This window comes from Elaeis guineensis, chromosome 4 (genome assembly GCF_000442705.2).
Source record: "Elaeis guineensis isolate ETL-2024a chromosome 4, EG11, whole genome shotgun sequence".
NCBI lineage: Eukaryota > Viridiplantae > Streptophyta > Magnoliopsida > Arecales > Arecaceae > Elaeis > Elaeis guineensis.
In genome coordinates, this window is record NC_025996.2 from 43056577 (window position 1) to 43128665 (window position 72089).

General features: G+C 37.6%; 2 protein-coding genes across 8 annotated transcripts; both read right to left on the reverse strand.

Annotated features, from left to right (window-relative positions):
- Nucleotides 1-4075: 4075 nt before the first annotated feature.
- LOC105032357 (probable LRR receptor-like serine/threonine-protein kinase At1g63430) lies at nucleotides 4076-23085 on the reverse strand. Of its 3 annotated transcripts, none has more exons than XM_010906794.4 (13): nucleotides 22837-23085; nucleotides 22466-22598; nucleotides 22046-22117; nucleotides 21803-21907; nucleotides 21580-21708; nucleotides 19383-19499; nucleotides 19239-19303; nucleotides 12663-12908; nucleotides 12346-12551; nucleotides 12130-12262; nucleotides 11878-12035; nucleotides 10524-10739; nucleotides 4076-4529 (listed from the first exon to the last, which is right to left on the reverse strand). In XM_010906794.4, the coding sequence occupies exons 1-13, from the start codon at nucleotides 22928-22930 to the stop codon at nucleotides 4284-4286; spliced, it is 1920 nt and encodes a 639-aa protein (XP_010905096.2). In that variant the 5' UTR covers nucleotides 22931-23085; the 3' UTR covers nucleotides 4076-4283. The 3 variants fall into 3 exon arrangements, with proteins under 3 accessions (XP_010905096.2, XP_010905094.2, XP_073112566.1); XM_010906792.4 differs by having other exon boundaries at nucleotides 21803-21946; XM_073256465.1 differs by lacking the exon at nucleotides 21803-21907.
- Nucleotides 23086-28304: 5219 nt separating this feature from the next.
- Nucleotides 28305-59577, reverse strand: LOC105032358 (uncharacterized). Of its 5 annotated transcripts, none has more exons than XM_019846277.3 (7): nucleotides 59497-59577; nucleotides 59082-59388; nucleotides 54395-54990; nucleotides 54102-54294; nucleotides 53950-54014; nucleotides 53658-53868; nucleotides 28305-28516 (listed from the first exon to the last, which is right to left on the reverse strand). In XM_019846277.3, the coding sequence occupies exons 2-7, from the start codon at nucleotides 59283-59285 to the stop codon at nucleotides 28463-28465; spliced, it is 1323 nt and encodes a 440-aa protein (XP_019701836.1). In that variant the 5' UTR covers nucleotides 59286-59388; nucleotides 59497-59577; the 3' UTR covers nucleotides 28305-28462. The 5 variants fall into 5 exon arrangements, with proteins under 5 accessions (XP_019701836.1, XP_010905099.1, XP_073112569.1 ...); XM_010906797.4 differs by lacking the exon at nucleotides 28305-28516 and adding an exon at nucleotides 29729-30268; XM_073256468.1 differs by lacking the exons at nucleotides 28305-28516; nucleotides 59497-59577 and adding an exon at nucleotides 29729-30268 and having other exon boundaries at nucleotides 54395-55096; nucleotides 59082-59221.
- Between the last annotated feature and the right edge of the window lie 12512 nt (nucleotides 59578-72089).

Consider the following 72089-nt stretch of genomic DNA (forward strand, 5'->3'; position numbering starts at 1 on the left):
CCCAAACATTCAAAAGGGACCGAATCCCTTTCTCAAAGAAATCCGGCGACTCCGGTGCCGGCGATCGTGCACACGGGCACGGGGAGAAAGGAGGAGAAGAGAGGAAGGGAGGAGGCTTACCTTTGACGCCGGCGAGGCTTTTCCGGCGAGCAAAAAGGATGGCACAGGGACGGTCTCCGCGGTGGTTTTCCGGCGATTGCCACCGATTGGGTCTCGAGTCTTTGGTGAGAGGAGAGAGGAGGGTTCTCTTCCTTAAATAGAGCCGGAGAGGAGCTCTTTCCGACTCCGGTTGGGAGCCGGTGAGAGGAGGAAGAAGACTCCCTTTGGGAGTTTTCTCCTCTGTTTTCTTTTTTTTTTTTTTGGGCTGTGGGCTGATTTTGGGCCCAATTGGGCCGGGTTATCACAAATGCCACGAGAATTTTCGACTTTTCTAGTGTCCAGCATTGCCAAGTTCTTAAGAAGTTCTTGAATACTCATATATGAAAGTGAAGATGCTGCATTTGACACAAGAACGTAGAAGGCTGGATGCCAGGAAACTTACAGAGACCACCGGATATTGTTGAAAAAGAAAACAGAGATCCAATTGGTGATGGTTTTAGCCTGTCACTATCAAAATTAATCCATGAAAAGAAAAGAAACTAGGCGACAGCAAGTATGTTCCTGCTACAATTCTAAGCAGGACTATCAGACCTACTGGCATTCATCAGTATGGGAGACATTTCTTACCAACGTAACCACTTACAAGGGGACATAAAGATTTTTAATATTATTAAGTTTATTACTCTTCTGGTAGCTACTTGAACATCTTAGCATTGATCGGTGCTTTATTGGACGAAATGCAGCAACCTTGGTCTTGATTATATCTATATTCTTATTTTAGAGCAAAATTCGTTGTGTTACATGGGTGCACAAAAAATCTCATTGAGATAATTGAAAAAATTGTCCCATTTCATTTGCATAAAAAAATCTGTTGTTTTTGTCCGACGTTTCTTATCCATTGGTTGCAGCTGTGTGAAAAATTATCATACTGTAGCATCTAGAAGATGAGGAAAACAGCTTATTTATAAGATCCATAGTATCTTCACATAAATGTATAATTGATAGGAAATTTTGTCCAGAACCAATCATACTTCAGCACATGATGCGTTAGATCAATCATTGAAAAGCCCCATAAGACGAGATGCCACCAGTTAAAACACAAACTGTTGCCCTAACTGATGTTTGGTTTCAAGATAGTTAATCATCGCTTGGATGGCACACTTAACTGATGTTACGCAGTAGGAGGGCATTTAATATTGGAATCTTCAGGTCATTTCTCAGTTTTGAGAAGTCTGCATATATGACAGCAACATGTTGTTCTGGAAAGCATGGTACCCAAAGAAGCCACATTTCAGGAGGGAATATTTGTTTTATATTACAAACCGCAAGATGCACTGCACCAGCCACATGAACTGCACCGATCTTCTCTCTCCATATGGCATTGAGCTTTTTTTTGCTACCATCTTGGGCACCTTTAGCACTTACCATCATCTACAACTCAAGGCAGGAAAAAAGAAAAAAAAAAATCTAAGATTCACATTGCACCATCTGTACTTAAAAAGATTGATGATTTGCTCCTGCTTCCCTGACATGATGGCTCAGACCAGTTGGATTGTACATGACAGGTGGTCGATCGATGTGGTCTGGAATCAGTGGTGGCCGACCTTCCGCTTTCTCATTGACCTATCTTCATTAGCACATTGGTGGGTGATACTCTGCAGGTCCGTGATTTGCTTCAGCTAGAAGGAAGGAGATGGAATAAACAGGTGGTGAATCAATTTTTGATGGTCAGTTGGCCAATAGGATTTTGTCCCAGGCGATTCTCTTACTCTAAGGTCCGGATGTCAGGATTTGGCGATCCTTGTACACATCTAGAGTGATAGCCAGAGACTTTTATAATCTCTATAGGGGGGCCGATTAGGAGGTTAGATGGTGCTTGGATCTGGAAGCCTGGAGTTTATCTGAGGGTTAGTTTGTTCATCTGGAAGATCGCCTGGAGTCAGCTTCGACCATAACTCTACTGAGGGCCCGGGGGATGGATATCCCCACTGTGTTCGTTTTACTAGTCGGATGAGGAGATACTAGAGCATGTCCTATTTCTTTGCCCAACGGTGACTCAAATGTGGCAGCTGGCGACTTTCATCCTTTGTCAAATCCTGGGGATTGGTCTGGTCAGGTTTATTGAATTGTTGCATCGGAGTACGAAATCTGAGGATACGAGATCTGCTAGCATCAGAGTTGCCTATATAGCTCACTATATTTGGCTGGCTGGGAACGTTGATCTTTTTGAGGTGAGATGACAGCTGGCTAGGATTGTACTTGAGAGGACTTTTTCTCAGGCAGTTGAGATTATTGACACTCTGCAATTAGGATTGATCTTGAGTAGTCAGGACACATGGAACCCCCTTTTTGCTCTTGCAACTCCCTAGGGTTTATATTACCTGAGAGGCCCCACCCCTGACCTTCCTCAAGATTAACTTGGACAGTAGTATAACTAATGATAGAGATGGTGCAAGTTTCGTGATCAGAGGCCCAGATTCTGAGTTCATTAATGCTGGTGGGGTCTATTTATTCGGGATTTTTATCTTCAACATAGAGCTTCAAGCTGCTTGAGAGGGCATCTCCTTCACGTGTCGGGTGTTAGAGCTGATCAATTGGTGGTGGAAGATGATTCGGCAATGGTGGTTTGGATCCCAAGACGAGGGGGGCTACTACCTCCAATCCATTGGTCCAAGATATTCAGAGCCTATTAGCAGAGTGTGCCTCTGTAGACATTATACATGTCTATCTAGAGATAAATTCTATTGCCGATTGGGTCACGAGTTGTAGCTGATCATTTTGGAGAAGATAACTGGACTGATGTATCTCTTTTATCAATGTCATTCCGGGACATTCTTCTTTTTGACTTTTTGGGTTGTATTCATAATCGATGTGTATGAATTCTCCGACTTACCATAAAAAAAAAAAAAAGACTAATGATTTACACTTCTTATGTGATTCCATGTTACAATCTCTGAAGTGAATATTTCTCTTAACATATATATCAGTGCAAGCTACTTCATATAAGCATGAGAGCAGTTATGTTGATTTGAAAAAGTGCAAGCTGAAGTTGCATGTACATGTCAAGATTTTTTTCTAAATGTTATATCACACTTAAATGTCTAAAAACATAGAGAAGTAGTATCAACCTTTGTTACAAAAATTCATGCTGAAAACTAAAATACTAAAGGAATTTGTTGCAACTTTTAATAATTATGAAGATTGACATATTCAATTATTTTTTCAAGACATGGTTAACTTACAGCTCTCTTTTCTATATAAAATACTTAGGTTGACGGACACAGTCGCTTCCAGTTTCATTAAAGGATCCCAAAATAATTTACACTTGAGGCAGAGTTCTTGCCAGATTTCAACAGAGCCTTACTAGGGGAAGATAGATAACTAGAAATGAACGGGCAAACGGTACAACTTCACCTAGTTGATGGAAACCACTACCCAGCAGATTGCACTACCTTGAATACAACATCCAGTCACAACACAACTTCAGCAGCACGCATCACAAAATCAGCTTAAGCTTTTAGTTCCTCATTTTGCAGGGTCTTCAACCCCTGTTACTGAACTTACATTGCAAATCAAGCATTTTACTCTTGACATATTCCAGTTTCTACTTCTCAAGTTTCATCGGGAAGATTAAAATATGTTACAATTTACAGTTAAGACTTGATTCAGTCTTTAAAATGTAACAAAAAACTCATTGTTCAGAACAAATTAAAACCAATAATATGCAAATTTCTTACACTTGAATGCTGTTATACAAGTTTCAAATTACTAGGTTATAATAGTGTCTCATCTGAAAACTTTTAGATCACCCTTCCATGCCCAAAAGCTTATATAAAATAAATTATCATTTTCTTGTTCAGCTCATATGACACAAGTATGTGTGGACAGAAATTAGCAAATTAGCTTGCCAACAGCAACCTAAATTTGTGTTTCTCTTTTAATACAGAAAACAGGCTGTATTGAAAAGCAAACAATATGGGACTATAAATTTCCAGGGATTTTCATTAAAATTTAAACGACATGTCTACTCATTAACTAGACACTGTACAGTAGACGCCAAATGCCATGCAAGTGGCTCTAAAGCCTAACCAATATAAGAAAATAAGAGGAGAAGAAAAGAAAGGAGGAAGAAAAACAAGGTGTTTCTTATGTACATTTTGGATTCACATTTTGAAGACTGACAACTACGAGGATAGGGCCACCTCTGCCCACACCAAAGGAGATTCCTTGAGAAGGGCAGCTGCCGAGGTGTCAATACCATCCTCCAACATGGCAGTTACTATCTGCATTGATGGTCTCTTAAATGGTTCACATTCTATGCAAAGGCTCACGACATTGCATATTATGGAGAGGTCATCAGACTTGACATTTTTCAGGTCAGGGTCTACCAACTTTCCTCTCTCTTCTGGCTTCTCCAAATACTCCCGAGCCTGTAACAGAGGATAAACTTGGCATTTAGTAGAGCGACATGTCACCATATAATCAATCAAAATATCAAACACAACATAATTTAGTTTCTTCATCACTGGTTATGTCAATCATTTAAATGAAGAATTTAAAAAAAAAAAAAAATCTGAACGGTCCTTATATAATTTGATAGCAAAACAATAGAAAGAGAGCTAAATGTCATAGGAAACAAATCCCTTACCCCATTACAGAAACCATTCAGAAGCCCTAACAAACCTTTGAAATGATATATTAATATTTCATAGAAGATAGCAGTTTCTAGAAAGAACATTGTAGTTGTCCTAAATGGATTTCGTATTTAAGTGAACTCATATTAATCTGACTTTTCTAAACCAAATTCCATGCTTCATTTATAGTTGGGCAGCAAAGAACAATACTTACAAGCAGAGCATACGTTATAGAGCAGAAGTTCAATGGGTTGACTGTTCCTAGGGTCATGCCAAGTTAAAGCCTCTGCATATTTTACCTAACCCATGTAGCATGTGATGAATAAAACAAAAAGGGGATTTTGCATAAATGGCCACACATGTTTTCAAATTTGCAGGAATGGCCATTTTTATTTCTTCTTGCAGGACCACCCATTTTTCAATTTTCTGACCAAAGTGCCCTAGCCCCGCTGGCAAATAACAATGTGCATCCAATTACCAAAATTTGAACTCTAGAATATTAAATATATGCACCAATTAATGAAAAATGTGCATGTTCATTACAAGTGCAAATACCAATCCTCTTTCTGTTCATCAACGAATATGTGGATTGGCCAAGTCCAATGTGTGTGCATTTGTATAGCTGTGTGAATCACACCTTATATTATCTAGCTGTTTATCCCTGTGTAACAGATAATCTGGATGTGTGCCACTAGTTATTCTAGATAATGGAAACAACTTGTTCCGCCTAAATGTGTTCAGTATGGAATAGTTAGTCTAAATGTGTGACTGCACAATATATTTACAATTTCCCTCAAATAAATGCATCACAATATCACATAATATGGGACGAGGGGCAATTTAGTTAGAAAATTGAAATGCAATAAATAACAAAATAGATAAATAAATAAAAGGCAAATCCAAAAATGCAAAGTGGCTATTTATGCAAAATGCCCAAGCAGAATAAGACATCTATATGACTGACAGTTTATATATATATATATTGATGATAAATATGACTGACAGTCTATAAATAATGGTTCTCTCTTTACAGGATCTACTATAGTGGTTCTGTGGGGTTGGATTCATGGTTACTCTATATTTAAACCAATAGATATCAAGCCTGATAACTAAAAAAACAAATGGAAATGCTTACCATGATATTTCATTTTTTATTTAGACATTTATATGGAAAACTTATGGCTAAACAATGTGGAAGAGTTAGCAGATTTTTAAAAGTGAGCATTTTCTATGATATACCCCATGAACTTGGGAGCATGGTTCGCTGAACCAGCCCGAACCGAAGAGTTCGAGGCATGCTGAAGCATATTGGCAGCTATCGACACGGTTCGGGCGTTCGATGTGGAACACTGGCAAAAATGGAGAGAGAGAGAGAGGAGAGGAGGAGGAGATGGAAAGGCCGGCGATGGCCCACTGAAGCCCCTGGAGTCCGCAGTCCTCTGTGAGAGAGATTAGAGAGATAGAAAGAGAGGAGATGAGAGAGAAATAGAGGGGAAGGTGGTGGAGAGGCCACCGGAGGACTGTTGGGTGGCCATCATGGCCTCCAACGGCCTCCCCACCACCTTCTCCTTCCTCCGTTTCTCTCCATCCACCCCTCTCTCTATATCTCTCTTGCAGCGGACCGCGGAGCCTCGAACACCTTGGCGGTCCGCCAAGAGCCTCCACAGCTCTCCAGTGGCCACCACTGGCGTCTCCACCTGCCTCCCTCTCCCTCCTCTCTCTCTCTTTTTCTCCCCAGTTCTCCCTCGTTTCCATGTCAATTCGGGCCTAGCATGATCCGGTACAGGGGCATATCAATTCATACCATCAGCTAGCCTACATAAGATCCGGTTCCAAGTCAGCAAACCTTGCTTAGAAGTGATAGTGACACAGCTATTTGTGTTCAACCTGGTAGATTCCAAAATCCATATATGGTGATAATGGGCGTAGTATCTGCACATACCTGCCTGGTGCAGCAAATGCAGGTCAAGGAGGGACCCCCTTCGTCTCAGCCACTCCCCTAAACTCCCACCCCCACAATGATTCAATAAGGATTTGTAAAATAAATATTAATAGTTTGGCACCAGATTTTTTAAGGGATCAATAAACATGAATGATATCAAACTGGAACCATTAAGGCGATGGGAGCACAACCATTAGTTGCCTGTGGCCAAGTCTTTAGCTATTGTAAGGATTGTTATTTGATACTAGTATAAGGATTGTTATTAGATACTAGTATTTCACACATATAATGCACAAGATATATTTAAGCAAGGAGAGCATTTGATAGATTGGTTAAGACTTATAAAAATCAGGAAAGGCATGGCAAGACTCTTAAAGTGAGTCAACTTAGGAAGTAACGAAGGAAGCAGATTATGCGGGAGTGGGATGGAGGGGAACAAGTCCGGGGTGGAGGCTTCTAGGCCCACTACTAGGAGCTTGTGTTAGACATAGAGATCAATATCAGATGTGATGACCAATAGTTAAAAAGTTTAAGGTTTAATTTACTCAAGTCACCAGCAAAAAATTGATTATATATTTTTGAACCCATTTGGATTTTTAGCATGATGTACAATAAAAGGATAAATAAATAATGGTAACTATTCTTGTTATATGAGTTTGCTATGTCAAGATAATGGGAAAATAACAGCCATACTTAAAATGCCAATATATACATATATAACAAAATAGAAGGGCCCAAAACCGAAATATCAGCCATTATAGGGTTATATCAGCCATCATACTAACCCTTCCTTTGTTCAAACTTATACTAAGAGGTAGGAAATAATTAAACTTAACAGTTTCACGATGCCCCAAAGTTATGAATCTTGGCTCTATCCTTGATTGCACTGAATTTTAGAGCTGGAAGCATAGCCACTCATCGTTCTCTGAACCATCTTGAACCGGACGGATCGAGATGGTTCAGGCCGTGCTGAACCGTACCGACGAGAAACCAGTCTGGTTCCAGCGTACGAAATGACACAGCAGCAATCTCGAAGGGAGGGAGAAGAAAGAGAGGAAGAGAGAGAGGGGGGAGAGAAGAAGAGGGAGAGAAAAAGAAAGCCTCCGACGGGCATCCGAGCTCTTACCGAGCTCGATAAGGACGGAGGGAGGGAGAGAGAGAGAGAGGAGATCCTTACCAAATGTCCGGAGGCCTCCGGACGGATGGCGATGCCACCGCGATGTCTCCAACGGCCGACAAGCACCGAGAACCTGAAGGCGACAAACTGGAGGACGGCTCTGCCTCCTCCAGTGCGAATATGGTTTGCCTTGTTTCACTTTTTTTTGCTTTTATTGTGCGAGTCAATTGTTACTTGCATTTTTTTTTTTTTTTTATTTGGTTGAGTCGGCAATGCGTAGCCGAAGGAGTGCAGAGCCTCTTTTGGCCTGACTGCCTCAGTCTCGACACTGACTCGTCGGCCATCGAAGACATCGTGCGGCATCGCATCTCAGAGGCCTCCAGACACCCGGTAAAGATCTCCCCCTCTCTCTTCTTCCCTCCTTCCATCCTTATCGAGCTTGGATGGCCGCCTCTCTTCCTCTCCCCCTCTCTTTCTGTCTTTTCCTCTCTTTTTTCTCCCTCTTCCCTTTTTTGCCCTCTCGGTTTGGTCCAGCACGGACCAATATGGACCCATACCGAACCACACCGCCGGCCGATCGGCCCGAGGTCGATTCCGATTCGATAGTCCTTATAGCCACTACTTGCTCAACAATTCACTTTGATAAACAATGGCTATCACTACAATCATGATTAGGCATTAAAATCGGGTAAACAGAAAAAAAAAAAATATTGTTTAATTGAGTTGCTAGAATAAAACATATTTCTTAAGTATTTATAGATGTTTGAAAAGGTATGAAGTTTTAATTTTTTAGAATACCTATTTACTTTGTAGAATAGTGATAAAAATTAAATAACGGCCATTGTTTCATGTTACACGATGTTATAAATCAAGATGACCTGTCAAAAAACTGTCATTATCTGAACCCTAGTATCTACATCTGTAATGTAGTAGAAGGGACCTGAAACCAAAGTAATGGCCATTGTATTGTTATTCTAGCCATCATATTAAACCATGCTTTCTTCAAAGTTCAAACATACAGAAAGAAGCAAGGATTGAAATTTTGGCCAAGAAGAATGAAAAACTTAATGACGTATTTGGTTTCAGTCAGCTTTTGCCAGTTTTTTGACTTATTTGTGTTGGCTCCACCAGTTTCTGCTGAAACTGATTATATATGCTATTTTTGTTCATGATGTCAATGATTTTGACTAAAGTCAATTTCAGCCATATTTTCATTTATTTATTTAAAAGTAAAAAATAATATGGATGACAAATCTAACTTATGAGAAACGAGTTCTTTCTTAACATTAACCATATATTTTTGAGTTTTTTAAACATTTAAAAGCATTTTGGTTGCTTTAAGAAATTAAGAAGAAGGTAGAGTTTCCTACATATAAGAGAATCTTTTGGGTACTAAAGATAAATTTAAAAGAGAAATAGGAGAAACAAGTCCAGATTTACACTTGGATTAGCGACATCTTAGATTAAATCCTTAAACATTTAAATGATATATATCCAATCATAGTCTTTTTCATACCTAGTAGATAATAAGTTATACACCGCTATTGGTATGTAACATGATGGTACTTATTATATGGAGCTTCGTATTGATATGAAACTTCATAATAATATATAATTATATATTACTACTATTAGACTTGTAAATTGCCAGGGTATCAAATAGTAGTTCTTTAACACCATTAGTTTCCAAGTTTTTTATATTTTTTTGAACTTTCAGTCTTTAAGCTCATATTAAAAATAATTTATTGATTACAAATGATGCGCTATTCTTCAAGGCTGTTCCATATTTGTTTCCTTGGTTTATTTTATTTTTTTCTTATTCTCCACAATGTTTTCATCCTCTTTTCTTATTTTTCAGCCAAAACACTAAAAACCAAGTTTAAACTAGTTGAAACCAAAACTTTGCAAAAGTGAACAAAGCAACAACCGAAATCAAGTTTTCAAACTTTGCTAATGATAACTTCATGAGATTTAGAGATTAAAGATTTAGCCAGCAATAAACCTCCTAAGTCAATAAACCTGGCCTGCGTTGTGCGCATATGCATACAATAAATACAAGAAATCATGTCTATGACACATGTTTAGGAGGTGCAAGTCAAACACTGACATGGAAATGCATGAGCAAACATTTATCATTTGGACATTCTATAGACTTGTGAAAACTGCACTTGTACCAATGACATAGAATACCTACCAACCCCGCAGCATAATGGAATATACAGCATATTGATTGCATTATGACACATTACATTTTAAACTTCACTAAAGAACACTATCATACAATATACTAGTTTACTGAACCATTTTCTACGAAGCATGATTTCAAACTGATCAGTGCAGCTTCTCATCTTGTTAAAATCATCAGGTTCCCATCATCGCCATCTCATATTCAAAGTGTCTCTATTTTAAGAAATTTTGTATGAGAAATAGTCTCATCAGTCTCATTGGATAATTTCAAAGAGAGAAGTTTTGACAGAGCAGAACTTGATGAATTCTGCTATTCTGGGACAAAACACATGCAAGGTGACCAAGATGGACCATAAACTGAACTTGCACCCCATGATGGATATTCATCAATAAATTCATCAAGTTGTACACTGTCATGACACTAATCTTCTGCATGAAAAGAGGAAATGAACACATTTCATGGGATGATAATTTTAACAGGGTTTAAACTTGATCTGGTGATTTTTTTTCTAAAAGAAAAAAAAATCTGATACATGTTGCTTACCCAATCTACCAAGCACCCTCTGTCTTTGCAAAACGGAGGTCTCCCACTGATTAGTTCTAGTAGCAGTACTCCAAAAGCAAATGTATTCCCCTGGACATCCATATGCCGTCTCTCTAAGGAAATCACAGATCCATGAAAAGGGCCTCCATTAATGATGTAACCAGAGTCTGCTCTTGATTTTGAAAGGATTATTTTCCACCTTTCAAAATCAACCAACTGCACAGATGAAGGTAGAGTTAAGATTATTTCTTTCCATGATTAATATTCAAGATGTTTCTTTTCACAATGCATGAAAGGAAATGAAAGTAGATCAACAACAGTGAAGTATGACAATAACATCCAACATAATAAAATATAGGAATGGCCACAACGAGAGAAACTGATCAGTTCTGTACAACCTCCTTACCAACTATCATTCATGTAAATGACAGTAAGTAGTCTGATGGAATTTAATTTCAAGCAAAGAATTGTATTGCTGTTAGATAATAGAAAAACTGAAGTAGATGAACTGCAAGTAAATTTTTCTATCTACATTGGTTCATTAGAATATTCTCCTGACAATCTCAATGAACTTAATATTGATTAGATTTGAAGCAGCCAATAAATCATGTTAGATCCTGCATAAGTTGGATTCTGTTCGGAAAACCTATCATTTTTTTTTTTTGTTTTTGTTTAGCATTCATATGTCAAGTTTTCTTCCAAATGTGTAGACAAGGGTAAACAATATACATGCACCATTGTTCAAGTTAGCCAAGTGTTGAGCAAGACAGGAAAAGCCACAGCCCACAAGAAATACGATTCTTGAAAAAAAATAAAAAATGAAAAATGAAAAAGAAAATGACTCTTAAATGTCATCCTATCTATGTGATACAAGTTCAAGTGGATCAGGTTGATCAAGAGCAGAGAAAATGAAAACAAAGAAAAAAAGAAAGGGAAAGTCATGGTTGCAAATGTTCAGAACCTGCTCAAACACTCAAGTATTATGCCAGACCAAATCATTTAGAATAATGACTGTTTCAAGTCCAAACATTCAACCAACTCGAACTCAGGCGAGTATCGGCCTTATGCCAGAACAAAATTATTTAGAATATGCATGTTTTTAGTTCAGACATTCGGAACCAACTCAAGTCCAAGCCAGTATTGGCCATATGCCAGACCAAATCCTTCAGAATAATGACCGATCCAGGTCCAAGTTCTAGATGCTGCTCTAGACCTTTTAGATGAGAAGCATACCAAATATTGACCTGCCTATTTGCATGCATGCTCTTTTACTAATCTTTTATTTGCTAAACCATGACAGATTAAACCAGAAACTGCATCTAACAATCTCCAACATGCCAGATATGATAGATACCTTTGGAGCGAAATCTTCAGTCAGATATACTGCACTGGAGGTTAACTCTGACATGGTGAATGGAGGCTGCAATTCAGTATGTAGATATTTTAGTCCACGAGCAATACCGACAGCAATTTTCATTCGTCTGAACCAGGATAGCTGGCATCCATCACCATCTACAACAAAAGTGCATATTAGATTCTTGAGCTCCTAAAGCATGTCAACATAAGTAATCCCCTCAACAAGAAATAAAATATTATTCTGACTCACAGTGAAGGTGCTCATACAGTGTCCCATTTGATGCATATTCAAAAACAAGCATCCTTGAAAATGGCTCACTCTCTTTGCAATAGCCGAGCAACTTTGCTGTGTTTTCATGATTTAATCTAGCCAGATCTGCCGCCTGAAGCATGTACAGTGTCTATTTAACATTCTTAAGTTACATAGGTCCCTGGAATTCAAAGCAGAATTTGATGGACAAATTACCTCATTTTGAAAGTAAAGCTCAAGGTAACCTGTCCAGTGATCTTCCGAAATGCTAAGTGATATAACAGCAATTTCAGGCCCATCCTTCAAATTACCTTTATAAACTACACTATCCAGAGATGACCCAATTATGTTGCTGAAATCTTCACAAGCTATTTCAAGCTCCTGGCGATTTATTCTTAATACATTTTTCAGTAACTCACAATCTGTGTGCAGCAATATCATCAATCAGTGACATAGATCCCTTGTTTTAGCATCCAAAATCAGAACTGTCACTAAGTAAACCAATAAAGCATAAACACAATGCTATTGCTTACCAATTGATATTGTTTTCTGGTCCTTCCAGTCTGTGGTTCTTCTCCATGGAAGAATAGCAGATGATTTTGGTTTGCATCTTTTAAAAGCAGCAGCGGTACAGGTTACTAGAGAAAGGACCACAAGAGCTCCTGTGGTGATTTCCAGAATCAGAAGCCACACAGGTTCCCGTGGCTTTTTGTTTCTTTTCCCCTCATAGGCACTGTTGTATGTGTCATTGGCACCTTGCTGGCTATTTGCAGAGCTACCTAAAACGAACAAAGAGCACATTTTCATTATAGAATCACATAGAAGACACAGTTTATGCAAGATATGGAATCTGAGACACTGTATCATAATGTCAGGTTCAAAATGTATTTCTACTTTATTGAAGGCCTCTTACAGCCGTTGCAAATGCTGTCTTCTACAATAAAACTGTTCATTAAGTGCGCTATAATTAGAACCCATGCCATTTAAAATTACATCCATTCTGGCAAGTCAGTAATACAATACTTGCATGAAAGACCAAGCATAACAAGTTTTTCATTTAAAGCTTATCAAACGTTATATGGTCAATGTGTAAAAATTTAAAAGTTAAAATAATAAAGCACGAATAAGGAGGCACCAGCTATTAACTCAGCTGGTTATCACTGGTGGTGGGACATAACCATCATACTGCTTTGAGCTTGAAGGGCACTAAAACATGGTGCTTGGATATTACAATCTGGATCTATCCGTTGCAAACAGTCAGTACTTGAGTACCAACTATGGAAATTTTACTGAAACATGAAACACACCTCTCAGGCAATCGTACCATGTGAGCTTCACCACCCAAAGTGTTACCTTATAGACTAACCATAAATGTTGGATAATCATGTCTAAGGGCATCATTAGTATAAAGTTTCTTTGATTGGAAAACACTACATAGAGTCAAAAGCATCCAACTCCAGACGTAACTACTGCAGTGTGGTACCACTCTGATAATTAGGCACCAACAAGCAGAAAAGTGTGTATGTTAGATTTCTAGGGTCGTGTAATTTCATATCTCAAAGTCCAGTTGCCGTCACTCTTCTATGTTTGAAATATAAAAGCACTCTATTTAGCCTTTAGTGTGCCATTTAAGTTTTGTACCCATGCTCGTGTCCTAATTTTTCAAGAATCGAGACTTCTGTGCAGATTCATATCAGATTTATGTCAACACTTAAGCTATGTACCTAGAGTTTGCTAAAGCTTGCTAGACTTTTAAGGTTTGCTAATCACATGCTTGGAAAGAGTATTCGTGCAATTTTGTGGATATGAGGTTTTAAGGGGCATAATTAGGTTCTTTTTTGCAAATAAAAAAAAAATCTAGAGATCTAATACAAGAAGTCCCATTTTGGCCTTTTTTCTGCAAGAAAAACAGCCTGAAAAGTAATTTTTTTTTTTTTTTGGTTGTTAAAACTCAGTTTTCTGTTCTTCATTTGGTAAAATAATCCAGGAAACTTCTGATGAAACCTAGAGAAACTAGGCATTTCAAATTTTGTAAAAAACTCCAGGTTAAAAAAAAAAAAAACAGAAAGGTCCCATAGAAAAGTGAAATTCGAGTTTGTTGCTACCCATATCCTTTACATCCGCTTGCCCTCCCTTATGCAGAAGAGCCTAGAGGTACAACACCACCACCTCCTCCAAGTGTGGTCTTCTCCTCACAACTCTCTCTCTCTCTCTCTCTCCCCCCCCCCCCTCCGGCACCCATATCCCCAACTAACCCACCCTGATGTCAACCCTCATGATATTTCCGCAAAATTCTTCTCCCATGCCCATTGCCCTCCAAACCTCTTATCTACTTTACCACTCACATCACCAAATTGACAGCCAGCACTATATCACCAACACCAACCCTTATCATCCACCACCACCACCACCCAATCCCCAACCCTTCTCACATCTACCACGACCTCAACTAGCACGATCCCATCTCCTATGCTTTCCATTCTCCACATCGTCACTATTACCCTACCACAACACTTATCCCTCAGCTACTCACTTTCTCATCCACCTAACTCTCATCCTGAACTAATGTTAACCCATGCCAAAACCCATCAGTCTATGCCGCCACATGCTCCACACTCTCCCCACCTCACCCCCCCCCCCCCCGAAAAAAAAAAAACAAACACACAAAAAAAAGAAAAGCCCCCTCAGGCACCTGGAAAAAAAAAAAGATTGTTTCGAGTCAGGGACTTTAACAACATTATCTGATTGCTTGATTGGTGCACGCACAACCTTTGCTAAAATTCAAAATCCCAAATTAGATGTTACAAGACCAAAATTGAATTATCATGAATTTAAAGGCTTTTTTTTTTTGCCTTAATCAAGTATGTAATAGTAACAAGACCTCCATTGTAACGATAAGGGTGACTCAAAAAGTCCTTAATTGGTTAACAACCATAATGGTAAACAGCAAATCCTACATGAGACTATACATGTACTTGTTAATAAATAATGGATTGCATTTGTGTGCTATAGTACGCAACCAAAATAGAGTTATTGATCCCAATATCAGCTGTTCATGCAAGATTATTGAAAGATAGTTAGGAATGTATAGAAAGTTATTGTTACCTTCAAAGGCTCTCATGCAAACTCTAAAACTTATCTATGCCAGATAAAATAAAATATGATGCCAAAATTGGTGAATAGCTAATTTTAATTTCCCCTACAGCCAAGGTATGAAGACTAAACTCCTGTTTTGGTTTCAGTTCAGCTAATAGACTTTTAGTTCAGTGCTTTCAGTTTGAGCTTTAAATTTTCAGCAAGAATATAAATGTTTTATAAATAGATATATTAGAAATAAAATGTTAGATACAAAAATATTAGAAATAAAACATAAACTAAAAATTAATAAAAGTCAATAACATATCTTAGCATTATTTTGGAGTAAGTTATTTTAGGATTGTAACTAGACAATATATCAAAGAATCAAAAATGAATTAGTTAAAGCCGATGATTGATGTCATAATAGCTATCATACACTTGTTTGATGGAAAACTACTGATACCAACCTAGAGAAATAACAAAACTTAACATACCCATATCTGTCATGTAGAAAAAATTATTTGTCCACAAAATATATCAGAGAGGAATACACTTCTTGGTTTCTGGAACTTGAAACCCAAAGAGGAAATTTCAGCTAAAACCTTGGGTCCAACCCCAAATCTCACAAACTCTTTATCCATTAGGTCCAAAATATACTGAAACCCTTTCCTTTTTCTTCTAAAGATCTCCTCTGATGCCGACCCCCACTTCACACATAAACACATGAGAGAGAGAGAGTTCTTGAAGCTTATTAAAGATATAGACATTGAAATCCTTTTAATTTTCACAATCCTGAAAAATATAAGTTTAAGGTCAACAAAAGACATTCTAAATCTAAAGAAAAGAAAAACAAAAAAAACCCACAAATTTCCCTTAAAAAAAAAAAATCAAACCTCCCAAATTAACTTCGTTTTTGTAGTAGTGTCAGGCAACTGAAGACCTTCATTTTTTTTTATTTTTGAAGTTCCCTCAATCCTATAGCTCCAGGAAAATGACACTTTAACATGTCAGAAATTATTACTTAAACTGTTATGGTCTTTCCAAACACATGTGCCTACCACAATATGAGAGGCATTGATGGTAGGTGGTTGATTATCATCAACCTTCTTAGAATGCCATGGGCCTCATGGCTGCCATAACATTTTTCCTTCAATTCTGTGATGTGTAGACTGTTCGGCGAGATTTGCAAATGAACATCATTTCTATGTGATGCCCAGAAAAACAAAATGGTACTAGAGTTATAGGTCACAATTTCATGGCCAATGTGTACAACACATTCCATTCTGTTATGCACAACAAAAGGATATATGCAAAATGTAGTAAAATGATTTCTAGTTGATGGTAAATGCAAATCACAGCCTATGTCATTTCCCCATTTTGCAGCATACAATACCACTTGAAAATTTTCAGTACACAAAATCTCACCAAAAGCTAAAATGAAGTTTACGCCTTTGACACTCTTCCTTATGAACCTTCACAAAGCATGCTTTTGGAGTGCTGAACCAATGTTTTAGATTGTTAACTTTCCACTAGCATTTCTTTTACCTGACTAAGATGGTATAGTTCTTGTGTGATGCACATTGAATGATCTTATAATAAGGATGTCATCTAAAGATTGTGTCGTTGAGCTGCATAAGGGCAGCATGTTACTCGTCAGATCTACCATATGCCAGCAAGAAAAGAAGGCAAAGTTATCTTGGAATGGACTGACAGGAGAGATCAAACAGCAAGTCAGAAGGGGCAAATCAAATTTTGCCTCACAACAATTTATTTTGGTGGGATGTGTACCTATGGTAATGGTACTTATGTTACTTAGTCACACAAGAACAATACATGTACCAGACCATAACTTTTACAATTCTATGGTTAGATTATGAAATCTGTGTAACGTATTTGAGTTACTTTAATGGTTTTATCTTAATTTACCCATTAAAGTTTTCTACTTTTTTACTTTGGCTTGGAATTTCGAAAACTGAACATATCAAGTAACAAAAATCCATGTCATTGACTATATACTTAAGTAGTTTATGTTACTATGATCAAGGTCCTTATAGATTAAGAGCGAGACGTAATACCTTAACAAGTCCTAGATTTCATGTATGAGATGATTTTTGGAGGCATAGATGAGATGAAAGGTTCCTTTTCCCATGTGTAATGGATGTTACTTAAGTTAGAATGAGATGTATGATGTAATATAAAATATCCAAGATGGATAAGGCATTGCAGGAAGCTTAGTCAGGGATTAAATGCAATGCCGGTTGACATGGCTTACGACATACCATGCCAGGACTAGACCAGCACATGATGTGGATGCATGCTGGTGCATAAATGCACATGCATGCTAAGCACTAGCAAAACATAACATTGGCATGCAACATTTAAAACCTTGAATTCAGTCAACTGCTTAAGGCAATTGAGTAGGATTTGGCTTCTGGTTTCTCTCCTTAGGTCAGTCAAAAGACAAAACTAGGGATGATTTTGGGAGTCATAATTATTGTTGTGAATAGTACATATGACCCAATGATGGTGGCAAGATTGCTACGGTAGTAACTTGGCATCAGCACTTGGGTCTGCTATTAACATTGATAGACTGACCTGACAGAATGTCTAGTTGAGATCACACTGTTGGGATAACTGTGATCTTATGATCTGTTCTATTCTGCATTTCCCCAATCTGAAGGACCCATTTATTCTAGTATTGATCATTATCACTTTCATAACCACTTATACACTATATTTATGTAGGAAAAAATGGATTTGAAATAAATGGAAGATATGCAGGAATTTGAAAGCATTGAACAGTAAAAATATGGGAAAAGAGTGCAAGACAAGAATAAAATGAATGATGATATGGAAAATGCAATTGCATATATTGGAAAATGAATGATGGTTATGTCAAGTGCCAATTTATGTCTATCAACGTGAGTAATACCAAAAAGATTTTTAAAACCCAAAATACCAGCATATCTGTCAGTGTCCGATACCAAGATACCAAGATATCCATTTCTCTGGGCTGAGATGAAAACTCCAGCAAAAATTCAATAACTGAGATGTTTTGGAATCTCCATTGATATTTTACCACTTAAATAACAGAATACGGGCCAAACATAGTAAAAGCAAGGTTGATTACCATATTAGCTAGACTACTTAAAAGTTAGGAATCCCCTCTTTCTCTTCGGACTATATCTAATCTCCTCTTCTATTCTCTTTCCCCAACCTATCCCTTCACCACCAATCTGGTTGCTTTGCCATCAATGCCCACTAGCCTAACCATCAGCTTCAGCACTGATCTGATCACTGTTTGTTCCTCTGTTGGGCTAGCCAATTATCACCATCTAGACTACCAGATCTTCTCAGTCCACAACTGGTCATCACTTCATTGCCTCCTGTTGCCCCACTGTCCCTTCCTTTCTCTTATTTCTTATCTCTCTCCAAATCCCTTTTTTCTTTCCATCTTGTTTCTCTTCTCCTTCCTATTCTCATCCCCATCCAGTCTTTGCCCATCATCCCTGCTTCTCCATCACAAATTATTCTGATAGCTGTCATCATCATCCCAGCACAGGACCCTAACATTTAAATCAACAGTTGTGATCCAAAACTAGTAAAGAAATTATCAATATACAATGTTAAATAGTTAATTAAAGATGAGCGAATATCAGCCAATATGCGTATATTGTATCAGCCATTATCTCGGGTTATATCAGTTCATATTTACTGAGATAATAAGGTCCAAGATTTGACATATATCGTATCAATAGGTGCCTGATATCGATACAAACTGAAATCTTGACCGAAATGAAAACCTTGAGTAATACAAGAAATGTTCATAAATTTGCAAAAAGATTCACATATATAATGTATGATTTCACAACAAGATGAACCATTTAAAGTCTAAAAGCAGTTATCTCTGCCTGCATTTTTGGGAAAAAAATAAAATAAAATAAAGTACTATATGAAAGTTCCCCCAAAACAAGAAAAAGGAAAAGGAAAGAAAGAAAGAGCTCTATGAAGGGTTCAGGAGTGTAGCCTACATAGTCGAGCAGAGCGTTGTGAGATGGAGTCTTCACCTTGGAGGCAGTTTCCTTGGAAGCTTGTTCTGTAAAAATGTCCAATAAAGCAAATCAAGTTCAGCTAGAACAAATTTAATTGAATGGCATTAACAGAAAACTTTGTACCTGGGAAGATACTTCAAGCATAAGGGTATTTTTCCAACAAAAAAGTTGTATGAGAAGTTTGCAACTTGTAGCTGACGCAGTTGGCATAAGCCAGTGCCATTAGCGTAGGAGGCAGATCTGAATCAGGAAAAGAAGGTGATGCATTTAATCCTACGTCAAAATAACTGCCAAATAGGATCTTTTTTTAATAAAATCCAAGGCAGTAAATTTAAATGTAAAATTTTATCCAACATTTTGAAACAAAGAAATTCATCTTTCTTAATATAACATTGTAAGTTTGTAACATAATCTGCAAAAAGCATCTTATAGAAATTTTCTTTTGAAAAGGGTTCCATTAAAGAAAACTTCCAAAGGAAACTAGCAACACTTTTTTAAACACATCAGTTTATATAATATCATACTTATGATACATATTGCATGCCTCATTAGCCTGATGGAGCACCCTACTATCATTGGGAATATATGCAATGCTGAATAGCAAATATAAGTGTTCCATAATGATTCACCAACTATTAAAACCACCAGACATGATCATTAAGTGGAAGTAACAACAAAATGTTCTCTCATCTGCTTTTCTTTTGACTTCAGTAATGATAGAGCCATAGAGGTGGCCAATTGCTCCTATTTGAATATATATAGTGAATGGTCTCATAAGTAGAACAAATCCTTGACCCTATATTTGCGCACCTCCATTATTCTTTAGGAGACTTCTTGTAGTTGCAGTGCCTTGTCATACCCCTTGTATGATCCACAGGGAAGTAATAGGTCAGACAAGAAAATCTCATAAATCTAGAAATCTGCCTCTAGTAACCTCTCAATATCTTGTTCCTAAACACCATTATAGGCAGGGCTTCTTAGTTTGCTTTATGTTAAAATTTGAAAAAATTGTGAAAGTTCTATAAGATATGATATAAAATAGTGAACAACTTAGAGAATATATGACAAGATATGACAGAATTTCTACTTCACTATCAGAAAATGGGTGGCATAAACTAGATTCACTCAAATTTGTACATAAACAGTCACCTATGAGAAATAAATCTATCCTACTAGGATTCCCATTTTTTTCAGCTGTTCAACCTCTATAAATAGAGAACTGCAAGGGTAATGATCATGCCAGGCAGCCCACTCTTTCTCCTGTTTACTCTTACCTGATCTCTGACCTTTCTTACCCACTGCAAAGGTCCTAGGCTATCACATGGTTGTATCATTATGATTTCCACTGGTTGTAAATGGTTATCTGGCCTCTTCTCCGATCGTACACAAGCTGCCTTTTAAGGGAGGGTTGTTTTTCTTGTTTGTTGTCCAACTGAACTAGGAAATGTATTTTTTCCATCAAAGCTTCAGATGCCTCTTTCTTTCAAAATAAGCATGAATATTTGTGTGTAAATTGCTGATTTTGGTGCGTATACACCGGGCATATGTTGACAAATCAACAGCATCCAAGTCTTCACTGATTTCTAAGGGATCCTGCTCTCGTAGCTGATGTTGGATAAACGGTCATTATCACTGCCCGTTTTCCATGACAGCCTGCCCCTTATGAGCATCATTCTAGATCCTTCATAATAAGCATTTAAGTCCATTGCATCCCCATAAATGTTCGAGCTTGTCAGTTGTCCAAGAAGCCACTTTCAAAGTTTTGAAGTTTCAACACTTCAACCATCACAATTCATAAGCATGTAGCTACTCATCTCCGTTACCTCAAAAGTACATGAGTTTTCTAACATTAAAAGATTTTACTGCTACCCCTTTTTTTGTTGTTCTACTTATTTCAATATGGTCTGTAGCTAACGAGGACTTTGGCTTCCATTGTTTGATAAGGATTTTGGCTTCAACGAATCCATTTTTTCTCCAAAAAACATTGACATGCTTATCAGTAACCATCTTAACCCATTTTGTGGGGCCTTAAGAAATCCAAGTTTGCTGCTATCTCCACCCATGTCTCTCACAAAATGCACATTCATTTCAATGACAAATAGACATAGCAATTATGCAAAACTAATAAAGGAATCTTATAAGATAAATACAGAATATTTTCACTATCTTCTGGTGCTAACTCTCTTAATTTGTTAAAATTAATTGCTTAGGCAATTAAATTGGAGTATCATCAATTTCATGTGGTCCCATTCTAGCCCTAGGTTGTAAACATAACAGGTCAAATATCCAAAATACTAGAATAGGAGTGAGCATCACTTACTTGTTTAAATTGCTGCTTCCAGGAATGTCTCCATTAAGCTTGTTTCTATCCAACAGTAGTTCAGTAAGCCTCACCAGCTTACCAAGCTCAGGGGGCAAAGTACCAATCAATCCATTAGACTGCATATTTCTAAGAATAACACAATTAACAAAGACATTAGCAAGCAACAAAATAATACAAAAATTAAGTAGCTAAAATTGTCAGGATACAGTCTGCTTCTTACATTTTCACAATTCTAGTCAACTTTCCAATCTCAGTAGGAATCGGTCCAGATAGGCGATTGAAACTCAAATCTAACTCAGTAAGGTTTTTCAACATGCTAAGTTGTCTAGGTATCAATCCATGAAAAGAATTGTTATTTAAAACTCTGCAAAATAGGCATGCATCATCATAATTTCTTCCACTGAAGAAATCCTAAAACATAATTTATCAGAAAATAGTATGTAACAACAAATAAAACACGTACAGTTTCCGCAAAGAATTTAGAGAGCCAAGCCGTGGAGCGAGGAATCCTTTCAACGATGAATTGGAAAGGTTTCTGCAGAACCCAGGTCAAATATGATACTTCTAAAACTTCTAATTTAAAATATTCAAAAGTTCAAGCAACATCTAGCGTGATATGTGTCATGCCACGAATATGTGAAATTTAAATAGAATTGATACCTAATCCACCAACACCAATGTTTTTACATAATGTCTTAGCAGGTTATTACTACATACTCTATAGTCTACTTTCAGTTAAAAAACAGCAGGCATAAACATGCATCTATGAGTGCGGTTAATCTTATAATCCATGACACCCTGACATTTATATAGGATATCTGGTTCAGTAGCAGTGTTCAAAAAATTAATCAACAAAAAAAAAAAAAAATCCAAGGTATCTTACAAGGCAACCACGCGAGAATCCAAGCATGAGATGCCAAACCAGCCACATGGATTTCCATTTTGGATATTCCAATCCGATAATCTCGAGAGAGGGTCATCATAAATGGCCATCTTGAAAGCTTGCAATGCCGAAACTGTGAAGGAGAAAATGGAAAAAATAAATAAATAAATAACAATCCAGTTCATAGAATCATCTCAAGATATGCCCTCGAAGCCCTTCCAAGAAACTCAAACAAAAGAGATCCAAAGCCAAGATGACAAAAAAAAAGATCCCAACAAAAGTTTCAAATCCTGTAGCGACAAGTGCAACCATACACTGTTGCAGAAGTCTACCAGAAAGAATCAAAAAGAGACAGGAGAGAAAGAACATACTCTCATCATCTGTCACAGATTCAGATGGCACAAAGAGAGATTCCCAATTGAAAGCAAGAAGAAGAAGCAACAAAAACGCTGGAAATCTCATCATATTCACCGCTCTCTACCTTCCAAACTTCTCCGAAATCAACATCGACTCTTGAGAGAGAAAAATCAAATATTTGTGAAGAAATGAGAGTCCAGGAGATACGGGAGCCTAAAGAGGAGTGAAAGAACCGACTTGGGAGCGAAGGAGTTGGTCGAGAGAGAGAGAGAGAGAGAACGCTTTGGGTTTAAAACAAAAAGCTAAAAAAAAGTGATATAGCGACAGGGAGGAAAGCAGAGACTGCCGAATGTTTTGTTGGTTGCCGATTAGACGGTGGGAGAAGGAAGGAGGTGAATAGCTTTGCCTTCCTGCCGCCGTTGTTTTTAATCTGTGGACCCAAAATTTTAAATTGAATTTACAATGGTGAAGAGCCAATTGATTGCCAGATGGGGCACCATCCAAATTATATCTTGATAATATAATATGTTAGTTTTGTCCCTTTGTGTTTGCTGGTTTATCCTTATATTTGTTACATAACAGCTTCGAAATTGCTTATCAGACTTCAAACAATAAAAATAAATAAATTAAAAAATATTAATATCTTTATTTACTATATTTACATCTAATAATTTTTAAAACCTATACTTCTATCCAATTAAATTAATGGTGTTAGTGAAATCATTTACCTTATGTAAGGAGGATAGATATTTATTCTTGGATGGCTGTTAAGTCACCTTAAATTATTTTGGTTATTTTTGAAATTTTTTTAATATGACATTTGGGATTGATTTAAGGTTAATGATTTGATTAACATTTTGTGAAGTTATAAATTAAAATATTGATAAAAATAAATTTCAGAGGATCATCATAGATTTTTTTTAACTATTGGATATAAGTGTAATTTATCTCTACTTTTAAAATAATTTTATAATTTATTAAAAAAAAAGTTAGAAAGTAGAGATGCAATCGAATCAAATCGAGTAGTTACATGCTCAAGTTTAACTCAATTTAAAATACTAGGATTCAAAATTCGACTCGAGATCGGCTTGATAAAGAAAAGATAATACTCGAGATCGATTTAAGTCGACTCGAATATCAATTGAGCCACGTTCGAATTTGAATTCGAGCCTTACCTACTCTCTCTCTCTCTCTCTATATATATATATATATATTCGAATATGCTCTCAAGCTTTCGAGTCGAGTGCCTTATTATTCAAGCTTGATTCAAAAAATTATGAAAGCTACTCGATGTTGGTAATAGCCAAATCGAGTCAAACTTGGACTTGAGTAGCTCAAAAGTACACCCCTATTAGGAAGAATTTCTACCATGTATGAGTACCTGGGTTGTTCTAAACTCTAATCTAAATTTTTCACTAATGAGATATTCTCTCTTGTACTAGAGATGGAATCTTGAAAGATAATACAAGATGAACCCTCGGCAACTAGTTTACATAAACGGATTGAATTAGCACAACTCATGACTTCAACATCATATGAGATCATGATATGTATAGGACTATAATATAGTGCTTTTTACCAGCCAAGGACTGACATAACAAAAATTTTTAGAGTTTAGACCTTAGAATATAGTGTGTACTATGTTGATAAGTGAAAAATCCAATTTTAAAGGTATTCAAATCCTAAAACACTACGTCAATTTTCAACATTACTTCAATATGCCAAATGATGATTTTATTTGTTATGTAACAGGGGATCATCTAATAAAAAAATCTAGATGCACTGTTAGATATGAATATAAAAGTATAAAATTTTATTTTTTAAAAAAATTAGAAATTTTTATTTTTATGGGACTCCAAGATTAGAGGACTCCAATATTTTATTTATTAAGATTTTAGATTTATATTATTAAAATTTAAAAACACAAATATTGAATTGCTCTCTCCCTTTGTCTTCTTTTTTTCTTTCCATCTCCTTTTTTTTTTTTTTTGAGAAATTATTAGGTGGATCAAGTCCACCATAGACCTAGCATGAAATCATCCTAGGTCGTGTTGCCATTACATTAAAAAAAAATAAAGAAAATGGAGGGAAAATGGAGTGATTTTATCTTGGATCCATGATAAACTTGGTCCACTTAATAATTTCTCCTCCTTTTGTCACGCATCAATTTGATATCAGAGCCCTCCAACTTGCATCATCAGGTCATTTTAATATCTAATATGTTTATTATATTTTTCATTTAAGTTGCTAGGTGGTATTAGTACTCCAGATAAACATTAATCACAATAGGAGTGTCTAAACATAGATATTAACCCATTTTAAAGTAATCAAGCAAATTACTGCTGCTTCTATGCTCTTTTAGTTTTCTGATGAATGACGTGGTTGATGTGATGTACCAGCCAGAGTAGCGTAACGTAGGGCCTATTTGTATTCTTGACCAACTTGTCAATGTCATGTATTGCATCAGAGTGGAAGTCGTTGAATAAAGAATGACAAGGAAAAGAGAAGCGCAAGGCAATGGCAATTTCCTTGTTCTGCAGCTCGACGGAGCCTTTGAAATACCAGAAATCCATGGAAAAATAGGTGATTTTTTTGGCCATCAAAAATAAAGGATAGGTGACTTTCAAATAACAAATCTAAAAGATTTTAGATTGCAGAAACGACGGACTTCCTGATCTCACAGGGCTCTCTGTCATTCCTTGTTCCGATCAACATTAATTATTAAATGTCCTAACACTTTGATCTTTGTTATCATGGTCTTATGCGAAGCAATAGTCAAAATTTTATTAAAAAGAATTGCAGCCTTAGTTTACCAAATCAACTGTAGTTAAATAATTACAAAGAATCTAATCTACACATGGAAGATTCCATGCATATAGAATGATTCAATTCTTAATATCAAGCCTAAAATTAATTCAGTCTATGAGCCTCCTTGCTATGGCATCTCATCTATGGATGATTAAATTCATGTCTGAAAGTTAAGAGCTGAGTACTACGCAATATTTCACATTGACTGATCCATATAAAGCCTACTAGTCATGAAGCCATGGATTTGCTATTATCTTGAATCAAACATGATATTAATTGCGACATTGGCATCCACACAAGATGCATTGTAATGCAAAATTTTTCTTTATGTGTTAACACCGTACTAATATTCATCAATGAGACTTGCCAATTGGTACTCCCACCATTGATTCTCCAAAGAAAAAGGAAAAGAAAAATCACAATAAACAGATTTAGCATAAATAATACAGATTGAAAGAAGTCCAACTGAAGTAGGAGGGATAGGAGAAAGTCCTCTGGTTGTAATTGTACAAATTTTTACTTTTTTTAATCTTCCTCACCAAATCATACTTGCAAAAGGAAGCAGGAGAATCTGCTCTCTCTCTTGCTCTTTCTTAACTCTTAAGACATCCAAAGCTATATGGTCTGGATCAATCTGTACTTTAAAGAGATGTTAGTGGAAATCCTACTGTCTCTTAAGACAGATTACTCCCCATCCATCCAGGAAAGCACCAATTAAGAGATGACTGCATGGGAACAACCCCTTTGAACGAAGCATGTGAGGGCCATCTTTCTTAAATTAATCTGTCAGGCGATGAGAAACAAAATCCACATGATGCTGCTATTCTCAAACTTATAATATTGATCATAACGATAAGTGGGGATAGGTTCTAGCAAGATGGTGATTGGTGAATGATAGGCCCAAACAATATGAAGGGATCAGAAAAAATGTCATTTCCTAAGTACCATTGCATGGACACTCGTCGGTCTCGAAATTATATACAATTTAACAGTCTGAATCTAAGATTTGCATCCATCAAAGCAATTTGCCTGCATCTCGTCCTAAGCAACGTTTCAAAAGGGATAGGAGGTGGCAGGTGTTTCTTAGAACAAATCAAATGGATTCATGGTTCAGACATGAGCAGGTGTCAAATATTTATAAGGTATTGCAGGAAAATCTCTCCTATACATTTCCTATGTGATTTTCAGCACTCAATTTTTTTTGGAGATTAAGTTATTTTAATGTCTTAATGCCCACGGTCCGGTGGTTGTTTGCCTTCAGAGATACTCCAGTACGATCCTTTCAAGCAAAAATGATGGTAAATAGGATGGAGATGACTTGAAAGGGTGAATTGGACTAAAGTTTAGACTAATGACATGGATTGGATGGCCTTCAAACAAAAACCACAGACAGCTTTGGCCCTTTTTGACGAACAGATTGGTGGACAAGCTGGAATTGGTCTCTAGCTTTTATAGAAAGCATGCAGAAAGAGTTGAGGGACCCATTCTCTCCTGTGTCTTTTGAAATCAACACTTGCCCATGTGCTTCCTTTATATGACTGCTCCCCAACAGCAGAGCTCTTTATTTTTAATGGTTGTTCTCTGGACTTGGTAGATTTCTTCCCCATCCCACTTCTTGGGTGCCATATAACCATCATCATCCTGGTTGCTGATCCAGTGGATTAAATGAAAAGAAATGGAGTAGGTAGCTTGTTCCTGTCACCTGGTGAAATCATAATGCATTATGGCCTCACCAAGTAATAATATATTCCTTAAAAATAATAAGAAAAAAATGACTCCACATAATACTTGATCTCATTCTCCTACAAGATAATTGCTCCTTTGGAAGCAACCATCTCAACAAAGTCCGTTGGTTGGCATAGAAGAAAATGACATTAAACAAATATTAGCCTAATTTTCTTCTAAGTTTGCGCGAGCACCAACCACCCCATATTTTAAGTCCAGATTTCAACATTCAAACAAAATGAAACTATTCCCTTCATTTTTAAGAAGTCAGAAGCAGGATTGAAACAGAAGAAGTGGAACATTGGGGTAAATCTATGGGTTCGTTGTTCAAGTGGCAAGTAATTAAACTGCGTGCTAGTTTGAAACCACATTTTAATGCTCCACTTGCACTGTGCTAATGCCTAAGATAGGGTCTCTCCATTTGCATTTACTCACTTCCAAGCAAAGGAACCAATTCTCACTCACCTTGGGTGGTTGTTGCGTACAACTACTGGACTTATTTTGAGCAACCATCAATAACTACTAACTTAAATTGTAAGGAATGTCAGGATGGATAGATACATGCAATCTTTTACCAGACTATATTTGGAGTTTTTACAAGTCAAATGCCTTGAATTCTTTAGGCTTTGTGCTTGGGGCTTTGGCTTTATGGCTCTGTGTTATTTAAGGCTCAGTACTGCACTGGACCCAAGCTGCCAATGCCAGTGTGGTGCATCATATGCATTAATAAAGCTGTCTGCTTTCCCGACCAACACATCCCAGCACTTCAGGCATACAGAGGGAAGTATAGAAAGATTTTAAACTTTTCCTCCGGTCATCACATATAGGAGAATTTTCTCCCTTTCTCCACAATGGAAAAGAGAAGCTTTTGCTTCCATGCTTCACCGCACACACACGTATATATACATAAACAGCTTTCAAGCACTAAACATGTTGGGTAAGCTCAAACATTAAGACATTTCAAGATTTTTCATGATTTCTATCATAAATTAAGGAACCAAGTCTACAGATCATGATCATTATCCAAGCCTTTCTTCTTTCTGAGTAGGGTCTTCCAAGCACACTTTTTTCCCTGAAAAATAATTGTGCTGTATAGCAGACCCCACTCTAAATTGCTCTTGAAGAACCTAACATCTCGCATGGAAGAATCGAAGCAGAATCCTGGTACAAGTTTAAGAAAGAGATGGATAATTTTTCAAATAGAGGAAAAAACTGTGGTCAAAAAGGAAAGAATAATACTTTACCAAAAATAAGGGAAAGAATGAAGTAAAATTATTGAAGTGTGTCTGTATGTCTAAACATATCTACTTGAAATTGATATTGAAGTATATAATGGGAGATTATGAAACAATTGTTTTAGAATGAATTAAAGATCTACAATGATTTTTCTCACTACAATTTCGTACAAATTCTTGTATTGACATCTTACAATTTTCCCCCCACTTGAATCTGCTTTGACAGACTAAAATCACTAAAATTAAGGGCAATTAGGTCATGGATTTCAATTGTCAGCTATAGGAACAGTATCTCCATGAACTACAGAAACTTGGCTGACACGTTAGCTTGCTGATTACCTTCCTTGCAAATGTGTCGAAGTGGATGGCTTCCTAGAAACTTCCACAATTCCAAATACTAAGCAACGACAGAGCAAAGTCTCCATCAGGTTGTGGATAACTATTGAGTCAGTGAATAAATAAGGATCATTTGGTCACCCTTAATCCATGGCTAGCATGAAGAGACCGAAGTGCATAACGAACAGCGTTCGCTATGCCAAGCAACTAGAAACTCGAAACTTTAGGAACAATAACCACACCAAACTACTAAGAACACAACAATTGCACGCCAAATTTCTTCTTTTGATTTTTCTAATTCCCTGTTCGTTGAAAATTGTATTAATGTCATAATTCTTCTGACTTATTTTTTCAAGCCATACAGTATTTTGTGCTGCAAGATCCAGTTTATTTCTTTCTGTATGTTGATATAGAATCAGCTCAAGACCACATGCACGTGGTGCACAGGAAACAATACAAATCAGGAAAAAAAATCAGCATGTTTGGCATTCATAGCCAATTGAGAATATAATGGCCTCCAGTCTTTGAACATACCAAAGATTGTTTCAAACTCTGCTTCCGCCATTCAAACAATTATTTCTTGGTGGCTCTGTTGACTGCTCCAAAACTCTGAAGGCTTCCTTTCATATTATTCATCAAAATGCCACGCCGTAGCAGCCAAGAATCACATTTTGGGATACATATTTCCGTGACTTTGTCAATAGCCAATTGCACAAAGCAACAACGTCCTGTGAAACCTCATGACCCACTGGACCAATTCTATAGAGAACCAAATTACAAGAAGCGGAAGCTATCAAAATGCTTGAGATCCAAAAAGAAGGAATAAATAAAATTAAATTAAAATGAAAAATAGAAGGAACCCCATACTTATCTACCTAGATAGGTAGAAAGCATATAAATGGGCTCCTCGGCTGTAAATGTTACATTTGATGGTCCATCCTATATGGGACTGCGGACAAGGTTAACACTAAATTTATTGCATTGGCTTGTTCTCTTAGCTGTGCTGAGCTTTTTGCTCCCACATCTCCACTTGCTTTATGGCAATAGCTTTCCTCCTTTCTAACATCTTGAGCTCCACTGGCTCCAAGGGTGGAGGGAGATTGCAGGGGGCTGAATCATGAGGAGACTTCACCATGGACTCCATCATGAACTTCTTCTGAAGGCCTTTTGAAGGGCAAGCCATGGACTCGGAGCACAACTCAATGGCCTTGCGAGGCCTAGTAGGCTTGTATCTCAAGAGCTTGGAGTATTCGGTTAACAGATGGAGCATGTAATCATAGACATATTCCATCTTCAGCTTCTCCTGGATGAAGTTGCTTGCCTCTTTTCCTATAGCCTGTGCCTGCTCAGGATTTGTATATATGAGAAATGTAGATATTAAAAACTATGTCAACCAAAGAAGATTACTGTTATTATAGTGCATGTATATGATAATAGCAAACCAACAGAGGCTTCCTCTAGCAGTAGATGCATCTCCTTTATTGAGATGCTATAGGAAGTCTCAAGGCTGGTGAATTCATTTGCTTTTAGCCTTACTGAAGCAAAGTTCTAGGTTATGCCCAACCAATTATTTCAGAAATTTTGTTTTGTTCTATGTAGGATAGACTAAGCTGGTCCCAACCAACAGGCATATCAATATATAGGGCCCATTGAGATAAATGATGATGTTCTGGATTTTTTTTTTTTTTGAAGAATAAGGAGGAAGGGTTAAAGTTTAACCTTCCCACTGGCTTTTATCAAGAGAAGTGAAGTACAAGAAGGTCCAAAAGAAGACGGCCCGTCAAAGAAAACTCTAAATCTATCTAAAGCACCATTAAAACTACAGTGAGTGAGGGAGGAATTAGAGGAACAAAGAGCGCCCACAAGATTGATAGCTGTTAGATTGAATAGAATAATGATGCAAGACACCTTGCCGTCTGAAGAAATATCTGCCTGTTGGCCATCTTCCTTTCCTTCCACAGTTTCCTGTACACAGCTAGGACCAGCTGGACTGAAGTTCTACGCTGTTTAATGATTCTCTTCTGCCGCCTCCTAGTCCCGAGTGATAATCAATGTTGAAGTTTGGCTTTTAATCTTTAAACAAATAAAAAAATTTGTGAAATGATCTTTGTGAAAGGGGCTGTGTGATAAGACGTGGTTAATGGTTTCTGAATTGGAATTGCAAAAAACACAAACTCCATTTTGTGGTCATCCTTTTTTTCTCCCAAGCACTGTCGGCATTCTTTCAAAGCTAACCACATAAAAATCTTGACCTCTGGGGGGGTTCAGATTTCCACAGAGCCTTGCAATGGTGCAGGTCAATCCTCCTGCATTGATGAACTTGTATAATCCTTGATAATTTTCCAGCATAGTCCTTGCAAAGGTGCAGATCAAATCTGCCATTAAGGTAGCTGATGTAAGAAAAGCCAAGGTCCAGGCAATACTGTGAAGTTTTGTCCTTGGTAATTTTCCAGCATAGTCTGTCCACCAACTTGGTGTGAGAGAGTCATGGCCAAGTGCAATCCCTTAAATAATCGTCCTCCTGAAGCGGTGAAGGCCTGAGCAGCTCTAAGCTCCAATTTCTACAACTCCAATTCTGGAAGCTAGCTATTGGTCAATTCTGCTTACAACATCAATTGTACAAATGAGGGTATAGATGCTTAAATGGCATAAAGCTTGCCTAACTGTCTACCTAGAACCGGATTTGCTTACTATTTACCAAGTCTAAAACTTAGGCAACTCTAAAATGTATCCAGAGATCTACTAATGCCTTTCTAAATTGGTGAAACTCTAATTAGACTATGAGGACTCGTAGGAGAATGAGTTTAGCGAGATAATGTTTGTACCCTAAGGAGATCTTAGATATTTATACAGGAGCAAAGAACCCAAGTAGTACTTTCTAGCTAGTTTTTTTGGATGAGGTCTCTTATATTGTTCAAATGGTATTAGAGCTGACTCAACTTACAGCCTATATGGACTAGAGGACATTACAACACAAACTCTTTTGGGACTGACCACTGGCCAATATAGTGTTTGTGATTGGATTTGACTGGATCTAGACCCTTAGCATAGCGAGGACCCATAAGAACCCATAGTATGTGAGGACTCGTACAAGTTGTGTTGAGTCCCACATTAGTTGTGCTAGGGAGATCTTAGGTACTTATAAAAGACCAAAGCATCCAAATAAGACCTTCCAACTAGCCTTCTTAGTAAGATCCTGGGTTATATAAACTCTTACTTACCCTTGGACCAATTTCCTATGAGAAGTGAGAACAGTAGGCAACATGGATGATGTTGCACTAATATCCTTCATCATTCTCAAGGTATTTCTAGATGCTTTTTTTAAAATAAGGAGGTATTAAGGTCTACTAATTTTTTAACTCTCAGTAAAGGTATTAAGGCCTAGCGACTATGTGAGCATTTAAACAGAAGAAGTATGTTAGCATTTGTATAGATCTATGTTTGATCCCACATCAGGTATGCATTAGGTAGATCTCAGATATGTATACAAGGCCAAGGATCCCAAGCCATACCTTCCAGCTATCCTTTTCAGGTTAGATCCAAGATTGTTGCATAAGGGAAAGGATTCGAGTTGGTAGGAGAGAGCACATACCCATCAACTCTTGCCATCCGTAATTTCTCCCTAAGATTACTCCAGGGTGAAGTCATGCCCCTTGAGGTCCAAATCTACTAAATTTAAAGTAGAAAAGAGAGTTAGTCTGTCGAGCATTAAGAGCTACACCTTCCATCAGAGACCAAATTGGTTATGTTGAAATCCCCTCTAAGTAGCCATGCTTCGAGAAACTAGTTTCTAATGTCCGCTAATTTATCCCAAAAGGAAGGCTTGAGATCTCTACCATCAAGAATATAAAATGTCGTAAAAGACCAACTCATCTAAAGAGGATGAAAAAAGAACTCAACATTGAAAGAGAAAGCTCCCTTCATCATTATTTTTAGCAAGATACACATGCACTAGCCAATAATGATGTCCCCAAACCAAGGTCCGCTAAACCGGATGCCGTGCTAGCCAGTCAGTGGTACGATTCAGTACTGGTCCGTGTTGAGCCGAATCGATAGGGTAGATAAGGGGAAAGGAAGAAGAAAGAGAGGAAGAGAGAGTGGGGGAGAAGGAGAGGGAGAGGAAGAGAGGGGCCCCGACAACTGTTGGAGGCCATCGGAGGTCATCTGAGCTCTTGCCAAGCTCGATAAGGGCGAAGGGAGGGAAGGACCAAAGGAGAGAGAGGTGAGGTGAATCTCCCTTATCGCGTGTCCAGAGGCCGTCGGAGGTCACCGAACGGACGGTGCCGCTGCAGCAACATCTTCGATGGCAGGCGAATGAGCGGCGAGAGCGGCTAGGCCCGAAGGAGCCGAGGAGGGCCTCCACCCTCCTCCAGCGTGGAACCAGGTTTGTTCCATATTTTTTTTCGATTCTATCATGCGAAGTCGGCAACTATGTTGCCCACTTCAATGCCTTTATTTATTAGTTGCCGACTTCAATCGAATTTATAAAAAAAACATAAAATATGCCAAAGTTAGCAATGCAGTTGCCAACTTCGCGTGATAAAATCGAAAGAAAACATAGAATCCTGTTCCACACTGAGGTTGGCGGAGGCCCTCCTTGGCTCCTCCAACCTCGGCCACCGGCCGCTTGCTCGTCCACCGTCGGAGATGTTGCTGCAACGTCGACGTCCGTCTAATGACCTCCAATGGCCTCGAGACATGCAGTAAAGAAGATCTCCCCCTCTCTCTCCTTCGGTCCTTCCCTCCCTCCATGCTTTCCAAGCTTGGCAAGAGCTCGGATGGCCTTCGACAGCCGTCGGGGGCCCTCTCTTCCTCACCCTCTCCTTCTCCCCCCTCTCTCTCTTCCTCTCTTTCTTCTCCCTCCCTCCGAGACGGTCGTCGTGCCGTTTTCTACACCAGAACCAGACTGATTTCCGTCGGTATGGTTCGGCACAGCCCGAACCATCTAGTTCGAGATGGTTTGGAAAACACTGCCCCAAACAAACCCAAGGTGTCAACAAACTCCCAACCATCCAGGATATTGCCCCCCAAGGATCTTAAGGAATTAAATGAACAATATACTTTGGATTATTGCAAGGTCAAGAATACACGTCTATGAGGCTGAACAAGATTCTACCAGGCTTTATGTTCCTAACAATCATGACAACCTCGTATCCAGGATGGACTTAGCCTAGGGAGATAAGAAGAGATCCAATAGCAGAAAATAAAGCTATTCTACTATAGGATGATAATCATATTAGAGACCAATAACTTGGTGGCATTCATTGGCTTTTCTTTCTCCAAAGTAAGCAGGATTTGGATCATAAGGTTTGCCTCATGGTTAGAGAACTCCGATCCACACCTCCTTGCCCACTCCAAGAGAGTTGCAAGCAAAATCGAGGGGAGTGGAAGAGTGGATTCATTTAGATTTGATTGAGTTTCTTCCTCCTCCATGCCCATGGCTCTAGCAATAATTGGGACGGGAGGCCGCTCCAAAGAAGCAAGTTTCCCGACTGGCAAAAGTTTCGTTGTAGCCTCCTGGATCGAGAGTTGTGCTTTTACTCAGGTAGATCTCTTGGGCCCTAGGGATTGCATGGCAACCACGATAGCATGACTCCCACTACTTGCATGGACTCTAGCTCAGATATAAGGGAGCTTCCCCTAGCCTGGAAAGAAAAGGCCAATACTAGTATAGAAGACATCATCTTAATTTTTAGTAAGTAAACCGAAATATCAAGGGCCGTTTTACATGACAAAATTTATTAATTTTATATCTATTGAGCAACAATAATCGCACTATTGTTATTTGTCCATTTATTACTGTTGGGGGTATTTCTGCACTAGCCGAAGATGTGGGATGCCCTGGGTCACTTGGATTTGACGAGAGGCATTAATGCCTTTCGTCCCATCTCATGCTTCATCCCATCTCATCCCATCATGAGCAACACAACAAGACAAAAGAAAAAAGAGAGAACCAGAAAGAAAAAGGTGGCAGGAAGAGGATGTCCCTGCACGCTCAGCTTCAGCTCGTGGATGTCCGCGACTTCCACGTGTGTCCGACCCTACCTCAACCACTGATCCCCGCCTCAGCCTACGAGCCCTGTGGCGGCCTTGGCCTCCACTCCCAACTTTGGCCATTGATCTCCAGTTCGGATGATAGATCCATGCCTCAACCAAGTCAGCCTTCAGTCTGGAGATAGCTCTCGTACTTCGGGCATTGATTTAAGAGATGTCGCAGCCCAAGCTTCTTCTTCAAGGATCCTTGGCCAATCCTTACTCCTAATCAGCCTCGAAGCCATTCACTATTACAACCCATCACTTTGAGGAGATCGATCCTCGCCTAATCCCATTAGGCCGTATCCTCCGTGTGGGATCGGGCCACATCAGCACTTGGACTTCGACCGTCGGCCCCGACCTCAGCATTTGCGCCAAACTTGCTGCCAGCCCCCGAGGCCTATTCCTCTTGATCCTTGGTTCGGTTACCACAGCCGAACCACCTAGTGACCCCAGTCCAAAGTCTCCAAATGGCTGTCATGTCAGGCCATTAAAGATGGCTACTTATCATAATGACTGTAAGAGGCCTCTCAGTGATCCAACCACATCATTCCATTTGAAAACGGAGGCAGCCATGAACAGAGCAAAACCATGCTGTTTTTCCCTGGTTGCCAATCCATGTAATTAATAAAGATGGCCCCTGCTTGCTGTGATGTGACACCATTCATCAAGTCAAACAAATCAAAAAGGTCAGGCGTGGTGCTCAAGAACATGATGAGGGACAAAAAGATCTTTTACGGCCTCCTTTCTCTCAAAGGCTTCAACCTCACCTACAAAAAAGATAATTGAGGGAACCCCAAAAGGTACGGTTGCTCTCCTAAAAAATACTCGCTCTACCCCTTCTGTTGTGAGAAATCTGACTTAAACGTTGGAGGGTCCCGCTGAAGCCACCTCTGGTGGAGACTTTTCTTGCAGACCCAGCCGTTGTCGACTCATCGGACTTCGTCATGCTTCAGGGCCTCCGATCTGGGATGAATTTCATCTGCAATAGATTGACGCTAGAGAAAGAACCCCTGCTTGTCTTTGGGGAAGAGCGCATAATCCATTACAATGCCACCGAGGAGAGCGCCCTTGAGGTATCTAACCCAAGACAAGCTTTGATCAGAAATCACGCTCTGTGTTAGCCACTGGAGGCGGCCTCACAACCTCCTCCGCTGACTCCTAGAAGAAACAAGGTGGTCCATGCCGTGCAATTATCAAGCTCTGCTTCGTTTAATAAGACGCGCTCCCCCCATTTCTTTTTAGCTCTCCTGGTTAGGCTTAAGAACGGAGGGCAAATAATTTGAGTCGGGAGGACATAGGCTTATTCATGGGAAGGAGTGACCGTTTTATCATAGAAATTCCGTCGCTCCACCTCAACAGTATTATCTCCAAAGATGAAATTGGCCGAACATCCAATCTTCGAAAGAAGTCTCCTCCCACTTTAGGGACCCTCTTTCTCTTCCCATGACTTCTCTTCAAGTATGCATTAAAAGAAGAGAGAAAAAAAGAAGAAAAGGTCTCTCAGAGATCAATAAAAATAAAGAAAGTAGAAATATGCAGGGAGTTTTAAACTGATCCCAATGTTGTTTCTTTTGTTCTCACCTTTTTACCACAGGACTTGCATATATTTTGCCATTCGTTTAAATGCTCCTTCCTCTTTCTTCTCAGGATAGGGAAGGCTTTCTAAAGGACGTCGCATAGACGATCCATGAATCCATGATTGATGCCGGACTCAATTGTGGCCGCAGGTCAGCTGAATCAGTTGCGGCCATAACTCAGATTGTTGGGGTTAATTTTGTGCTAGCCGAAGACGTGAGGTGTCAGGAAAAATTTCACTTGAGCCGAGAGTACAAATGAATCAGAGGCCCAAGATGTCATCGATTGACCGGCCCACTCCGCTGGCACTGAAGACTTCATCCACCCTCGATTTTGCCGACACACCTCGATCGCCGACTTTGGCTTCGGCCATTAGTCTCGGCTTTGGCCGTTGGCCCCAATTCAAAAATCCATGCCGATTTCGTTGCTTGCTAAGCATGGCCAACTGTTGGAGCCTATTTCCCCTTGGTTAAATTGATGCATCTAATGGTCTGCCATGATGACCCCAAAGGGGCTCTACATAGACCTGTCACATCATTTTGCTAGAATGAGTGGGTATCCAGGAGTGAGGCAAAAGCCATACCCTCCTCTAGCCTTTGGCTGTCAACTTACGTCATTAATGGGAGTGCCCCCCCGGCATGCCACGAAATAACATTATACACCCAACTCGAGAAAGTTGGAAAGTCATGCATGGCTCTCGAGGACATTTAATGGGTGCAAAATAACAATAATAATATCTGACGCCCATCGTCAAGGACCTTGACGGGACGAGATGGGATGGTGTGGCCAGAAGGCATAAGGATGGCCCCTCCATGATTGCTCCATTTATGACTTCTTCCTTGAATGACGGCACCAAGCGGCCGACCTCTAGTCGACTGATCCTTCATCAGGCATTCTCTCAGCCTCACGACCAACTGACAATCGGCCACTACGCTCCTTGAGCATCACAATCTAAAATCAATGACCTACCCAGCGACAAGTTGGCCCATAACAGTCTTGTGCCCTAGTGGTCCGATGCGCCACCGACTCTAGCCGCTCCAGTGCCGGACAGAAACTAGCACCAACAGCCACTAATCAAATGGATTGGTTAACATCCCCCCAGGCACTCGGTTGAGTCTAATAAACGGAGACATGCAATCCAGATCGGGAGAGGAAGCCAGCTTCAAAAGATATGAAATTTCTTGATAAGAGGCCCTAAGCCCTCATTTTTTACTTTTTCTTCTCTTTGGAAAAGACTGCAAGCCTGTGAGCACCCTAATCAAGGCTAAGGTTGAAGTTAAAATAAAGGCCAAAGCCAAAGACAAGATCAAGGCTGAGTCGAAGTTAAAATCAAGGCTGAAGCTGAAGTCAGAATCAAGGCCGAAGCTAAGTCAGAATCAAGGCTGAAGTCAAAGCAAAAATTAAGACCAATTTGAAGCCCAGAGTTAGATCAATCTAATCCGAAGTCAGATCGTGGCCGATCTAAGGCTAATCCAAAGCCCAAAATAGGCCGATCCAAAGTCAGATCCTGATCGATCTAAGTTAAACCTTGGCCGATCCGAAGTTAGATTCAGACTGATCCAAATCCAAAATTAGATCGATTTAAAGAAAAAATAAGCCCAAACTGTGGCAAAGCTCAAGCGCAAGCCAAAGCAATTGATGAGGAGTCAAACAGGACCCAAAAGCTCTCTAACAAAACTCATAATTTTTATGATAATAGAATATAGCCCCTTCCATTATTCTATTTTCTTCTTACAGGCAACAGTCCTTGAGCACTTAGCAAAAGCTCAACCCAAACCAGAAGGAGGGCATGAACGATCATTTGTGCCCTGGGGAGAGCTGATAAAGCCCTCCTCTTCAGTAGGAGAGCAAGCAAAGCCCCTACTCATTGGAAGAGCAGCCAAAGCCCCCACTATTCAATGGGAGAGCGATAAAGCCCCCACTCCTCGGTGGGAGAGTGATGAATACATTAAATGTGATACAAGAAACATTAAAATTACACTATTTAATTTCTTTTATTTAGCATTTGATGCTTCTTATGTTTGTTTTCAGGAATTATGAAAATTTATTCACACCAACTAGGAAGGCCCTTAACAATTATAATTTGAAACGGCCTGTGGGCTTTTGGACCTATGGACTTGTGAAGACCGAACACATTATGGACCCATGGAAGAAGCGATGCGATTATTGGGCGCAGCACATGGCTTGATGAAGCTGGTTGGAGCAATTAAAGAAAGACCTCATGTGCCCTGATATAATTTCACGCTATTCTCCTCTTTTCAATTAAAATCCACCATTTCCTTTCCACCCCCAGGACCTCCACGTGCTCCCAAACTCCTCTTCTCACATTAATTCCCAGCGGCCTTACTCCTTTCTCTCTTAAATCCCAAACTCCACACACAAAAATCCATAGGCCTTCTCTTTTTATTCCATACGGCCCCACTTTCTTTTCTTTCTCACGTTAATACTTCCTTTCACGTGTGGCCCCCACTTCCCTCCTATTGCTTTCCCACAGCCAAAAACTCTCACGTGAACTCTTCTCCCAAACTTCACGCGTCACATCAAGCAAGCCTCTCCAAAGTCCACGCCTCATGCTGAAGCTTCCCTTTTCTCACCCAAACCAAATCTCCACAATGGATCCCACTCTTTCCCACCTATTTCTTCTCATGTGGGCTCCCTAACTTCCCAAGCTTTCATAACTCCATGTGTTTTCTCTTAAATGCCCCATCTCTGAATGCACGTGTCCCAACTTAGGTTCATGCAATAAAGTCTCTTAGCTCCCTCTCTCTCGCATAATTCTTCCTCACGCCGACCATAGTTACGCAGCGCTATTCCTTCATGTCTTAAACTCCTTATGCACCTAAAACTCTTCTAAAATTCCACATCTCAAAATCTCTTGAAACCCTAGCCTCCACTCTATAAATACAGCACTAAAATCCTCCTTTGAGGACATCAGCCCCCTTGTGGGATCATCTCTCTCCCTTCCATCCCTCTTCTCTCCCTCTTTCTCTCCTCCATTAAAACATCTCCACCTTCTTCCCTTCTCCCTTCATCCATCCAAACATCAGAGAGAGGTTAAGTCTAGAAGATCCACAGGTGAGAAGAGCACCTTCAAGAGTCAAAGATGCAGCAATTTCAGCCTTCAACATCTCCTCTATGCGCGGTTAGTTCTCCATGTTCTCAGAAAATCATTGTAACTTGTTTAGACAGTATTCTTCCTTTTTAAATCTTTTATATTACTTTTTATATGCAATAAAAGACTTGATTTTCTTTCTTCTTATTTATGTCTTTTATTTATTTTACATATGATACGAATCTTTGAATAGCCAATGACTACGTAGAGACGGATCGTGATCTAAAGATACGACCCGTGCTCAATGAGATAGGTTATTCTCAAAAATCGATCATAGATTTATTGGCTTTTGTATCTAGATAATTTAGACTAGCCTATAACTTTAAGAGACGGACCGTGATTTATGAGTACGGGGTACTCTATATTTTTATTGTTTAGATATCAAAGCAAAGGCATGTTAAGGAGGATACCAACTGTCGAACAAAAAAAAATTGAGATCTTGAAATACTTCTCTCATATTTGAAGTTAATCTTTAATTACATTGTTTATTTTCTTATTTGCTTATTTAGTAGTCTTCTAAATAATCAATTCTATTCATCTTCAATTTAAAATTAAAACAACTCAATCGTAACTAATGCGATCCCTATGGATACGATCCTGATTCAACCAAACTATATAGTAGTGAATTAGATTTATTTTTGACCGCCTACGACAGTGATCAAATTTTGACACCATTGCCGAGGATCGTAGCATAGTTACTTTTGAGTCTTAAAAAAAAATCAAAAAAAATTATTTCTTATTTACTGTTTTATTTTAATTGCATATTTTTACTCTTTAAATTTCTGCCTTATATTTTGTTTCATACATGGTAGATTTACTACTTTCTAGTTAGAGTACTTTAGAAGAATTTTCTACTTCCTATAATATAGTGATTTACTACTTTTTATAACTTAAAATAATTTACTGCCCTAAAAGTAGATTTGATTGCTTGCTTTTTTTGTAGGAGACCTAGTTGCCTTTTAATCTTAACTTAATTTACTTCTTATTTAGTTAGATTCTCTAAAAATTTTTCAAGTTTAATTAACTTAATTAAAACCTATCTTTTATTTTTCTTACTTTAAATAACCTAACATATAAAGAAAATAAAAACACCACATAACACTTAACTAAAATAGAAAACTAATTAAACCTTAAAAAGCTTCTTATTTGTATTGGACATCCTTTCTTTTTGCATCGCATAATTCTATAAAACATCTTAAGGGCACTTAACCCAATTAAACAAGATAATATGGAGATTTGATTATCCTTTTTGGCCCATAAATCACCATCCTGCATTTGCATTGACCTAAACTTTAATTTAAAATAATTAGACATTGGCCCTAAGGATTCTCAAGCTCAATAGGACAAAAAATCCTAAGAGTTGAACTGGATTAGAATTAGTCAATTAACTGTGTCTAGGTAAGTGGTTCAGGGATTACGTCCCGAAAGAAGGTGGTTCATTAATTGATTTCGTTCGCTTATCTGGTAATTTAATTGGTGTTTAAAGAAAGCAACGGGGAGACCTCACCACCTTACACTTATCTGACCAGTTGAATGGCTAGTCTTTTACTTGAAATGCTCGAAGGTGACCTTGACAGTTAGGAGCTGTCTCGATTTAGGACAATCCTTAGCTAAGATTGATTGACCTACTTGATTGCTAATTGAAAACATCCAACCTAAATTAAATTCTTCACATATATCATCTCTAGATCTAGGTCTCTCTTAGGGTTCTCATCTTTAGAACTTTTCTTTCTTCCTCTTCTTTTCTCTTCTTCTCACCCTCTTCTTTTAAATAAAAAAAAATTAATCAGAGCAACCCAATTCTACCATATGGCTTCACCCCTAAAAGATACAATAGAGAAAGCTACCTCTAGAAGAATTTCTCAGGACCCAGTATATACACGTTGGGATCCTTTTGAAGTAGATGATTTTGATCTAGATAGGTATGTTAAAAATATGCACACATTACTACAGTCACTTAATTTTAGCACCACTCCCCCATGGATTGAGAAACATGAGCATTTACCTGCAATACCTGCTCCAATAGTTTCTTCTTTAGAATCACCATCGGTCTTAGAACTGAAGCCACCCTCGATCATATCTAAGTATATATATATATAGGACCATATGACATGCTCCCAGTAATTAATGCATCGAATCCAACTCCTAATCCAAAAACCTAATTTAGGAGCATTTTAGAAGAATATATAGAAACAATTCTCAATTAACAAGAGACTGAAAATGAGGTCGCAAATATCTTCCAAAATTGATAATAATAAGGTTATGAACTACTTTTTGAAAATTGATAATAAAAAAATAATGAACTTTATCAATAATGGGGTGGCAAGCTGTCTTTTGAGATTGACAATCCAAAACCATTGGAGTTTGTCAATCCCATATTCGACATAGGATAGGCAGAATCATAAAGTCTGATTGAAGATTTTAAACTTAACGCTTGTTGGGAGGCAATCCAATTTTTAGAGTAGTCTTAATAAAAATCCGATTGAAGATTTTAAATTTAGCACTGGTTAGGAGGCAACCCAACATTTTATTTTCAGTTATCCAATTTTTTGGGAAGCACATCTTCAGCATCCTATAAGAGCCCATTGGAGTATAAGGAAGAACTTGTAAAAACATATCAGGTGGTATCCCTCATTTTGCACCCTTTCTAAAGTTTTTTTTCTTCCATTGGAGACAATGAAAATTTAGTTTGGGGGGAATAAACTAACTTAAATTTAAGTAAGTCCTCAAGTATGATCAGAAATAATTAGCTTTGTGCACCCAAATTCTATCTTGATTTGAAGTTAATTAAGCATCCTAATCAATGAGAGATTAACGGTCTAGATAATTTTAGAAATACTAAGGGGCAAATTATTAAGAAAGCCCAATGAATGGTAGGATTTAGATCAGACTAAATTTTGGAGTGATTCCAGAATCCTCTTCTTACCGATCTCAATGAAGAATCCATTTCATGGGAGTTTGAGTGAAAAAATCGAGGTATGCAAAAAATTTTCCTTGAGTTTATGTTTAAAAAAAGAAAAAAAAGAGTTTAGCATTGTCTCACTGAGTAACCGGGCCTCTTTGTCTAAGTAAACATTATGGTTCGCATCAAAAGATGGGGATGCAAGAAATCGGTTATAAAGGTTAAAAAAATAAAAACAAATAAAAAATAAAAAAAAGATAGTAAAAGGGACTAAATTGCAAGAAGACAATAAATCCAACTCACATCTAGTTAACGGATTTAAAGAGTAGAGTGAAGAGTTGGTGAAAGAAATCTCAAAGAATTTTTATGGCTAATACTCAACCTCTAACTGGGTCAAATTAGTAATTCGATGAAGTACCTCTTTAATGGTTTGGCCAGAGATCAGCTGCCTTTAGGGTGCCTAAGATAACTTCTAATTCAAAGACGAGTCGGTACATATTGCTAATTTATTTATTTTACTCGAAGATGAGTAAAGTTTAAGTTAAGGGGTGTGATGAATACATTAAATATGACACAAAAAATACTAAAATTTGCATTATTTAATTTCTTTTATTTAGCATTTGATGCTTCTTATGTTTGTTTTCAGGAATTATGAAAATTTATTCACACCAACTAGCAAGGCCCTTAACAATTATAATTTGAAATGGCCTGTGGACTTTTGGACCTATGCACTTGTGAAGATCGAACGGCATTATGGACCCACAGAAGAAGCGGTGCGATTATTGGGCGCGGCATATGGCTTGGCGAAGCTAGCTGGGCGCAATTAGAGAAAGACCTCGCGTGCCTCAATATAATTTCACGCTATTCTCCTCTTTCCAATTAAAATCCACCATTTCCTTTCCACCCCCAGGACCTCCACATGCTCCCAAACTCCTCTTCTCACATTAATTCCCAACGAGCCCTACTCCTTTCTCTCTTAAATCCCAAACTCCACGCACAAAAATCCATGCACCTTCTCTTTTTATTTATGCGGTCCCACTTTCTTTTCTTTTTCACATTAATACTTCCTTTCATGCGCGGCCCCCACTTCCCTCCTATTGCTTTCCCGCACAGCCAAAAACTCCCACGTGAATTCTCTCCCAAACTTCATGCATCACATCAAGCAAGCCTCTCCAAAGTCCATGCCTCACACTGAAGCTTCCCTTTTCTCACCCAAACCAAATCTCCACAACAGATCCCACTCTTTCCCACCTATTTCTTCTCATGTGGGGTCCCCAACTTCCCAAGCTTTCATAACTGCACGTATTTTCTCTTAAATGCCCCATATCTGAACGCACGCATCCCAACTCAGGTTCACGCGATAAAGTCTCTTAGCTCCCTCTCTCTCGCATAATTCTTCCTCATGCCGACCCACAGTCATGCGGCGCTATTCCTTCACGTCTTAAACTCCTCATGCACCTAAAACTCTTCTAAAATTCCACACCTCAAAATCTCTTGAAACCCTAGCCTCCACTCTATAAATACAGCCCTAAAACCCTCCTTTGATCACATCAACCCTCTTGTGGGGATCATCTCTCTCCCTTCCATCCCTCTCTCTCTCCCTCTTTCTCTCCATTAAAACATCTCCACCTTCTTCCCTTCTCCCTTCACCCATCCAAACATCAAAGAGGTTCGTATCTGAAGTCTAAAAGATCCATGGGCAAAAAGAGCACCTTCAAGAGTCCAAAGATGTAGCAGATTTCATTCTTCAACATCTCCTCTATGCGCGGTTAGTTCTCCAAGTTCTCAAAAATCGCTGTAACTTCTCTAGATAGTGTTCTTCCTTTTTAAATCTTTTGTATTACCTTTTTGATATGCAATAAAAGACTTGATTTTCTTTCTTCTTATTTGTCTTTTATTTATTTTACATATGATACGAGTCTTTGAATAGTCTATGACTATGTAGAGATGGATCGTGATCTAAGGATACGACTCGTGCTCAGCGAGATAGACTATGCTCGGAATTGATCATAGATTTATTGACTTTTATATCTAGATAATTTAGACTAGCCTATAACTTTAAGAGACAGGCCGTGATCTCTAAGATAGGCTATATCTTTATTATTTAGATATCAAAGCAAAGACATGTTAAGAAGGGTACCAATTGTCGAACAAAAAACAGTTGAGATCCGAGAAACTTCTCTCATATTTGAAGTTAATCTTTAATTAGGTTGTTTGTTTCTTTGTTTGCTTATTTAGTAGTCTTCTAATTAATCGACTTCTATTCATCTTCAATTTAAGATTAAAACACCAATCATAACTAATGCGATCCCTGTAGATACGATTCTGATTCATCCTAACTACATAGTAGTGAATTAGGTTTATTTTTGACGCCTACGACAGTGATTAGAGAGCAGTCGAAGTTCCTACTCAGTGGGAGAGCAGGCAAAGCCCCCACTCTTCAATGAAAGTACAATCAAGCCCCACTCTTCAGTGAAAAGCAGCCGAAAGCCCCCACTGTTCAATGGGAGAGCAGGCAAAGCCCCCACTCAGTGGGAGAGCAGTCGAAGCCCCCACTGTTCAGTGGGAGCGCATCCAAAGGTCCCACTCTTCAGTAGGAGTGCGTGTGAAGACCTCACTCTTTAGTGAGACAGAAAACCCCACCTTTTGATAGGACTGCAGATCCCACATTTCTGTGCAAGCATTGTGTTTCGGAGACTCCAAGGCCGATCTCTATAGGTCTAAAACCCCTCCAATATACTCATTAAACCAAAGCACCTTCCGTTCCACCCATATGCTCGATCAAAGCATGCGATCCTGGCCGAAGGGTTTTCCCGCGCATCTTCTTTACGTCCAGCAACGCCGACCCACACCTCACAGCATTAGACTACTTGTGATACCATAGACCTCGATCTGAATGCTCATGTGTTTGTTGGGCTATGGTTGTCCACAAACTCCCTGCACATGCTTCCTTACGATTATCTGTAAGCAGGACTAAAGTTACCCATTGGTGGATCAAGTCTGAACCGGCATTAAGACCAGCAGCCTTTTTGTTACATACGCCAAGAGGTCCTCATGAATAATGCACCGTGTTGCCTTTAAATGCCATTAATTTCTGATTGTACCGTCTCCATCATGTATGCACATGGGAGTAGCTATGGTTCATTGGTTCTCCTGCATTTGGTAATGGCCGCTGTCCCGTCCCCCCACAGATGGTACTTAAAAGAAAGAGAGCAGAAAAGAAAAAAGAAAGCACCCGTGTGTGCATTTGATTTCGGAGGGTGTTGAGGTCCCACATCACTTACACACGCGTCGTAAGCCAGCACCAAGATTGCATGGGATAGCCTCACACCTATTACATTGGACACGACTTCAAATTTAATAGGCACCAGCACCTCTGGCTTGGGGAGGAAAGAACAAAGCACTCGGGCTTCATCTCAAAGCGATACATTGCAATGTCCGAGCAGACAAATCTTTAGCCCCTATACCGAGCCTCGAATTCGGACCCCCTAATAACCTCTGTCAAATCGATGTTCCGTGCTTTTGAGAATTTTTCTGGGGATACTCTTTTGAAAGGCAGAGTGGAGGTAGGATGGGACGAAAAAATCATGAATATCGAAATGGGGCAAGATGGATGTCACTCACAAATCACTATCCAAGTGCCCCCCTCCTAGGGAAGAGCATTAGGAATCAGTGTTCCCCTTTTTCTCTTAGCCATGTAGAAAGATTTAACGATGGATTTTGACATGTGACACCGCCCCCAATCGGTTCGGCACTTCCACGTGTACCTCGCCTCTGTTGGTACCAAAGCCACCAATAAGAGGCCCTGAAGTCCTCATGCGCGTGCCGAACCCACTGGAAGGATCGATCTCAGGCGACCCCGGAGTGACCCCGTGTGGGACTAGCCGAAGCAGATCCCTTGTGGTCGACCGCGCCTCTCGCGCGTGATCTCAGACCGTGCACGCCTAATCTCCGAAGATGCCAAGCCTTGCTGAATCCATGACTGAAGCTCCCTTGCGTGCAGCTCGGACAACCCCGAGGTTGCTCATGATTACCCCCAAGGTCTCCTCGCCTGCATCGAGACCGGTATCTACAGGCCCGAGGCCCTTGTGTGAGCTTCGGAGCACAGTATTCCACACTGAGAAGGACTGGATCAAGTTTGTCTTGGCATGCCCCCCCCAAATCTCTTTGGCAACAATTTTGCCGCCACTCGCAATTGAAAGTTATAATATTTGATAGGCCGCTGGTTTATGGGGTTCGAAGTCTTTTGTGATGGTATTCATAAATGACGAAGGGAAGAAGAGGCACGACACTGCATCATCTAGTCATGTCCAAACTCCCCTTCGACCTTTGAACGGAGTGAGGTCTCCCATAGGGAGATCGGAAGAACTCTTTCATGGGCCGGTCAAATCCCCCTCCGATGACACCGACCCAACCCAGCTCTGGCAACACTAGGTTCGTCTAGGTATTGGTCTCCGATGTCCCTCTCTGCATGCCACATTTCTGACCGCACCGATGACTACCAAGTGATCCAGTCCTAGGCAACCCCAAGACGATCCCCAGGCTAAATCAATCGAAGTAGGTCTTCCACGATCGGCTGCGCCACTCTTGCGTTGCCCCCTATCATCACCGAAGACCCCCACTTGCGTATCTTGCCTCCATCCGTGGCCGATCTCCCTGGATCCGTGATCGATGACGTTGGAGCAGATCCTCCATGGTCGATTGCATCTCTCTCGCATGAGCTCTCGGACCCCTTTGCGCACTCTGATCAGCGCCGAAGCCCACAGCCAGCCTGATCCATCCCGATGCTAGCCAACCTCAATCCGATCTTAGGCGGTGCCGAAGCCCTCTAACTGGCCAATCTCGGGTCATGCAGGACCATGCCGATCGATCTGCATTCTCGCAGCGCTAGACCCCATCAGCAGAATCGATCCCAAATCACGTCGGGCTCTACCAGCCTATTCACCCTCGAGCTGAGCCGAAGCTCACCCACTAGAGCCGAAGTCATCCACGGATGGCCCTGCACCCTTCTCGCACGCTTCCAACTCGCACCACCGATCTTGCCTAGCCCCCGATCCGAGCTTGATAATGCTGATCCCGCCTAGATCCATACCCACTGAACCTGGGATGACCTCTCCCTCTCTGATGATGGTAGACCTCCCTCGCGGTGCCAACGACCGCATGCTTCGCTAGGTCCATAAATTCGAGTTCCCCGGGCCGACATCACCATTCTCTTCCGACCCTGAAGCTCCCTCTACTCGCATTCAATGGATCCGGGCATCCGGAGTCCCCCTTCATAGCACCGGATCTGGCCGTTCAAGTTGTATCTCCCTGCTTGCACCACCTACACTGCCTGAACCCAGGGGTTCGAAGCCTCCTACGCACCTCTAGCTCACCGTCAAGCCACTCCTCTGAGGGGGTAATGAACCCACTGTACCAGGAATAATCTCTGTGGCTATCATACACAACAAGGTCGACACGCTCCCCCCGTACACTCATAAATTGAGACAGCATGCAACATGCCAGATAGTCATATCAATCATTAGAGCTCGAGGAATGAAATTCTTGGGCCACCCATAAAAACAGTAGGTCACATATCAAATGCCAGAGCAGGGGGTAATGAACCGAGGCTATCTATTATAAAGCGGCCAAGCCATGCAATGAGTATATCATGCGCGTTGAAAAATTGGGACTTGACTCGTGTCTTCAGAAACAACATATTACTCCCTTGATCTGACCCCAGTTCATATCAGGGAGTAGGGGGCATACCATATGTTAGGGGTGTAACCCCAGCCATACCGAACCCCAGTCATACTGAAGACAAATCATATAGGGGTCTGCAACGAAACATGCAGAACTATTATCACAATACAGACCGGAGATAAATGAGTATGATCCTTGTTGGGGGATAATACCTCGCTTACTGCAAAGTAGTAGAAGTTGGTGCTTTTGGCTTCGTCTAATGTAAGGTACCCTGAGTGCTGTTTGAATTCTATTGATTGCTGGCTTGAAAGCTCACCGACTAAGTGTTCCAAAAGAGCACCTAAAAAAGAAGAGACTGAGATAATACCAAGGCCGTTGGGGGCAATACCCCGACTGTGCCGAAGATAAGCATGGTTGAGGCCAAAGTCGGACTGCCGAACCTTAGATGCCAATCCAAGAGATACCACAACTCCTTCAAAGATCTTTGACCGATCCTTACTCCTAATCATATGTCATGCCAGTGACTATCAAAATATTCTGAGAAAAGTTAACCCCCTCTAAATCATGATGCTCTTCGGTGAGCCATATCTCTGCAAACAACTACCTAACATGTGATCGGCTAGGTTCACACCAAATCATCCGCAATGGCGGTGCATGGTCGGCCCTCGAGGTCTACTCTCCCCAATCCTTGCTTCGGCCCCCACATCCGACGACATTCATCCAAAGTCTCCAGAGGTAGGTGAGGCCGTGCCATTCTAAAATTCCTTCAAAGTCAACTTATATAATTAATAAGGGCAATTCCCATGTATTCCGAGAATTGCCCCAGGTCATTTGAGCCTAACAGAGGCATTGATGCCTCCCCCCTCTTGTCCCATTTCTCCATAAGCCATACAAGACACAGGAAAGAAGAGGCGGATAGAGAAAAATTGGCGGGAGAGGAAGGGCAAGGAAAGGTCGAACCCGTGTGCCTGGCTTCCACCTGCGAGTGCTCGTGCTCCCTGCGCTCATCCGATCCCCGCCTCGACCTACGGGCCCCATGGCGGCCTGAGCCCTTGGACTGGCTACCGACCTGCTCTTCAGTGGGGGAGAAGTAGACAAGGTGAGAAATTTTCATTTAGAATATTTTATTAACTACTTGATTACAGAAGTCAAGCCACAACAACAGCAATTATGCGGAAGGAAAACCCCCATGCATGCCCCTTAGCTAATGTTGAAGTCATTTACGACAATGCTAAAATCGCTAAAAGTTGGGCCCCAGCTTAGAAAGGAGAAAAGAAAAGAAGCTCCTATATGCATACACCTTGGACCATGCCAAGGCCGGCCACTATGGACCCGGCACAATCTCCGATATCCTAGCACCCTCTTATCTTATTAATTCCCTCTGATCTCGGTGGATTCCCACTTTTTTCGTCCTACCGATGGACACACCCTACCATGGTAGATCGGCATCAGAGGACTGTCGTTGATGCTAATAAGTCGATGCTAATAGACCTGCTGCTCCCCCTCCCCTTCCATAGATCGGGACTCGTCCGTCGCTCCAGATTCGTGCACACACGCACCTCCAATGGTCTAGCCTAGGAGTTGCTCCAAGACTCCCTGTGCTGCACTCCGCCGTAGCATCGAGCCCTTGCACTCCTATGCACATATCTGTCCAGATCGGAGGCCAGGCCTCGAGCAAAAGAGCCAGGTCAGAGAAATGAGCTCTTGTGACAGTGAGCCGATCGAGGGCGACCCGCGCCGACGGAATTCTCGATGGCAACTCATCCTGGACGGAGTAGCTTCGAGGGCACCTCCCCCCCCCGCAGGAGGCTCCTCACTTCAGCTAACCCCATGAGGATGATCTTGCACGTCCTCAGCGATACTCCCCGCTCGACCCAGTTGACTCAGACTCAGGAGTGGGGATAGTATTGGAGTATTTCTGTACTAGCCGAAGATGTGGGGTACCCTGGGTCACTTGGATTTGACGAGAGGCATTAATGCCTTTCGTCCCCTCTTGTCCCATTATAAGCCACACAACAAGACAAAAGAAAAAAGGGAGAACCAGAAAGAGAAAAGGTGGCAGGAAGAGGATGTGCCTGCATGCTCGGCTTCGACCCATGGATGCCTGCGGCTTCCGTGCATGTCCGACCCCACCTCAGCCACTGATCCCCACCTCGGCCTATGAGCCCTATGGCAGCCTTGGCCCCTGCATTGGCCTCCACTCTCAGCTTTGGTCATTGATCCCCAGTTCGGACGGCAAATCCATGCCTCGGCCAAGTCAACCTTCAGCTCAGAGATAGCTCTCAGACTTCGGGCATTGATTTAAAGGATGCCACAGCCCAAACTTCTTCAAGGATCCTTGGTCAATCCTTACTCTTAACCGGCCTCGGAATCATTCACTATTACAACCCATCACTCTGGAGAGATCGATCCTCATTCAATCCCATCAGACCGTATCCCTCGTGTGGGACCAGGCCACATCGGCCACTTGGACTTCGACCGTCGGCCCCGACCTCAGCATTCGCACCAAGCTTGCTGCCGGCCCTCGAGGCCTACTCCTCTTGATCCTCGGTTCGATTACCACCAGCCAAACCACCTAATGACCCCAGTCCAAAGTCTCCAACTGACTGTCGTGTCAGACCATTAAAGATGGCTGCTTGTCATAATGATTGTAAGAGACCTCTCAGTGATCCAACCACATCATTCCATTTGAAAATGGCGACAGCTATGAACAGGGCAAAACCACATTTTTCTCTGGTTGCCAATCCATGCAATTAATAAAGATGGCCCCCGCTTGCTATGATATGACACAATTCATCCAATCAAACAAATCAAAAAGATTAGACGTGGTGCTCTAGAACATGATAAGGGGCAAAAGGGTCTTTTACGGCCTCCCTCTTTCCCTCAAGGCTCCAACCTCACCTACAAAAAAGATAATCGAGGGGACCCCAAAAGGTACGCCTCCTCTCCTTCTCAAAAATACTCGTTCTACCCCTTCTGTTGCGAGAAATCTGACTTGAACGTCGGAGGATCCCCACCGGAGTCACTTTCGATGCAGATTTTTTTTGTAGGTCCGGCCACCATCGACTCGTCGGGCTTCGTTATGCTCCAGCATCTCTAACCCGGGATGAATTTCATCCACAACAATTACCATTTCTAGATATCAAGATCCATATGTAAAGATGATTTTAAGTATTTTGGAAACTTTCAAACTACAAATTTATTGACTCGATTCATCAACATCCTCCCCCTTTTGCCTTCTTTCTTTGTACCTTCCCACTAGAGTTGGGAAGTTTCCAAGGCTGTTAGCATCTAGGAGGGTTTTTTCCTCTCTTTCTTTTTTCATTTTTTGGGGGGAGATAGGGAGAGAGTGACCCACCTGCACTTGAGGATTACTTGCTTGTGATGGAAATTTTGCTCTAAAATAAACAAAAAAGAGTACTTAAAAAGAACAAGGGAACCTTCGATACCCTCATCCCAATATTTTTGGGATAAGATAAAACACATTCAAGCAGCTTATATTATCTCTCAAAAATTAGAATAAATCATTCTAGTGGAACACCCAATGCCTCTTACTTCTCCACTCATGTTTTTAATTCAAACCCTCCTCTGATGTTTCTATGCCTAATGTTGACATTTTATCAACCAATAAGATCCTTTGACATCCAAACTAGTGATTGATCAAACAAAGTTAAACATGGAGGTCTAAACATATAAGTACTAATGCCAATGTACATGATAAGAATTGAACAAACATTATTCCATCACTCTAGATCTATTATGAGTGCTAGACCTCATAATCCATGATGGTGCCATTTTCTCAAACTTTTGCTCAAGATACATGTTTATCATATGAGTTAGTTAGAATGAACAAGTGCATTAGCTGAGCAAGCCTTGTATAACTTAATTCAAATTTCACAACAGCCAAAAAATTGCACCCTCCTCTAAATGCAAAGTTATGGGTTTGAAGCTCAGGGGTGTTCCTAAGGTTAGGACACAAAATTCTTTTCATTTCTTAAAGAGATGATAGAAGGCACTTCAAATATTATTCTTTCAAATAAATAAATAAATAGTTTACCTTCTATAAATTATGGTTTTGCCTAAAGGAGATATATTAAATGGTATGCAATCTTTTCCACTTACAACTAAATGGTGCTCTATATTATGGAATGTGGCTATATGCTCAATAATGGTTAACTTTAGGAAACAATGTTACCATCAATCCATGGAATTCATGATACGTGTGGACACAAACATGGAAGCCTAGTGACTTAAATCCAAATGCTGTTGTAGATCAATAATCTCTTTTATTATGCATCAAAGTGCTTCATGCATGAGTAATTTACATTGGGAGAACACATAATGCAACATCATGTAGACACATCAGAGGTCTTTTGAGGTTCTGCAAGATGCATATCATCTCCACTGCAAATTAGAAGAAAATTTCTACTTAAGGTTTGTTTGGTTGCAAGGAGAAAAGCATAAGAAACTTACTTTCCTCTTGAAAAGGTCTCCTATTTGCTTGTTTTCCTAGAAAGACCCAAAATAAGGACAACTATTCTTCACTTTTTTTTTTTTTTTTTTTTTTTTGAAAAATCCGAGTTTTTGAGAAGCTCCAAAAAAACAAAATATGCAACATTTCCAGTAATATATAAGTAGATTTTTTCTTGTTTAGTTCAGCAAATCTTCTTTTAGATCAATCATGGATGAGGTCTAGTTTCTAGTTTTCTTTGACTGACAACTTGTAAGCATCATGCAATAAGGCTGTGAATCAGATGTTTACAATCCTATGAACAGTCTCTACCTCAACTTGTGTGAAAGCATTTTTCATTAGGATTATTTCAATCTGATCTGTGGTCATGCTGAGCAATAAATTATGTGGTCTCCAAGAACTTGCAAACCAAATTATGTCTAAATGAACAATAAATTTATCTTTCCCATGGTAAATGCCCTCAATTTTCTTTTCCTTTTCCATAGATAGTGAATGCAATACAACTAGATTCTGAGAATCACATGCCAGACAAATGATCCACTTCCAACAAAACCAGTAAACTGGTCCATTGGCAAAAAGTTTGCAATTGAAACATATCATCCAGCTGCATCACATTCATGTCCACTGTAAACATTATTTCCACTTATAGCAGAACTTGTAGCACGATTCCATAGAGCCCTGCACCACTGGCATGCCATGTGGAACAGGGGGTTCATGCAATTCAAGAGTAGGAGCAATTCACAGAAGGGTTGTGGTATAGAGCACCAGTTGCTCATACCACATGGCGTATCAGCATACAGAGCTTTCTTCTGTTAATAGGCTCAAGCCTCATAGCATGTCTCCCTAACTTGAAGAAAGCATTACACAAGGCTAGGAGCCAACAGGATTTTGCTTACTGATTTTTCTCAGTGTGGGTATGCTTGGAATCCTAAATGCAAATGGTCAAAGGGTACCTTTTGCTTATGAGAGTTGCCCCAATCAACAGCATATTTGATGGACCTGCACTTGTCATTGCTCCGCACCGGCCAGTAGTGCTGCAGTGGCATCAAACTCCTTGAAAAGAAGTCATAGTACCTAGGCTTCACCAGCAGTGTGAGCGAGTTGCATGCTAGAATATATTTCTCACTCACCGACCAAGCAACCCCCTCAATATAAATCTTGTACCTGACATCCATTAGTTTGGATTCAACTCTCCGATGCTTTCGCAATAGACAAGTGGGAAATAGGAAAAAAGTGATGACTTACCTATGAATGCATTGACTGGCCAAGTCCGACTCCTTGAAACCTATCTGAGTCTCTTTGCGCCAACTCTGCAAACTCATTACTATCAGTCAGCAATCCAATTCCAAATTGTCATACAGTTACATTTTGAGCAGAAAGCATTCAAAGATACATACCAGGTTATAGATCCGAGCATTCCAGTCATGAGCTTTAGATACATTGCATTTAAGAAGATCCTTCCGAGCGGCAGAGACCAAGGGGTTTCCCTTCCAGTAGGCGTAAGGCTCTCGGTCCATCCACCTCACCCTCTCATTCCCCGCTTTCAGCTCCCTCTTCAGAGGCTCCCATGGCTTCATATTGATCTCCGGCCTTCAAAATTTCACCGACAAAACCCTCAGCAACCAAACCATTTCAATCTAAGGCAATGCAGCATGGAACCAAGAAGCTAAAGCGTCAGCAGAATGATTACCAGCCCCAGAAGGTCCAGTCGGGGAAGACGATATCGAGTGTGGAATGATTGGCGCAGTAGTGGAACAAAGGTGGCGGCGCCGACGTATTCCGGCGGGCCGGGACGACGGGCCAGTCCTCGGTGTTGAACATGAGTTCGAGGTCGGGGATGCGGCCTGGGTAGCGGCGGAGGAGCTGGAGGATGCCCCAGAGAGTGAAGACGTCCCTGGTTTGGAAGGAGCGGCGGTAGCGCTCCATGTAGACCCGGCCGTCGAGGACGACGAGCCGGAAGTGGGCGGTTTCTCGGGCTCTTTTGACCATTTCTTGGGTGATGCCGGTCGACTTCCATGGCCGGAGGTCTTCATGGATCCACCGGAAATAGTCCGGGCAGGAGGGAGAGGGGGAGAGGGAGGAGGCGGGGAGAGGTAGGCGTGGTGGTGAAGGGCAGATGCGGGTTGTGGTCCGGTTGCCGGTGGGGCAGGTGAAGGGTATTGTGGGTCGTTTTGGTTTGGGCTTTGCTTTGGGCTTTGGTGGTCGAGGGGTTTGGGTGTGGGTGGTGTTGGGGCGTATGACGAGATTCTGGGCCTTGGTGATGCCGGCAGGGATGCTTACGAAGAACTGCATGTAATTAGATTGAGAAATTTTTTATGCACCGCCTGTGACGATTGACTCACATATGAGATCGGACAGCGGTGTAAAAAAAAATTTTTTTTTTTATTCAGCTCTATCCGTGAGTCAATCACCATACATGGTGCACGCGTCGCATGCGGTGCACAAAGAATTTCTCAATTAGAGAACAGAAAATGGAGCTTGATCAATAAAAGGAAAAAGAACATAATTTTCTTCATTAAGAATAAGCATTGCATCCACACATGCTTCATTTTGGAGGAGGTCAATTAATTCTCTCCCTCTCTCTCTCTCTTTGTCCGATGAACTTATTAAGCATGTCTGATCTATCCTTTTACAATTGATTCAGCTTGTTTTTGACAAATAGATGTTTCACAGATATGTATGAATCGCTTGACATGGGCCGCAATTCTCTACATTTACCATGAATGTTTGAAAAGACGACCTTTTGGTGACTCGAACTAGCCAGCAGCTTCACTGGCATGCTCACATAGAATTGGACTTAATTGTGCGGTTTTGGGATTAAAGCTGAACATCAATTAGGCTAGGTCAAAACCCAAGTATTATACTTTCAAAAACGCAGCTTGCAGAGAACTATAGGTAGACCTAAGATCAGCTTAGCCCTCCTGGAAACCAACATGCCTTGGCCCAAGCCCAGCCAACAGTTTAATAAACTGAGTTTGGGTAGTTTGGGCCAAGTTTCAGCCCAAGTACAATGAGGCCCTCATTTGCTTCCTTAAGATTAAAAGGACTTCATTTTCGTACATTTATTTTGTGTCAAATAAAAAATTGCACGCATGTTTCTGCTATCAACAGTGTTCAAATAAAATTCTGCCTAAATATTGTTTTTGTGGTAACCTACGTTCATTACCGCTTAAAGTCTCACACAGCATGCCTATATTATATGGGCAGAGTGGAGGTCAAGCTCAGAAACCTTTTTTGAGAACTGTCATGATTACTGGCCTTTATTTAGGCTTGAATATGAGACCTCTCCTAGCAAGTGATGAGTGCCAACAAGTTAATAATTATTAGAGTTGGGGTCGAGCAAGGCATAAATTATGGCAGGTGGTGACAACCAAACAAGATGAAATTATTGGCAAGTGGTGGCAATTTTATAGCCTAGGCTCGACAACGCATTAAGAAGTTGCTGGAAAAAATTACTGGCAAGTGGTGGCAAATTTACAGCCAAGGCTCAACAACCTGATAAGAAGCTGCCCGAACCCATATGAATTCAAGTTGGATCAAACAGAACAAACCAACATAGATTATGTTATACCACATCTTGACAGAAAAAAAAAAAAAAAAAAAACAGTCATGACTAATTTGAATGAAGTCAAAATAAATGAAAGTTATTTGATTCTTGCCAAGAGCTTAATAGTGTATGGTGATTATAAATTCTATCAAGTGTGGAGGTACAGGCTGAGGGAAAAAAGTTTGGCCACGATGTTGATTAGTGGAGTGAAATACTAGGATAGTGATGATCAACTATAATACAAGACAGATAGGTTGATCTCAGAGGTGTTTCAAAATGTACATGCAACCGAACACTTCAAGAGACAACTTCAAGAGAGACAACCAATATGAAGCTACAAGCTATGCGAAGTCTATGATAGGCTGAGACCAATAAAAATATGAGCTGGTATGATAGTTAATGTGGATCTTGTTGGTCGTGCAGTAGCAGCAACTAGAATTGGTTACTAGAACCATCATGAGCCAAGGATGTGGGTGGTAAATATCATAGTGAGTAGTTATTTTAATTTGGTATAAGTATCGAATTATACTTCAATTAAAGATGCTTCGACAATTAATTCAATATATTTTTATCTTATCTTAGTTTTATCAGTAGCTAATTGTTCAAGTAGATATGACTTAGATTACTAGTGTAGTCTGATACTATAGTCCTACCGAGAGATGTAAATAAGTTGAGTTGCTCACAAGTTATTTGAGCTTAACTCGAGTCCAAACTCGACTCAATTTGACTAATATAGAGCTCGAGTAGTTTGAATAATTTTTTAAGTTAAGCTCGAATAAGAAGATACTCGATTTGAAATCTCACAAAATCATTAAAATTTATATATATTTTTAATTATAATATTTTTATTTATAATATATATATATATATATATATATATAATGTGTGTGTATATATATAAGTTTCAAGCCAAATTCAAACTTCTAGCTATTTGATTCAACTCGGCTCAATTACATTTCTATCTTTACCGTAGCCCAACAATGGACTCCTATCCAATCTATTCTCGAATAATAATAGGATGGTGGTGAAAATCTTTAAAGATCAAGACATTTGGATCTATGCTACTCTTATTCTTCCTTTAATTTTTATCATCTTTCTAGCTGATTTATTGTCAATAGCATTCCCATAAATACCTTGCTTCTGGCACATCCAAGTAAGACTTTACTAACAGGTTCTACAATATATCCGGATAGGAAGAAAACAGCACCAACTAGCCTTTCTGGCATGTCTGATGGAACTTCGCTAGCAGGTTATGTGACATATCCATAGCATTGTCTAATTAGCCTGTTTATTTGGTAGGATAAGCTATCCTAGGGACATTTCTATGGTCCCTAGTTATAGATATATTATTCGCATTGATGTCCAAAGTATTCATTAGCTACATAAACGGGGGACCAGCGCATACCCGCTGTACCATGGAGGACCAGCCTGCTAGCATTCTTTTTCGGAGCGTTGATGAATGTTTCGCTTCCACAGTGTTCTCCCACAAACGTTTGATGACAGTGACATTCAACCATACACCACGGCTATAACGATCAGAATTGCACCAAAATCCGTAAAAAATCCAACAACCTGACACATCCCAGAGTAGAGCTTAAGACCAGGTAGAAGGTACGGTGATGTGTGGATGCTCCTAAAGATGCCTCGCTCCAAGTATTCGTGCTGAGACACCAAACACCGATAGAAACACGTGGCCACGGCCAACGCTTGTAAATTATGAAGGTCCCACTTTCTTATTTCCTACTGACCCATCATCGAAGAGTATTCTAAGGGTCGGCTTGGCTGGGATAATTTCTAAAAATTATTTATTTAAAAAATAATTATAAAAAATAATTTTTATTATATTTAATTAATAAAAAATTATTTAAAAAATAATATTAAAAAAATTATTTTAAAAAATAATATTAAAAAATTATTATATTTGTTTGGAGATAAATTTATATAGAAATATGATCATATTTATAAATATACATTTCAATATAAAATATTTTTTAATATTAAAATAATATTATAATTTCTAATTAATTTTTATATAATGATAATAATCATATAATTTTTTGTATAATGTGATCTCCATCTCAATTTTTTTTTTTTTTGCAAAAATCTCTATGGTATAAATTTAAAAGATATCAAATAAAATATATAATTTTATTAGAATATTTTTATCAATATGGATATTATCATTCAGAAATTTATCAAATACCAATCTCCTATACTATTTGATTTATCATTTTTTTCTGAAAATAAGCATGAAATCAATCATTTTTTTTATCATTTTTTTTTTTATATCAATTATGATAATTTGATATTGAATTTATTTTTTTATTTTAGATTATCTCCAATAAAATGGGCTTTAAGGGTTACCAAGCTGAATGTAATCTGTGCCAGACACGTTTTTGAAACACGAAGGTTTACAGTTTTCTTTTCCTGAATGCGATCGTTTGTAACTTTCTACGTGACTTACATATAATTCTGAACATAATTCTTAAGTTTTCTTTTTCTGTAGAAAATAAAAAAAGCAAAGAGATAAAGAGGGAGAGAACCAGATTCTACCGACAGTGGGGACCGCAACGACACAAGTTTACTTCTAACAATCATTGCCTAAAAATTCACGCCATTTTCCTACATAACGTTTTTATTTCCGAAATTAACTGCCGCGCTGCGACTTTCCTGATCGTAGAAGATTCTATAACCCGAAAAACAGAAATGACAGGCGAGAAGTTCTCATCTTTCTTGATAAAATTCCCTTCTGATATAGAGCAAAAAAAAAAAAAAAAATCAAAATTTTTTTGGTTATGAAGGAGGAGTAAAGAAAGTAGAGGGGACTCACCTCTTGGTTAATCCAGCAAAAGGTTGACAAGGCGCCGAGAAGGACGGCCAAGAGGAAGAAGAGAAGCAGAGTGCCGCCCGACGAGGTCATCGCCGCCGCTGCGGCCACCTCCGAGTTCTTCCTCGTCTTCTTTATTTGCCGAAAAGTTGTCGCTCCCGCCGGCATCGCTGGATCCATTCCCAGTCCCAATCCCAGCTTCCTCATATACTAATTCTCAGCAGAATCAAATTGCTTGCTGCATGCTCTTTCTATCAACTCTTCTCGTTTTGAACTCCTATTTTCCTCCACGGAAGGATCTGATAATGAACTAAAAGAGAGAAAGAGGAAAAAAGACTAGAGTTAGGAAGGTTGGGGAAAGAGAGGGACCAAGGAATGGAAGGTGGGAGAGAGGATCTCGTGAGCAATTGGGGCTCACAAAAAGGAAGTAATAAGATCTCGTTCGTCACCGGAGCCAAGATGAAGGGTCGGGAGGAAAGAACCCTTTGTTCTCTTCTGCCAGAACGAATGTATTAATAACCTTCCAAATATAACTTATGGTGCAATATTTATTTATTTTTGACCGCGTTACGAATAATTGATGGCTTGCTTTAATTACGAACTATTTGTAATTTTGTATTATCTTTTTATAGTAATACTTCTTGAAAATTTAATTCTTACTCTTGTAACAATGTCCCCTTACCCTTAAAAGGTTATTTTTAAATACTTTTAACAAAACAGGAATCATTCTAAAAGCAGGATTATTTGGAAAGTATACATATGTGTGTGTAGAGAGCGGTATTTCAAAATAAATATGAAATAATTATATTTGTCAGAATATATGTATATTAAAAGCTTAAAAATAGTGCAAAGATCTATTTTATGCATGCTAGAACTACTGCTGGAGATTAAGTCCTAATTTTCATCATCCTAGCCGGTTAGTGCTAAAATTTTTATATATTTAGCTTGGGATAAGTACAAGGTCCCACCACCAAACTTTTTTTTCAAGTTTCTCCTCGAAGGATAGATTAGAAAAGAAGGATAAATATATAGGGGATAAGAAGGATGGGTCTTCCATCCATCCTCCATATGTTTAGTGAGATATAAAAAAATAAAATAATTTCTTTCTTTATTTGGTATAAAAACTAAAAAAAGATAAATATATTGTATAATATTTTAACTAAATTATTCTTTGATAAAAAATATATTATTGTTATCGATCTAAATACTTAGAAGTAGCACAACATATAGCTTATAATTTTTATAATTTATAATTATATAAAAAATATATTTTTTTAATTTTAGTTTATTTAATTTAATAAATAATTTTATAAATTATTTATATATGAATTAATTTAATTATACATTAATTATATAAAAAACTATTTAATTTATCATTTAGTTTCAATTTTTATTATTTTTTTATATAAATAGTGATGGGTTGGTGGCGTTGAGGAGAAGAACAATAGCTAGAGTAGAGAAGAGTAGGGTGTGGCTCTCATCTAATAAAAAATAAAATATTAAATTTTATCAAAAAATTAATAAAAATAATTTTTTAATATAAAAATCTCACATGCTCGATTCATTTTTTTCTTATAATATTTTAATTTTAAATTTGCAAATTGATGGGTTAAAATGGATGAATGGACAACCTTTCCTTTCTATCCATCATTCTTAGGATTTTTTTGAATCTTTCTAAATCCATCCTTTCAAAAATTTTTAATTTAAAAATGGTTAAACTTGCACCAGGATGATATTGTCAAAAAAAGGTTTGATGGTTAAAATTAGAACATGCCAAAAAAGAAGAGAAACTAATTAAAAAAGATAAATTATATTATGTATTATAACTCAGCTTACATGGGGCTAATTCTTTTCCACCATGCGGATAATTAATTCAGTGGGAAAGATAAAGAAAAACGAGCGTTTTGTTTGCCTGCATCATGATCTTCTAAGCAAACGACAGAAAGCTAGCACCACCCCTATCCATACCCCTCTTCCAACTCCTACATTATCCTGATCACTTATCTCTGCAGGAGTTTTCTCCTTCTTTCTCAACTTTGTCCATCTTCAAAAAAGAAAGAAAACTGTAGGGATTAAAGGTTAATCAATCAGTGAGATCATCAAGGCTACTAAAGCTTTGATCGTGGTTCTCTCTTTAAAAGGGGACGAGGGGAATAGGTGGTGGGGATTTCTTCGACCACCAAGCAGTGATGGATTTGAACTTCTCAGGCAAGTGGCGGCGACCAAAACTTCAAGTTGGTGTTCAACTCAAGCAGCTTCTCCGGCTGCATGTTGCAAATTGAGATCATGGTAGATTGCCAAGGATCGAGTAGTCCGATGATGAGAGCAGAGCTGCGCTATGGAATGGGTGCGGCACACCAAACACAAGAGGGAGGAGATCAAGAAGGACATATTTTCTCATGTAGCTCCCAATCTCTAATTCCTTAGAGATTTAGTCTTTTTCTCCATTCGCTTGGGAGAGAGAGTGCTGCTCTTTTTTTTTTCCTACACTAAGATGGCTAGATTGTCCATGCATGGTGGAAAAAATGTTATAATTATCCTTCTAAAGAAAGAGATTTATCAAACTAAGAATATTTTTAAATAAAAATTTGGATAAACTTCAGGCTTATCTAAATTATATGATAAGGATAAGAATAAAAAATTTGACTTACTGAGAGTATGGTTGGATTCATTCATTAATTTATGATAGATGAAGAAAAAAAATTTGAAAGCATGTGATTATTATTTTAAGATAAATTTTTGACCCTTATTAATTGATGATGCGGATGAAGAAAAAAATTTGAAAGCATGTTTATCAAAAATTCTATCCTAAGAAACAAACAGATGTCTTCTTTTGGAGTATGGTCATAGGGAGAGTTGACAAATTTTTCAAAACTCAGCAAATAATTAAAAGTGAAAGAGTATTTAAATACTAAAAAGATGAAATAGGAGAGAGAGAAGATTGAGAAAAGAAATATACTACTTTTTTTAGTGTTCTATATTATCCAAACTCGTAATCTTATATAAACTATGGAAAGATGCGAAAAGAGAAGCTTTAACTATTTGACCACAATAGAAAATGATCGATCAAAGAGAAAAGATTTAAAAAATACGATGATAAAAGGATAAAAATTAAAATAAAAATAGTCATACCATTATTTGCGCGTTGTGCCATGTTTTTGCCCACGAGCCAAGCCGGGCCAAACAGAGGTGTATGTCTGTGGTGTAAAACCCATTTTCCTCCTTGACCAAACAAAGATAGGTAAGAAAAGAAGTTATATAAGTATAAAAAAAAAATTACTTTCTAATGTGGGACTAAAATAATTAGACAAAATCAAATTTATCAATTTTTTCATGGATCAACTTATCCATATTCTCATACTTTTCAAGATAGGTAAGTTACTTTTCCATAGATAGTATTTATCCATGAATTGGAGAAAAATCTTACTTACATACGAGGTGGCTAAATTATTTTTTCATCAATAAAAAAATAATTTTTTTAATTCATTTCTAATATACCCTTAACCTTATAAAATAATAATATAATATATTATTATATATATAATAATATATATTATATTATATTAATATAAGATACTAATATAATATAATATATTATAATATTCTATAATATATTATAATAACAATATAAAATATATAATAATATAATAATTATAATATAATATATCATATTATACTATTATATATAATGATATTTATGTAATAAAAGATATTATGCAAAATATGATAGATCTTGACAATTTGTCTAGAAAACTAGTACTGCAAAAGAACATGGACAATAGATTTTCAAGCCATTTTTTAATACATAAAAGAAAATGGATAAATTATTATCTTGTCTAAATATTATTAAAAAAATATTTATTTAAAAAAATATAATTTTTGGATAAATTTTTATCCTTAAAAGAACAGCTCATAGGAATTTTGATGGAAAAAAAATTTGGAATTTTTTTTTAAAATTTAACAAAAAATTGGTCGGACGCATCATTGAGCTGGTCCAATGAGTGCACGATATAGTTTCTCGAATAAAGCGGTTAATATTATTATTTTGATTTGATCTTAGTCTACGTAGACATTCACTTCATTCCGAGTTACAAGCCTGCGTTAGAAGATGAAGGGGCATCCAAAAGTGTAGGACAATAAGTAGGGACCAGGAGTCGAAGTAGAGAACAAAAAACACCACGGTCTCGATCTCCGTCAACATTTGGGTCCAGAGACCGTTGACGTCGGCACCACCATTCACATAAGCCCGTACGTTACGGTAAACGTGTGTTCCCAATGGCCACGGATCTGTGCAGGCTATCAACGAGATTTGTGGACGAAAAAAAAAAAATATATATATATTTATAAAAAAAATTATAATTAAATTAATTATAAAAAAATTATGATCAAATTATTATCATCTATCATATGTATTTATTAAATATTTATAAAAAAATATTATGTAATATTTATTTAAAGTATTCAAATATTTTTAAAATTTACTCATCATCTTTTTTTAGTATTTTAATATGCACGTACGGTAATTTTTTTGATGTATATTTTTGAAGCATATTCGATCATAATTTTTTTATGATCAATCGGTTATTAAAATTTTATTCATGTTTATGTAGCAGGGGTTACATCTTAGGCGCAGAAGATAAATGGTTTCTTTAGTTATATACAGGTAAGATGAAACAGAAATTCAAAATATTTCAGACTTGTGCAATTATGATCCGACGGATGATGTCATGGAGGAAGATTAATTATTCTTTCATGTAAAAATTCAATCCGGTCATGTCATGCATACATAAGTGCGAGCAAAATCAACCTGAGCATTTATGTTTGATTGAGATGGCATGATATAGCAAGACCGCGTAGAAACAAAACAGTCCAATGTCAATCCTACCAAGAAATGAATTTTGTGCAAGAGAGGCAATCGATGAGGTCTAGACGGGATCAGGAATTTGTGATCTACCAGCAGATCAAAAATGTTTAACCTAAACATGATTTGTGACCAACCCACACGGCCCATGTATATTCAAACCACTGACCATTTAATGTTCCATATTTTTTTTATTTGGGGCTTATTATTAGATGGAAAAGCTATTTATTTTTATATTTTTAAAATTATTTATATTAAAGGTTCGAAATCTTTTTAGTTAGTCGAATCAAAATATTATTTTGTCATTAACAACTAAAAATATTGCAAAATAAATATCATCAGTCTTTCACTCTTTCTCTATCTATTTTGTGCTTAAAATTATGAACCATTGGGTCAAACATCGAAGTGCTCATGTTACATAAAACTATTAAACCTTTTACAAAAAAGAATCACATTTATAAGTTTGTTGTCAGCTTTTCAAGGAGTTCCTCTTCTCCCTGTTCCCTTCTTATCCTCGCATTCCCTTGGCCTATGATGGGAGCGGATCTAAAACCAATCAGAAGAGACAAGACGGGGAAATTAAAAGAGAGAGGAAACCGCTCCGGCTGTTCCTAACCTGCAATTAGATCAAGCTATCAATGACGCAACCATGACAGTTGCTAGGTTGGGTTTCCGTTCGAAAAAGACAGTAGCTAGGTTGGCCTGTTTGGTGGATTTTAAATGTTGGTCCTATCGTTTTATGCTTCATAAACTATGAGGGTGCCTTATTGATGTGGGCCCTGAAGCGCACTAACTAAAGAGAGTGAGGCTGTGTAAAAGGGTTGCCTACTCCACGCATTCTTGGAGTTTGTCCTGGCCTTTGGGTGCTGGAGATGTGGCTTGACAGATTGACAGGTAAGTGGCTTGGGTTAGGTGAGTGGCTCATGGGAAAAGACATCAAATAGCTTTACATGCTTAGAGAATTTTTTTTTTTGGGTTCCCTGCAGGTGGCGTAGAAAATTTGATATTTATTTTATTAATTTATATAATTATTTTTTTTAATATATATTTAATATTTATAATTTTATTTTTTTATTTAAAATTTTAAATGATAAAAATATTTTTATTTTTTAAAAAATTATAATATTTTATATTTATATTATGACATCTTGCATATAAGAAGTCATAATTTGATGTGCAGGATATCATAATTTAATACAGAACATCATAATATACCATAGAACGTTATAATTTTTTTCAAAGAGTAAGTATTTTTTTCATTTAAAATTTTTAAACAAAAAAATAAAACTACAGATATTAAATGCATATTGAAAAATAGTTGGATAAAAATATCTTTCCTATTTTATAATATCTTGGATTATATTATGACATCCTGCATGTAAGAAGTCATAATTTAATGTAGGATATTATAATATGCTAGGATGTCATAATTTTTTAGATACTATATTATGACATCCTATATGCAAGATGTCATAATATATCAAGATGTCATAATTTTTTGAATAATATTATGACATCCTGCATGCAAGAAGTCATAATTTGATACAGAATGTCTAAATTTTTTTAAAAATAAGAGATATTTTTGTTATTAAAAATTTTAAATAAAAAAATAAGACTGCATATATTAAATATATATTAAAAAATAATGACTATATGAATAAATTAAATAAATAATATACTCTACGTCAGATTTTCTACACCGTTTGTGGTGCGCAAAGAATTTCTCTACGTGCTTATCATGTGTTAAGCAAGCGGCATGGCCACTTAATTTGGGTCATGAGTTGAGACCTCAAAGGATATAGCCCATGGGCTAGAACGTCTGAATCTGACTCAGATTCTGTGCAGGACTTTGGCCCAAGCATCCGGCTCGGACTTTAAGCTAGATCCCTATAAGGCCAGCCTGCCTCTGGTTTTGGCTCAATGGTTGCTCACTGATTTGCCTGACAAACAAATATAGTTTAGATGCTTTGGGTTTTCTATGTGCTCAAGAAACAATGTCAAACGGCTCAAATCGAGCATCACTTCATGTGTCATAAGGTATATTGTCAGGGAGGTTCGCTGGGCAGCGGATTGGGTGGCTCCTATACGATAGACCATGTTGGTTTGGAGTTGGGGAAGAACTCTCCCATTTTGTTGAGATACCTTTGGTACATTTTGGTTGCGATGCGAGTGGATATATCTACTTAAGGATTTTGTCAAGCAGCCAACACAACAAAAAAAAAAAAAAAAAAGAGAAACAACGTCAAACTAGGTTTCATTCCTTCTTTTACTAAACAATTTAAAAGAAACTACTAATCTATGCAGCCTTGAGAAAATATGGCTGCTAAAACTGTTATAAATTGTTGAAACGTCATTAATGTCTGGTTACTAGCAAAGTGTAGCTTCCAACTTCAACAATTACCCTTCCCCACCTTTCCACAATGTTTTTCTTTTTGGTAGTAGAAGTGAAGCCTGAACTTCCCTTCAAAAGAGACGCCAATGTCATTATGCAAACAGCAAATCATTCAGCTCCCTAGGTTAGTCACTTGATCAGCAGAAGTTGTGACCCGAGGAGATAGCATGACCACAATCCAATCCGCCACCTTGTTTCCTCCACCATGCTTATGGGAGGAGAATATAAAACTAGGCAAGATACATTTCATATAAATTGATGGTATATTTATTTCCTTTTTTCACATATAGTAGCTAAAGTTTAATTCTAAAATTGAAATGGTGTCGGCCACTTCATTTGGCCCATAATTAGGTGGGTTTATTCCGGACGTAGGTGAATTGGCGTAATTGAATCGATATCCTTCTTATTTTCACTACAGAAAAAAGTGACTTTGCAGATTTAAATATGCCGATGCTTTCCTCTAGCGTCGGCAAATATTTTTGTGTGCAATAGATTATCGATATTTTTTTTAGGCGGCATAATCTAATGGCACTTATATGCGTCATAATATATTTTTGTGTCTATGATGCTAACATGTACAAGATATATCATACTGTTTATTTTATTTCACAAATACACTTTGATATTGTAGAACTGCATCCATAGTTTAGTTTATTCATCATATATCAAGGTCCAAGAGTTATGCACGGTGTATACAAAATTCATATAATTCTTTCAGACTCTTTGCCATATTACAAACTCTTTATTAGACTAATTTGATTTATATAGATACAGTTATGCTCTAAATAAAACTATTTATCATATACTATGTATTATAATACTTATAAATTTTACTGAAAGTCTTACACTTTTTTAATTAAAATTAAAATTTTAATATCTATTGAATTGTGTATCATGCATCACATATCATATGATATGTATCATAAGTATCTTGCATCATATATGATATATCATTGACCATATATTTCATAAAATATATATTTTTTCTATAGTTGGAAGAGCATGGGAGGGAGCGGGGTTAAGTGGAGTACTACAAGATGACTCAAACCCACCAAGATGACAATTTTGTCAAGAATGAGTCAAGTTATATATTTATATATATGGATAATAATTTTGTGCAATGATTTATAATTTTATTTTTTTAAATATTAAATATAATTTTTTTCTTAAATATAGAAGAGAGCTTCATCTTTTATTGTGGAGCGTGTTGGCTTCTCAATATCTATGGAAACTAGTCTATCGAGATCTAGATGTTTAAAGAGTTGCTAAGATTTGGAGTCACCCTCACTCAATTGCCTACAGTGAATAGATACACTCAATATACTAGAAACAGTGGTATCAAAGTAGATGTTCACAGGATGAGACACAAATGGAGGTGATGAAGTAGACTATGATATGGAGATATACTCCATGAGAACTCAAGTTGAGTAGCTGACATTCTTGTTTTGAATGTTCGTGGACTTTAGAGTAAATAAGTACCCAACTATATATATATATATATATATATATATATATATATATATATATATATATATATATATATATATAATATATATATATATATATATATATATATATATATATATTGGACAAACTTAATGATTTGAATATGTCATGATTTTCATATTTTCATTTCCTAAAGTTTCTATATTTTTCTCATAGGTTCCTGATAGTTCTAGCAGTTGCAGAGATGGTGACAGTCATGCCTTTATAGATCATTGATAGCTCGATGATTTTTTTTTTTGAGTTTTATATATGTATATTTTTTATTTTTTGTTTTGTCTTATTTATACTGAATATGATGAACAATATAATATATGTACACACATATACATACATACATACATACATACACACATTCGTACACACACACACACACACACACACACACACACACACATATATATATATATATATATATATATATATATATATATATATATAGGCAGATTTGAGTAAGATCGATCAGATTTGGACTTAGATCTGATCAAATCAAAATTGGACAATAAGGATCCTACATTGATGATTCATGTTATTAGATATAATCTACTACCTCAAAACTACTTGTACACTAAAAATTATATAAGTTGAAAACTTCTAGTCCATGCATCAAGTGATTAAAAAATATATCTATTTTAATTTTATTTAGACTATCTAATTTTTGACTACTTGATGCATAGTCTAAGGGTCTCCAAATCATATAAGTTTTTTATACAAAGAATTTTGAGGTAATACATCACATCCCACAAGTTGAATTATTGATGTAGGATCCTTATTATAGAGTTTTGATCTAATTGAATCCGCATCCAAATCAAATCAACTTAATTTTAGCCTGACTATATATATATATATATATATATATATATATATATATATATATATATATATATGATTCATTGTGTTATTATGACTTTTTGTTCATGTGTTTGATTTATGTTGAAAATATTGTATAGATGTATGTGTTAAATTTGTACTGATTGGTTGGACATATTTTTAGTATATAGTTTTTTGAAGAAAAAAATAAAATGGTGATGCTAAAAAGTGTCCTAAATCTTCAGTTTTGCGGATGCTTTTAAAAAGCATCATTTGTAGCAAAATTGTGTCATCAATAATTTTTTAAAATACCGTTAACTCACTACTTATCGAGACTTTTAAAAAGTATCATTTTTTTTATCATCAATTAACGATGCTTTACTGCATCATTCATTCTACACTTGCCGATGTAATAAAGCATCATCACTAATGACACTTTAAACCAATGTCAACTTGCATTGTCCGCATTTGGTTATGATCCAAAAAAGATGTCCCCAAATAAGTTTCCATATTTTCATTTCTGATGTTTTTGAGATGCTTCGGAAAGCAACGGGGCTGAATTTTGTGATGCTTATAAATATTTTCAAGTGAATTAATTAGCATTAGGGATGGCCTAGACTATCGTAGTGTTTATTTGGTAGCAAAAGCTTGTAGATGGCCGCTATATAAAGTGGGATTAACACTCTTGCGAAACCCTTAATCTTTTAAATCCGAGCGAAGACAGGATTTGGTATATATGAAGTTGGTAAAAATGCAAAAGACTTTATCAGCTTAAAAAGCTGGTGCCTCTTATTTTCATGATCTATCTTTGAAGTGCTAGCCATTGTTTCCCTAACGATACGCCACAATTCCTTCTGGATTTTTTTTTTTTACAAATGCTTGAAGAGTCATCTGGCTCTATTTTCCTGTTAACCATCCGCAATTTATGTGCAAGATAAAATCACGTATAATGTTAAAATCCATGGAAACTACCATTACAGTAAAAGATAACAACTTCATATGGTTATCATTAGTTCATTATTGAGTATTATAATAGAGAATAATTGTTATTTATCTAGCCTTAATCAGATCATTTGGATACATTATTAGGTGCTGCAGTGGTCATTATTGGCTTTGATAAGAGGTAGAAAGTGATACTATTTGATTAAATTATAGTCGCAATATTGTTTCTTGAATTAATGCATTTGTACGAGAACATTATTAAACAAATGCCTCCAACACCTACCGTTGCCTGTTCCAAGCGAAGCCTCCACTATTCCTTGAAGCTACCCTCCCTCCCACACCTTCTGTTCTTGAGCTCTTTTACAGAATAATACAAAAAAAAAAAAAAATAATTATCAAAATAATTTAAAATTTAATTTTTTTATCAAAATAATGTAAAAAAAATATTATTTTGAATGACATTTTTTTTTCTAAAGTAATATTTTTAAAACGTCATTTTGAATGGCGTTTCTAAAAACGCCATTTTGAATGGCGTTTCTAAAAACGCCATTTTGAATGGCGTTTCTAAAAACGCCATTTTGAATGGCGTTTCTAAAAACGCCATTTCAAGCGGCGTTTTTATTTTTCCCACTAAAAAAAATTGAGAAAGAATGAAAAAAAATAAATTTTAAAATTTTAAATTAATAAATAAATTAAAATTTTAATTTTGATTGAAATTTAAAATATAAAAATTTGAACTTGTAATTAAAATAAAAAAATAATTTTAGATGATTTTTTATCGAATTATTTTTTTTAAAAAATGTCTAAAAAAATTTTAAAAAAATAAAAAGTGCCATTAAAAAATAAAAATTTTAAAAAAATTGAGAAAAATAAGAATTATAATTTGAAATTTAAAAAAGTAAATTTTTTAAAATTAATTAAAATAAAAATATTATTTCAAATTACTTTCTCAAATTAAATTTAATTTATTTAAAAAATATTTGAAATAAAAAAAATAGCCTAAAAAAATTCATAAAAATAGAAAGAAATGAAAAAAATAAAAAAACAATATAATTGTAAATTTGAATAAAAAAATTAAATTTTTAATTTGAAGTAAAATTTGATAAAAAAATAAATGCATAAAAAAGTGAAAAAATGAGGAAAAAATGTGAAAAAAAGAAATTTATAAATTAAATTTTTTAAAAAATAAGAATTTTAACTTTTATTCAAATAAAAAATATAATTTCAAATTACGTTGTCCATTTCAAAATATTTTTTAAAAAATTATCTCAAATATAATATTATTTCAAATATAATTTAAATTATTATTTTTTATTTCAATTACAATTATAATTTTTATTTCTTCAAATTGAAAATTATAAATTTTATTTTTCAATTAGAATTATAATTTCTATTTTTTTCAATTCTATTTTTTCTATTTTTTCTTTTTTAGGGTATTTTTTATTTTTTTACAATATTTTTTATCTTTTCTTGAGATAATTTTTTAAAAAATATTTTGAAATGGACAACGTAATTTGAAATTATATTTTTTATTTAAATTAAAGTTAAAATTCTTATTTTTTTAAAAATTTAATTTACAAATTTCTTTTTTTCACATTTTTTCCTCATTTTTTCACTTTTTTATGCATTTATTTTTTTTATCAAATTTTACTTCTAATTAAAAATTTAATTTTTTATTCAAATTTACAATTATATTATTTTTTTATTTTTTTATTTCTTTCTATTTTTATGAAAATTTTTTAGGCTATTTTTTTTATTTCAAATATTTTTTAAATAAATTAAATTTAATTTGAGAAAGTAATTTGAAATGATATTTTTATTTTAATTAATTTTAAAAATTTATTTTTTTTAAATTTTAAATTATAATTCTTATTTTTCTCAATTTTTTTAAAATTTTTATTTTTTAATTGTACTTTTTATTTTTTAAAAAATTTTTTAGATATTTTTTTAAAAAAATAATTGGATAAAAAATCATCTAAAATTATTTTTTTTATTTGAATTACAAGTTCAAATTTTTATATTTTAAATTTCAATCAAAATTAAAATTTTAATTTATTTATTAATTTAAAATTTTAAAATTTATTTTTTCCCATTCTTTTTCGATTTTTTTTTTAGTAGGAAAAATAAAAACGTCGGTGTGAATGGCGTTTTTAAAAATGACATTTCTTTTTTTTCCCCACCTTGCCATCGTGGAAAAAAAGAGGTGATGTGGAAAGGAAAAAAATGTCATTTAAAATGGCGTTTTACCCTTTTGCATTATTTTGATAAAAAAATTAAATTTTGAATTATTTTAATAATTAATTTTTTTTTATATTATTCTGAAAAAGAGCTCTTCTGTTCTTCCTCTCCTTCTTCTACGTCGGTAGCTGCACCTCCAAAATTAAACCAAACACGTAAAGCCTGATCAGTTCCACTTCAAGCTTTGGGTCTGCCCTTGAATAAAAGTCTGGGCCCAGGTCGGGCGTCCAGCCGCACATTTTAGTTTGAACCAGTCCTACCACTA

What these genes read in the sequence shown, in the direction of transcription:
- LOC105032357 (XM_010906792.4), bottom strand. Translation starts at nt 22,930, where the DNA reads ATGATGAGATTTCCAGCGTTTTTGTTGCTTCTTCTTCTTGCTTTCAAT. An exon ending in TGCTTGAAGTATCTTCCCAG is followed by an intron (nt 19,304 to 19,382) that starts GTACAAAGTTTT and finishes ACATTTTTACAG; the next exon opens with AACAAGCTTCCAAGGAAACT. An exon ending in CCAGAAAACAATATCAATTG is followed by an intron (nt 12,552 to 12,662) that starts GTAAGCAATAGC and finishes TGCTGCACACAG; the next exon opens with ATTGTGAGTTACTGAAAAAT.
- LOC105032358 (XM_010906797.4), bottom strand. Translation starts at nt 59,285, where the DNA reads ATGAGGAAGCTGGGATTGGGACTGGGAATGGATCCAGCGATGCCGGCG. An exon ending in ATGCTCGGATCTATAACCTG is followed by an intron (nt 54,015 to 54,101) that starts GTATGTATCTTT and finishes ATGAGTTTGCAG; the next exon opens with AGTTGGCGCAAAGAGACTCA. An exon ending in GCAACTCTCATAAGCAAAAG is followed by an intron (nt 30,269 to 53,657) that starts GTACCCTTTGAC and finishes AATCCTGAGCAG; the next exon opens with GCACAGGCTATAGGAAAAGA.